Genomic DNA, 72,089 nt, shown 5'->3' with positions numbered 1-72,089 from the left:
TTAAAAGTGAGAATACTGAGTGTTGGAGAAGGTGTTGAGAAACTGTGGCTCTCATATATTGTGGATGGGAATATAAAGTAGTACAGCCACTTTAGAAAACAGTTTGGCAATTTCTTACAAAGTTAAATGTATATTTACCATATAACCCAACAGTTCCATTCCTATTTACACTAGAGAAATAAAAACATATGTCCACACGAAGGCTTGTACATATATATTCATGGTAGCTTTATTAATAGCTAAAATCTGAAGTCAGCCCAATGGTCAATTAATAGGTAAGAGATACACAGATTGTAGTATGTCCACACTTAGCAATAAAAAGTAACTAAGTACTAATACCTACAACAACATGGGTGAGTCTTAAAAACAGTATGATGAACCACGATAACCATACCATATGATTTCATATAAATGAAATTCTAGAAAATGCAAGTCTAATCCACAGTGACATAAGCACATCAGTGGTAGCCTAGGACCAAGGTAATGTATATTGCCTGGACCAGAGCATGGGGGAACTTATAAGGATGACAGAATTGATTGTAGTTGTGGTTACATGGGTATATACATTTATCAACATTCATTGGATGGTATGCTTAAAATGGGTACAATTTAAGGGTGTAAATTCTTAATAAAGTCAAGTGTAAACAATATTCCTATGACAGAAACTCTGGACAGGAGAGAGGTTTCCCTGATTTCTATTAAATATTCAAGGAAAAAATAATACCAAGCTTACACAAATTGTTTCAGAAAACAGAGGTGGGAAAACATTCACTTTATGAGACCAACAATACAGTGATACTGAAACCAAAAACATTACAAGAAAATAAAACTCCAGGCCAATATCCCTTATGAACATACATACATAAACATAGACAAAATATTAATAAATTGAATGCAACAATAAATAAAACTGACCAAGTGGGATTATCCCACAAATGGAAGATTGGCTTAACATTTTGAAGTCAGTTGATGTAATTCAACACTTCAATGAAATAAGAGAGAAAAAAAACGTAAATGAGGCAATTTTGTAGGTACTCTGAAAATACCTTTTAAACAAGTCTTCCTCCAGGTGAATCTAGTTCAGTACAGGCTTATGATGAGTAGCTTGACCCTACCTGCTGATTTGCCCCACACCTAATCACAGCCTTTTTTTGAAAGAGCTGTGCACTCATCAACAAATTTCCTGCCTATCATTGGCCTATGCCTGCATAATTGCATGTGAGGGTGAGAACAGGCATTCAGAGGAAAACATCACCCTTGCTTCCTGACTATTTTGTTGAAACAGTCTTTTCATAGAAAGGGTTTACATTGCTATGGTGATCATACTGGATTCTGGGATTTGTTGTGTTTTATTTTCTCAGTGAGCAACGTCTACATATTTGCCCCACATGTGGAGAATGCTTGCCTGGTGTTCCTCTCCTCCAAAAACTTAAGGAAAGCTAGTGAAACGTGCTTCCTGTTTTCAGCCTACCCAAAAGAATCCAAAGAAGGCTCTTGATCATGCCAAACCTTGCATTTACCAGTCACCCTGAATCCTTAGAACCTCATCTTCCTAATCTCTAGGCAGCAAGACTTAGCTGTTTGTCTCTCTCTGATCACTCACCTAAATCCTTGAAGTTGATGAGTCTTTTCCCCTGAACCTCCAAAGCAGTTTCAGCCAAGATGCAGACACCAGGAAGACCATCACAGAGCATCTTCTTCAACCAGAGAACCCAGTACCACAAATTCCAAGCCATATCTTGGCCCAAGGAGCCCAGAAAGGGATTGTCATGTGGCTGCTCTTACTAATGATAAATGGAAAATATCTGCAAGAGCCTGGAGGTGGGCCTTAATTCCTCTGCTAGCCAGAGCAGGTGAGAAGAGGATCTAGTGATTGCCTTATAGTAACACAGGAGGAATCAGCTTGAACTAAGAACTCCCCTGAGACAAGAATCCAAGCGATACCTGAGACACTGTTGGGGGAAACCTCTACGCATTTGTTGGGAAGCCATGATCAGTCCTTTCAACTGTCATCCCTACATCCACTCTTAATCCTAGACTGGCTCCCCAAGTTTTCCATTCTTGCAGTAGTTCCTGAGTCATCTGCTGCTGCTGTCAATAACTAAGGTGGCCATAAAATTCATCGTCCAAATTGGGACCCTTTTGAGAGTACAAAGTGGATGCTTTTAATTATTACACTGTGACAACAGGTATAAATTGGGATTGTCCCAGGAAAATCAGCATATGGTCACCCTAACAATTACCCCTCCATCCCAAGGAGCTCTCTCTCTCAAAACTAACTGGAGAGTCACGGTCACTACACTGTTCTCTTTGCTGTCCCCACAAACATGCAGATAGACTTCTCACTTGAAAGGCTTTACTTCTAGTTGTTACAGGTAAATTGACAGTGATCACTGAAGTAACCAATCAGGGAAAGTTAAACGAATGTTTCTAGTGTATGGTCCCTGGTCTGACCACCCAGATTTACTCTGAAATGGCAACTAAAGTTTCATGGACTTTAGTTTTAGATTTTATTTCTTTACTTTATGTAAATGACCATGTATTATTGCAGACATATCACATGGATATTGTGGAAAATTAGAACATTGAGACCAACCAGTATTACAAAATAAATTGCTACATGACCATCACCAAGAAATTATTACTGCTGAATGATATTAGCAGAATAGTAGACTAAGAACCTCAAAATCTTCTCCTCCATGAATGCAATGGGAAAACTGGAAAAATGGTCAGAATCAACTCTTTCAGAACTCTGGAAATTAACCAAAGGCTTACAGCATTCAGAGAGCATTTATTCAAGAAAAACACCTAAGGCCAGGAGTGCAGTGGCTCCAAGGTAGGAAGATTGCTTGAGGCCAGGAGTTTGAGGCCATTCTGGGCAACATAGTAAGACTCTGTCTCTACAAAAAAAAGAAAAGATTAAAAATTAGCTGGGCATGGTGGTGCATACCTGTAGTTCCAGCTACGTGGGAGGCTGAGGTGGGAGAATGGCTTGGGCCGAGGAGTTCAAGGCTGCAATGAATTATAATTGCATCACTATACTCCAGATTGGTGATAGAACAAGACCCCATCTCTTAAAAAAAAGAAAAACAGCTGAATCTCAGTAATAACAATGAGTTTTGTGATAATTTAACTTTCCCTATTCCCACGTTCCTCTTTCTAGATCCACAGAAGCCTTGAAAACAAAGAGCCCACAATTGCAGTAAAAAGCAGCAGCCCGGCAGCCACCAGAGAGGGCAGAGTCCCGCAATCTCCCACCACTTTGAAGGACCTGGATCTCCTTCAAAGCCTCATTCAAAAGAAATTGTCATTATTTTACCTATCCGGTGTTTCCTGGGAACCCTACTTGCAAGGCTGGCTTTATTTGATTAAAGTTCATCAGTGCAAAAAAACCTTTTCCCTAGGATGTTTGTCAAAAACAATTAAAGGTAATTGTTTAACTTCATGGCTACTTGAGTTCATGAATAACAGTTGGAGCAAATAACAGACAAGCAAAAAGCTTAACAGAAAAATCTGAGAATGGAATGTCCACAGGAACTTTTAAAAAATCTGCATATTCCTTAAACTCTAGAAGCCTACATGCATACATAGGGCATATTTGTGCCCAGGGCTGTGCAAAGACCATAAGAGCTTACTTCTATGACACAAAAGAAGTTCAAGACTTGTACAGTGAAAACTATAGAACATTGTTGAAATAAGTGAAAGAAGACCCAAATAAATGGGAAGATATATAGTTCATAGGTTGGAATATTTATTACGGTTAAGATGGCAATACTCTGCAGATTGATCTACAGAATCAATGCAATCCTTATCAAAATCCCAAATGCCTTTTTTTTTTCTGCACAAATTGACAAGCTGATTCTAAAAATCAAATGGAAATGGTAGGGACACAGAAGAGCCCAACAACCTTGGACAATAATAAAGTTGAAAGACTCACACTTCCACTTTCCAATTTCAAAACTTACTAAAGCTACAATACAGTAGTCCCCCTTTAACCATGAGGGGTACATTCCCAGCCCCCCAGTGGATACTGAACCATATATATAGCTCTCTCTCTCTCTCTCTCTCTATATATATATATATATACACACACACACACACACACTATGTTTTTTTCTATGCATACAGACCTATGATAAAGTTTAATTTGTGAATTAGGCAAAATAAGCAATTAACAACAATAAGCAATAAAATAGAACAATTATAACAATAAACTGTAATAAAAAGTTATGTGAATGTGTGCTCTCACTCTCTCAAAATTTCTTAATATTTTAGACCACAGTTGACTATGGGTAACTGAAACCACGAATGGAAAGTGAAACCTCAAATAACGGAGGACTACTATATTCAAGACTGTATGATTCTGCCAGAAGGATAGACATATAGATAAATGGAATAGACTTGAGAGTTCAGAAATAAGCCCATATATTTATGGTCAACTGATTTTTGACAAGGGTGCCAAGACAATTCAGTCGGGAGAAAACAGTCCTTTCAACAAATGTTTCTGGGGCAAGCAGTTACCCCCATATAAAAGAAAGAAGCTGGGCTCCTACCTCATACTAAATACAAAAATTAACTCAAAGTGGATCAAAGACCTAACTGTAGGAGCTAAAACTATAAAACTCTTAGAATAAAACATAGGGGTAAATCTTTATACATTTAGGTTTAGCATTGTTTCTTAGATATGACACAAGAAACAAAAGAAACCAAGCAAATATAGATAAATTGGACTTCATCAAAATTAAATACTCTTGTGCTTCAAAGGACATGATCCATAAAGTGAGAAAACGACCCAAAAAATAGGAGAAAATATTTGCAAATCACATGTCTGATAAGAGTCTAGTGTCCAGAAAACATGAAAGAATTCTTTTAGCTTAACAATTAGAAAACAAGAATGAATTAATTTTAATGTTGGCAAAGGACTTGAATAAACATTTCTTCAAGGCTGGGCTCAGTGGCTTATGCTTATAACCCCAGCACTTTGGAAGGCTGAGAAGGGATTACTTGAGTCCAGGAGTTTGAGACGTGCCTGGGCAACATAGCAGGACTTCATCTCTACAAAAATTTTTAAATTAGCCGGGTGTAGTGGCATGTGCCTGTAGTCCCAAGTACTTGGGAGGCTGAGGTGAGAGAATTGCTTGAGTGTGAGAAGTGGTGGCTGCAATGAGCCATGGTCATGCCACAGCACTCCAACCTGGGTAACAGAGCAGGACCCTATCCCAAAACAAAATAAAACAAACAAAAACTTTTTTTCAAAGAAGATATAAAAATGACCAATAAGCACATGAAAAGATGCTCAACATCATTAGCCATCAGGTAAGGAAAACCAAAACCACAATAAGATACCACTTCATACACAGTAGGAAGGTTTTTATTATTATTATTATTTTTTGAGACGGAGTCTCATTCTGTCACCCAGGCTAGAGTGCAATGGTTCGATCTCAGCTCACCACAACCTCCGCCTCCTGAGTTCGAGTGATTCTCCTGCCTCAGCCTCCCAAGTACCTGGGATTACAGGTATGCACCACTGTACGTGGCTAACTTTTTTGTATTTTTAGTAGAGACGGGGTTTCACCATGTTGGCCAGGCTGGCCTTGAACTCCTGACCTCAGGTGATCCAGCTGCCTCTGCCTCCCAAAGTGCTGGGATTACAGGCGTGAGCCGCCGCGCCTGGCCAGGAAGGTTATTATTTTTTAAATGGACAATAGCAAGTGTTGGAGAGGATAGGAGAAATTGGAACCCTCATAAATTGCTGGTGGAAATGTAAACTGGTGCAGCTGCTTTGGAAAACAGTTTGGCTTTTCTTTTTTCTTTTCTTTCTTTCTTTTTTTTTTTTTTTAGAGACAGGGACTTGCTCTGTCACCCAGGCCAGAGTGTGGTGGCACAATCACGGCTCACTGCAGCCTCAATCTCCTGGGTTCAAGTGATTCTCCCACCTCAACCTCCTGGGTAGCTGGGACCACAGGCATGCACCAGCACACCTGGCTAATTTTTTATATCTTTTGTAGATATAGAGTCTTGCCATGTTACCCAGGGTTGTCTGGAACTCCTGGGCTCAAGCAATCCTCCTGTCTCAGCCTCCCAAAAGTGCTGGGATTACAGGCATGAGGCATCGTGCCCAGCCTTGCAGTTTGGCTTTTCCTCAGAAAGTTAAACATAAAGTTACCATGAGGCAAAATTCCACTCTTAGGCATATACCCAAGAGAACTGAAAACATATGTTTACACAAAAACCTGTAAATGGATGTTCATAGCAGCATTATTCAAAATAGTCAAAAGGTCAAACCCCTGGGCGCAGTGGCTCACGCCTATAATCCCAGCACTTTGGGAGGCAGAGATGGGTGGATCACTTGAAGTCAGGAGTTCAAGACCAGCCTGGCCAACATGGTGAAACCCTATCTCCACTAAAAATACAAAATTAGCTGGGCATGGTGGCTGGCGCATGCCTGTAATCCCAGCTACTTGGGGTGGGGCTGAAGCAGGAAAATCACTTGAATCCAGGAGGCAGAGGTTGCAGTGAGCTGAGACTGCGCCATTGCACTACAGTCTGGGCAACAAGAGCGAAATTCCATCTGAAAAGAAAAAAAAAAAAGGTCAAACCAACCCAGTGTTCATCAATTAATAAATGGATCAACAAAATTTAGTATATCCATACAATGGGATATATTCAACCACAAAAAGGAATGAGGTAATCATACATACCGTAACATGGATGAACTTTGAAAACATTATATTAAATGAAAGAAGCCAGCTATAAAAGGCCACATATTATATGATTCCATGTACATGCATTGTCCATAATAGGCAAATCCATAGAGACAAAGTAAATTATTGCTTCCCGGGGTGGAGAAAGGGGAGATGGGGTACTAATGTATATGTGGCCTCTTTTTGGGGTGATAAAAATAATTTGGAATTATGTAGTGGAGATGGTGGCACAACCTCGTAAAATACGGTATGTAAATATATGGTATGTATGGGTGAGTTTAGAGTATGTAAATTTTATCTCAATAAAAAAGGGAATATACAATTGCTAAGCCCCACATTAATATCTTTTTGCCTCTTTCTTTATGTTTATATGTAACGTTTTAACCAAATGACATATTACTAAATATACTCTTCGGAAACTTCAGTTGCCTTTCCATTTCTGTAGTTTCCATTTCAACTAACCCTCAATCATATTCGAATTTCTCCATTTGCTTAAAAATTTTTCTTTACAGTTAGTTTGCCCTAATGGATGGCCAATCCAGGACCATGTATTGCATCTTGTTTTGATGTCCCTTTAATCTCTTTGAACCTAGCACAGTACCTTTTCCATGAGTTTGGCCTGCTAAAGAGGCCAGGTCAGTTATCTTGCAGAATGTCTTTCTGATTTTTCTGATTGCTTCTTCATGACGCCATTCAGCTTGTTCCTCCATCTCTTGTTTTCCCATAAAAGTTATATCTGAACTATATGTTTCAGTTCAATACATTTTGCTGGAACATACCATAAATTATATTGTATGCTCCATCAAGTTACATCAGGGGACACATAATATCTAGCTGACTATCTGATATGGTTTGGCTGTGTCCCCACCCAAATCTCATCTTGAATTGTAACTCCCACAATTCCAACTTGTTGTGGGAGGGACCCAGTGGGAGGTAATTTAATCATCAGGGAGGATCTTTCCCGTGCTATTCTAGTGAAAGTCAGTAAATCTCAAGAGATCTGATGGCTTTATAAGGTAGAGTTCCCCTGTACAAACTGTCTCTTTGCCTGTTGCCATTCATGTAAGATGTGATTTGTTCCTCCTTGCCTTCTGCCATGATTGTGAGGCTTCCCCAGCCACCTGGAACTGTAAGTCCATCAAACCTCTTTCTTCTGTAAATTGCCCAGTCTTGGGTATGTCTTTATAAGCAGCATGAAAATAGGCTAATACACTATCCATTAGTAAAACTAAGATTGACCCCCCCAGATATGAGGATGCTGACAACCTGACCCCTTTACTGTATGTTTTTTCCTCCTTGCCACTGAGAAGCTGTCTGGGATGTGTTTGTTTGGTACTATACAAGTATCTAGCTCCTCAGCATTTTTTTTTTAACAACAATTGAAGCTTTTTGCCTGAATCAGTAATTTTATTTGGCCTTCCAAAATTTTGCCTTTCTTATTTTATAATTCCTTCTGCATTTATTTGATGGCATTCTTCTGACAGAGCTTTTCCTCACCAATTGAGGACTATTCGCTGACCCTGAAATTAGTTCCTGCTAGAAAGGAAGAATAAATGCTTAATTTCCTCCAGTTAACTACAGATTTTCAGGGTTTTTTTCCTTTCTTAGAATAGGTTCACCAACCCCATCTTCCTTCTGTCTACTTTCTACAGATGTTCCTTTCAACCCGAAAATGTATACAAGACCTCTTTCCAGCCCAACAACAATCCATTTGGCATTTCCTCTCAGTAATTCCATTAACTTAGCTCCTAAATTTTCCAGAACTCAAAGCAGCCCATCAAGATAAAGCACCCCAGAATAGCCACAGTACTACCAAAACGTTGGTGGAGGCCTTAGGACCAACAGAAATTATCCAAGCATCCATCCCAACAGGACTAACTCAACCAGGGTAGAAGCTGGCCATCTCCTTCTCCTTCCTCCATTCCACTTGTGCCTGAGTCCTTGACAGGATGAACCACAGCCAGACTCATCTCAACATCAGCTGTGTTCTCTGGAAGTGTTTTTTCCTAATCCCTGACCTTTGAAAATTATTGCTAAGGTGCACGAATGTATTGGCAGGGAACCACGGCACAGGAAGATACAACTGTGTCATGATAAAGAAAATGTGGTACATATACACCCTGGAATACTACACAGCCATTAAAAAAAAATGAAATCATGTCCTTTGCAGCAACATGGATGCAGCTGGGGGCCATTATCCTAAGTGAATTAACACAGAAACAGAAAATCAAATACCACATGTCTCCACTTATAAGTGGGAGCTAAACATTGGGTACACACAGACATAAAGATGGAAACAAGAGACACTGAGCACTCTAAAAGGAAGGAGGGAAGGAGGGGGCAAGGGTTGAAAAACTACCTATTGGGTACTATGTTCACCATTTGGGTGACAATTTCCATAGAAGCTCAAGTCTCAGCCTCACGAAATATATCAATATAACAAACCTGCACATTTACCCCCTGAATCTTAAAAACAAAACACTGTATCATGAGCAGAGACCAGGCTTCTGAAGAAGAGGAAAAACCCTGCAGGAAGGTCCTGCCCATCAACACTGACTGTGGGTCCAAAGCCCTTTACCTCTATGAGGAAGAGATAAGCCCAAAGCAAGATGGGTTTACACCTGGAGGAGCTGTGGCTGACTCCTCATACTTTGTCCTCAGCCCACACTGGCTGGGTAAGGGTGCAAACAAAGGGGAGCAGGACCTTGCTGGCAGTCCTAGCAAGAGCTGGAAGAAGGAGCACCTCTGCGGACCCTGGGGTATATAGACTGATTGATATAGAAACCAGAACACCAATGCATTCATATACAAAGAGAACGCTCCTTGCCAAATGGACCAGATGTTCATGTTGACTGGTCAGCGCATTCTCTTCTGTTGGAAAATCTACATGGGAAGCCAAATTATAATCAGGAGGTTGTTTGTGAGCATGAAATCAGAACAAAGGGAGGGAATTGGATGAGCTCTGTGGCATCCATAGGGATATAGGGTGGACTGCATATTTGTGCCTAATAGTCAAAAAACAACTTTTTCCCTTGACAGGGCTGGAGACATCATGACAAATGTTTGTTCCTTGGCTCCACTTTTCCGCACTCCCTATAGACCACCCCCCTTCTGCTCACATATTCTTTCTTCAGCTGTTAAGGCCATTGATTAGGTTACAGCTTTCCTTCACATTCCGTCATGCTTTGATTAGATTTCCAGGCACTGTTGCATCCTGTTTCTTAGGATGATATTTTCAGACATTTATTCACATCCATCGTGTGTGGATTTCACCAGTTTAACAATCAAAAGATACTATTTATCAGATTGGGAGATACTTCACATTATGCCCTATATACTGATTCACTAGACAGTAGAAAAAAAGGTGGTGAATGACCAATATGCTAAAGGGGGAAGCTTCCCATGTCCTGGTCTTCCATGTCCCTTCACGAGCATTGTCCCATAATTATATTAATTTGACAACTATTGATTGAGTGCCTGCCATACACCAGACACCATACCAGGTACTAGGAATATAAAGAATGAGACATGATTTCCCTGTCTTCAAGGAGCTGATAGGGTAGTGAAGAAGGCAGACAAGAAAGTCCCCTATCATAGTACAGCATGGCAGCCCACAGATGCATTTAAAAAGAGTACCTCCCAAAGTCTAAGATGAGGGTTGGTGGTCGCCCAGGAAGTCTTCCAGAAGGAGGTGATTTCCATCTTTATCCTAAAGCACAAGTAGAAGGTAACCAGATAAAGAGTGGGAGAACTTATCAAACAGAAGGACAAGCAGGCACAAAGACTCAGGGCAGAGACAACACGGCACATTTGAAGAGCTGTCCTTAGAATGGCAAGAACTCTTGGTATAGTAAAAGACTGAGTGGAAGTGATTGGTAGAGGAGAGGATTTCAAAGGCCTCGTTGTGGAGGTTCACTGCAGGGTTCTAAAGCCTACTCTGAAATTAATATAGCTGGTATAATATAGCTTTGGTTGTGTTCTGTCTGTTTTTATTGTAGTAAAATGTACATAACATGAAGTTTACCACTTTAAACATTTAGATCTGCAATTGAGTGGCATTAAGTACATTCATAATATTGCATAACCATCTATTTCCAAAACTTTAACTCTGTAACTTTAAAACTCTGTAACTTTGTTTTTTTGTTTTTGTTGTTGTTATTGTTTTTAACTTTTTGTTTTTTGAGCAGGAGTCTTGCTCTGTCACCCAGGCTGGAGTGCAGTGGCATGATTTGGCTCACTGCAACCTCTGCCTCCCGGGTTCAAGCGATTCTCTCGCCTCAGCCTCCCAAGTAGCTGGGATTACAGGCACCCATCACCCCGCCCGGCTAATTTTTGTATTTTTAGTAGAGACAGGGTTTCACCATGTTGCCAGGCTGGTCTCAAACTCCTGACCTCAGATGATTCGCCCGTCTCAGCCTCCCAAAGTGCTGGGATTACAGGCATGAGCCACCGCACCTGGCCGAAACTCTGTAACTTTAAAGCAATAACTCCCCACTATCCCCTCCCCTCAGCCCCTGGTAACTTCTACTCTACTTTCTATCTTTGAATGACTTTGCCTATTTTAGATAACTCGCATAAGTAAAATCACACATTTTCCCTTTTCTGTTTGGCTTATGTAATGTAGCATGTTTTTAAGGTTCATGCAAGTTACAGCATGTTTCAGAGCTTCATTCCTTTTTATGTCTGAATAATATTCATTATACATATATACTATATTTTGCTTATCCATTCATCAGTTGATAGACACTCGGGTTGGTTCCACCTATAACTAGTGTGAATAACGCTGCAATGAACATTGGTGGACAAGTTTCTGTTTGAGTCTCTGTTTTCAATTATTTTGAGTATATACCATTGAGGAATGAAATTGCTGGGTCATCTAGTAAGTCTATATTTAAGTTTTTGAGGAACCACCAAACTGTTTTCCACAGCAGCCCACCATTTTATATTCCCATTAGCAATGCCCAAGGGTTCCAACTTCTCCACATTCTAACCAACACTGGTTTTCTTTCTTTCTTTCTTTCTTTTTAAATAATAACCATCCTACTGGATATGAAGTGGTAGCTCATTGTGGTTTTCATTTGCATTTCTTTTTCTTTTTTTTTTTTTTTTTTTGAGATGGAGTCTCACTCTTGTCATCCAGGCTGGAGTGCAATGATGCAATCTCAGCTCACTGCAACCTCCACCTCCCAGATTCAAGCGATTCTCCTGTCCCAGCCTCATGAGTAGCTCGGATTACAGGCACCCGCCACCACGCTGGGCTAATTTTTGTATTTTTAATAGAGATGGGGTTTCACCATGTTGCCCAGGCTGGTCTCAAACTCCTGACCTCAGGTGATCCACCTGCCTTGGCCTCCCACAGTGCTGGGATTACAGGGGTGAGCCACCATGCCCGGCCTCATTTGCATTTCTTGAATAACTATGATGAATATCTTTTCATGTGCTTATTGGGCATATTTATATCTTCCTTAGAGACATGTCTATTCAAGTCCTTTGCTCATTTCTTATTTGGGTTTTGTTCTTGTTGAGTTTTAGAAGTTCTTTATATATTCTGGATATTAATCGCCTATCAGATAAATGATCTGCAAATATTTTCTCATATTCTGTGGGTTATCTTTTCACTCTCTTGAGGGCGTTCTTCAAAGCATAAGCATTTTAAATTTTTATTGTCCCATTCATCTATTTTTTTCTTTCTTGCCTGTGTTTCTGGTGTCATATTTAAGAATTCATTGCAAAATCCAAAGTTGTAAAGATTTCTCCTTATGTTTTCTAGTTTTAGTTCTTACATTTAGGTTTTTTATCCATTTTGAGTTAATTTTTTTTTTGAGACAGAGTCTCGCTCTGTTGCCCAGGCTGGAGTGCAATGGCGGGATCTTGACTCCCTATAACCTCCACTTCCCAGGTTCAAGTGATTCTCCTGCCTCAGCCTCCCGAGTAGCTGTGACTACAGGCGCCCGCCACCACATCCGGCTAGTTTTTTGTATTTTTAGTAGAGACAGGGTTTTACCACGTTGGCCAGGCTGGTCTCGAACTCCTGACCTCAAGTGATCCACCCGCCTCTGCCTCCTAAAGTGCTGGGATTACAGGTGTGAGCCACCCTGCCCAGCCAAGTTATGCCTCTTTTTTAAGAACTGGTTGCTCTAGGGTTTATAATATGTATACTAAACTTATTAGAGTCTACCTTGAAATAAATACCACTTCATGTATAGCCTAAGAACGTCCCAACAGTACACTGCCAATTCCTCTCCTAACCTTTGTGTTATTGTAGTCATATATTTTAATTGTATGTGCTATAAATCTTTAATACATTGTTACTATTGTACTTAGTACATTTTCTTTTAAAGAGAATAAAAACTTAAAGTTAATTGTCTTTTAAATTTATACTGCTTTTTATCATTTTCATCATTCTTCATTTCTTTGTTTGTTTTGTTTTGTTTGTTTTTTTGAGACAGAGTCTTGCTCTGTCGCCCAGCCTGGAGTGCAGTGGCGCAATCTTGGCTCACTGCAACCTCCACCCCCCAGGTTCAAGTGATTTTCCTGTCTCAGCATCCCAAGTAGCTGGGATTACAGGCATGCAGCACCACGCCTGGCTAATTTTTGTATTTTTAGTAAGAGACAGGCTTTCACCATGTTGGCCAGGCTGGTCTTGAACTCCTGACCTCAGGTGATCTGCCTGCCTTGGCCTCCCAGAGTGCTGGGATTATAGGCATGAACCACTGTGCCCAAGCCATTTCTTTGTGTATACCAAAATTTCCACTAGTATCATACTCTTTCTGCCAAAGAACTTCCTTTGTTTTTGTTTTGTTTTGTTTTGTTTTTGAGACAGGGTCTCGTTCTGTTGCTGAGGATGGAGTGCAGTGGCTCGATCTTGGCTCACTGCAACATACACCTCTGGGGCTCAAGCAATCCTCCCACCTCTCAGCCTCCTAAGTAACTGAGACTACAGGTGCATGCCACCACACCTTATTAATTTTTGTATTTTTTTGTAGAGATGGGGTTTTACCATGTTGCCCAGTCTAAGAACTTCCTTTAACATTTTGTGTAATACAAGTCTATTGGCAATGAATTCTCTCAATTTTTATCTAAAAAATTTATTTCACCTTCATTTTTAAAAGACATTTGCCTTGGGTATAGAATTAAAGGTTGACTCTTTTTCTTCTTTCTGCACTTAAAAACGTCCCTCCATTGTTTTCTGTTTTGTACAACTATGGTCAAGAAGTTTGCTGTAATTTTATCTTTGTTCTTCTGTATATAATACTTCTTTTTTTCTCTGGCTGCCATTGAGATTTTTTCTGTATCTTGGGTTTTTGTCATTGTGACTATAATGAGTGCACAGGCAAATTTTATTTTGATTTTGTTTGGTTCGATTGTATTTATGCTGTTGAGTTTCTTGGATCTGCAGTTCCTTATCTTTCATCAATTTTAGAAAATTCTTGGCCATTATATCTTTAAATATTTCCTCTTCCCTATTGTCTCTCTATCCTGTCCTTCATATTGTTCTCCAGTTTTTAAATGATGAGTTCTGTACCTTCCTTCTCAACTTTTTCCTATTTGTGTTTCATTTGTGATCATTTCTATCATACTGTCGTCAAGTTCATTGATTTCTTCATCAGCTATGTCCAGCCTGCTGATGATCCTATTACAAGGATTCTTCATTTTTGATGTCGTGTTTTTTTATTTCTCACATTTTCTTTTATTATAGTTTCTATCTATTCTCCAAATGACCTATATGTTCCTATGTATTTTCTATTCTGCTAGATCTTTTAATATATTAGTGATAGTTATTTTAAAATCCCTGTCTTATGTATCCTTATTGCTGAGCCTGGTTCTGAGCCTGGTCCTGTTAATTGTTTTATCTCTTGACAATAAGCTTTCTCTCTCTCTCTCTCTTCTCTTCTCTTTTCTTTCTCTCTCTGTCTTGATTTTCTTTTTTTGTATTATAATTTGTTATCAAATGCTGGACATCATGTTAACAAGCCAGGAGAGATGAGGTAAATAGTTATACCTAGAAATGGCCATGCTCTTTCTTTGGTTGTTAGTATTGTGGAGGGTTGAGTTAATCCAGTTAGCAGCTGAGCTGGTTTGAGTTATGTTTTTGCTATCACGAACCTCAGCGCACCAGAAAGTGCCATTATCTTGTGCTTAGTGCGGTGAGCAGAGGGTTTTTCTCAGTATTCCTGTTCTGTTATCAGCTTTCAGCAGTACCTGCATACCTGTACTGTTGAGCAGGGGTTTCTCTCCACAGTATTGCCTCCCCTTCAGCAATAGATTGTTGTTGCTTGCTACTTGTTGCTAGGGTTGTTGCTCAGCCAGGTGGTGATTCTTGTATCTCCTAGTCCAGCCTTAGTCTTAGGCAAGGCCTATGCACCTGGGCTTGGGGGATGGGACTTCCTCAAATTCCTATCCTCCTCCCCTCACCTGCCCCACGGTAGCCAAACTCTGCCTTGTATCTTTGGTGGACCTTGGGCTGAAGACTTTTACCTGTATCTCTCCCATGGGTAGTCTATCTCTACTTTATATTGGTTCGGGTTCTTGGACCCAAGAGGTTTTTTTGACCCTCCTCTCCCTACCCTAGAAGCAAATGGCTTTTACTTCTGCCCTCCCACTGAAGCATTAGATATTTACTGATATCATGAGAGCACAAAGGATGATTTCTTTTCCTTTCCCAGATGTAGACATGTTTAGCTTCTACCCCTCCCCTGGTGATCCTGGAAGGCTGTTGCCCCTCCCCTAAAGCCCTTTAATAAGAGAAGGGTCATAGAATATGGGTGGTGGTTTGTGACTGTCTTCAGAAGCAGCAGCAAGTCACGTCCTGCAAATGTACACCACCAAGGGGGACTCTCTGTGGTCTCCTATCTTGCCCCCATCTTTCTTTTGAGCACTCAGTGGACACTGCTGGAGAAGACACTGCAACAAATAAACATAAATTCCCCTTGTGTCTGGGGCTCTGTATTAGGGTTCTCCAGAGAAACAGAAACAATAGGGTAAGTGCGTGCGTGTGTGTGTGTGTGTGTGTGTGTGTGTGTATGTGTGTGTATGCAGAGAGAGGAAGATTTATTTCAAAGAACTGGTTCATTGGCTCACACAATTATGGAGGCTGACAAGTCCAAAATCTGCAGGGTAGGTATTCTGGCAGGCTGGAGACCCAGGGAAGGGTTCAAAGGCGGTCTGCTGGCAGAACTCCCTCTTCCTTGGAGGAGATCAGTCTCTTTTCTCCTGAGGACTTCTACTGATTTCATGAGGCCCACCCACATATAGAGGGTAATCTGCTTTTCTCGAAATCAACTGAGTTAAATGTTACCTTGTCTTTTGAAATACCTTCACAGAAATATCTAGAATAGTGTTTGATCAGATACATGGGTACCACAGCCTAGCCAAGCTGACACATAAAATTAGCTGTCACAGGCTCCCCGTTATTCTAAACTGATCCGCTAGCCCAAATTCAGCCTTTAGGATTAGTGAAAATTTGAGCTGATTTCTTCTTCCCCACTTCTATGATGGTTACCTTTTCCCCTAGTGCTCTGCCAAATGTGAAAATGTTTGTGTATCTCTTCTGTTTTCAGTGGGGCTTGTTACTTTTGGAATTACGTTATGTGGTTGCTTTGTGACCTCAACTCTCTGAAGAATATAAGAAAACTTATGATTTTGGCTGGGTGCAGTGGCTCAGGCCTGTAATCTCAGCACTTCGAGAGGCCGAGGCGGGTGGATCGCCTGAGGTCAGGAGTTTGAGACCAGCCTGGCCAACTTGACGAAACCCCATCTCTACTAAAAATACAAAAAATAGCCAGGCATGGTGGTGGGCACCTGTAGTCCCAACTACTTGGGAGTCTGAGGCAGGAGAATCACTTGAACCTGGGAGGCAGAGATCGCAGTAAGCCAAGAGCATGCCACTGCACTCTCCAGCCTGGGTGACAGAGCGAGACTCTGTTTCAAAAAAAAAAAGGAACTTATGATTTTGTAGGATATTCATTTTTCTTATTTTAGGATGGGAGTGATGTTCCCTTGCAACTTTTTACATCCTAAATCAAAGCAGAACTCCATTAACGTGGTTTTTGTTTAGTTTTTACTATGGGTATGATGTGGATTATTTAAGAACCAGGAAGGACAGGAATTACATTTGCAGCATCTAGCAAGTCAATGGCCTATAGGTTTCACATGAAAACCTAGGTTTCTGGATTATTTTGAGAAATGTGAATATCTGACACAGTTGATCCACATTTACTGGCCTCTTCACAGGGCACAGGCTCGCCAGTTGTCCATTGTGCCAGAGCGAGACAGGTACCTCCCAACACTGACTCCTCCTTCATCCCCTTGGGGCAGACCGTTCTGAGACCCAGGTCAGCTCAAGAGCCCCCTTGGAACTAAGTCTGTGGCAGAGCATTGTTCTATGCAAATCCCACGCCAGAAACCAGATCATGGCATGTGACGACCAAATGCGCTGGGTTTGCTCACAGATGGTAAAGGAGGTCTTGAATCTCGCTGGAAGGGCCATCATGCATCTCTTCTGCCACAGCCAGGAGTTCCATGTGGCCCACAGAGGTGGCTCCACAACTGCACAGGTGAGAATGCCAACCCCATCAAGCAACCAGGATGCCAATTTCCTCATTTCATCAGAAAGTAACACAGCCTGTGATGGTCCCAAAGAAATTCTGGGAGGTAGGTATTATTTCTCTGCAAGGGGCCATAGGGATGGTTGAGTCCTTTGGGCTCAGGCCAAGTACTTCAACTCTAGCCTAAGCTGGAGGCAGGCAAGGGCCAGGCCTCCACTCAGAGGCTGGTATGTCCCTCCCTCAGACACATTCTGCCACAAGGTGGAATGAAATCAAATTGCTACCACAATTGCAGGGACTTCATTGCAGAGTGGGACCTGCAGATCTGTGGGTTCACTGCCTCAGGTGTAGTTCCATTTCTGGAGGCCAGGGGAAGGACCCCAGGTCTGGACTGGATTAGGCAGAATTGTTCCAGAAGCATCTGGAAGTGCACGTCATTTAGGAAATTAGGGTAAATGAAGCCAAGGGAAGGAGCCAAGGCCCACATCAGAGAAGTAACATCATGAGACAGGTCTGAGGCGAGGGTGTTGGGCTGCAGTTAGGAGATCAGGCTTGAGCGCTGAGGTGGGGAGTGGAGAGTTCTCTGGGGGCTGTGAGGTTGGAGGAGAGGGATTAAGAACGGGAGAAGGTCCAAAGGGCTTTCGGTTCAGGAGAGGGCCAGCCTGCTGGACACCAAAATGCCCATTTAGTTCCAGGGGAAGGGAAATGAGCACCTAAAACACGAAATAGCCCTAAACCAGCCACACTTAGCTATCTAGACCTTCTACCAGCTCTGCAGAGAATAAAAGCTTTTTGGAGCACATAGAGGGTTAAAAAGAAGACATCAAACAAATGGAAGTTCGCAAGAGCGCTTCTAACTTTGAGAAAAATAAGATTAATCAGTGGAAGTAGGAACTTTTAAAGAAAAGAATCAGAATTTCTTCTCTTACAAACAAAGCTTGAACCTCTTAGCAATCACGACTTTGATTGCAAGACTCTTACTAAAGTGCCTGGAGAGTCTTTTACTGCCAAGAACTGCCGCACTTCAGATACAGGAATTACTCAGAATTCAGCTTCAGTCTAAATCAGCCCACACAAAAGCCATAGACAGTTTCCAGGCTGAAGTCAACATCAGGTTTTTTGTTTCTTAGAGGGAGAATGTAATTTTTAAATTATAAAATTAATTCACAGTCAATGAAGAAAATTTGTGAAATACACAAAGGTATAAAGAATAAAACAAATATCCACATTCCATAATCCAAAAATAGTTTATATTTTTGATTTTGCTTTCAATTTTTCTCTGCAGATACCTGTATTTTTCTCCATGTAAATCAGGATTATATTAAATAAAAAGTTGTTTCTTGCTCTTTTCATTTACTGTAGCAGGAACAGTTCTCCACTGCCTTAATTATGCCTTGAAACATACTTTTAAATGATTCCATAAGATTACCTTTTATAGATATGCCAGCATTTATTTTAATCATTTTAAAATTGATGATCAATTAGATTGTTTCAATTTTTATCATTTTAAATATACTTCCAGTAAACATCTATCGATGTAATGTCTGTACATTTGTCCAATTGTTTCCTTAGGAGGAATTCTTAGCATATTAAGATTTGAGGACTTCTCAATACCTACTCTCAAATTATTCTTCAAAATGGTCATGCTCCTTTATATTCACACTAACAATATGTGATCATGTTGTTTCATGAATCATTAGCCAGCACTAAGCATTATCGTTAAATAAAAAAAAGAAAAAAACTTTTGTACATTTGATAGTTGAAAAACGGGATCTAACTATCTTGCTCTGTTTTTTTTTTTTTTTTTTTTTTGAGACGGAGTCTCGCTCTGTCGCCCAGGCTGGAGTGCAGTAGTGTGATCTCGGCTCACTGCAAGCTCCGCCTCCTGGGTTCACACCATTCTCCTGCCTCAGCCTCCCAGGTAGCTGGGACTACAGGCACCCACCACCACGCCCGGCTAATTTTTTGTATTTTTAGTAGAGACGGGGTTTCACTGCGTTAGCCAGGATGATCTCAATCTCCTGACCTCGTGATCCGCCAGCCTCCCAAAGTGCTGGGATTACAGGCATGAGCCACCGCGCCCGGTACTCTGTGTTTTTTTAATATGTTTATTGGATGTTTTTCTTTTATCAATTATCATTTTGTACCATTTGCCTATTTTTTACAAATAGAGACAGGGTCTCACTGTGTTGCCCAGGCTAGTCTTGAATTTTTGGCCTCAAGTTATCCTCCTGCCTTGGTCTCTCAAAGTGCTGGAATTACAGGCATGAGCCATTGCAACCACCATTTGCCTATTTTTTCAAAGTAAGCACTTGGTGTTCATTTTGATCCAGTTTTGGCCTAGCAGGATCCAAAAGGAATCCTAAAGAGAAATTCATGATGTTAAAAGTCTTTTGGTTTATAGCTTTAAGCTTTCCAAGGATTCCATTGAGGCCAAATGTGAAGGAAAGGGGTGACTCTTTTAAAGGAGAGTCTCCTTGGAGCACAACACCCCCCGCCCCCCGCCTGCCGGCCAGAATCAGAATTGAGGGATTGGAGAGGGAACATGTATTTAAATTACCCCACCCGGACACACAGACACACAGTCAGTTGGATTCAAGAACCAGCCGGATTCTATAATCTCTCTATAATGCTTCCTGTGCAATCCAAATGTGACAACCACAATGACTAGTGAGGCAAGTAAACCAGATGTTCCTGTACCCTCTGGAACAGAAGAGAGACAACCATACCAAGAAGTGAGCCAAAACACTGAAGAATGGAAGTTGAATGGACTGGTGGACGTACTTGTACTTTCTGCTGTTTTGGCTTTTTGACTGTTGTTCTTTAACTTGATTAATGCATTATCGCCCATCTACTCAGTTCCTCAAGTTAGAGAAACTATAGCCATCTTTGATGAATTTCTATTCCTTGCACCCCTTATCTCTTCTCATGTATACTATTGATTTTACCTACACGTCTTTAAATCTCTCCTTTCCTCTCTTTCTCACCACCTCTGAGTGTAGTCCCTTATCATCTCCTTCTCTCCTTTCCCGTTATTCTATCCATAATCTCTATGGTTACCCACAAGGTGCACCAGGTAAGCATACACTCTAAATAGTAATGAATCTAGAAGTTTCTGCTTGCTATGCAAAAGCTTCTAGATTAACATACTTCCCTCTGCCTCCTTCCAATTTTTTGCAGACTTCAAACCCTTCCTTAATAGAGGAGTGAGAGACTGAGAATTTTAGAGGGGTTAAAGAACTGGCAAACATTATGGAAATGAAGACAAAACTTAATAAACATGAAAGAGTGACATGAAAAGTCCAAGAAGCAGCTGTGGCCAGAATTCAAGATTCTGATCAAGCAGCACTGACTGGCAACATGATCCAAGGTGTAGCCCTAAGGTTGGGTTGCTGAAGTGCCTAAGAGAACAAGGGCATGTGAGGCCATGTTGTTGAATGGGTCATCTCACAGACCCTGAAGTAGCTCAAATGTGTGCTATTATTCACTAACAGACAACTGGCGAGTATGAACTGCTCAGAGTAACCTTTCTCCATTCCTGGAAAAACAACTTAGAGCAAAGGACAAAGGGTTACTGTGTTGTTCCTTCCATGTAAAAGGAAATAATAATTTTTATGGATTTGGTGGGACATTTAGGAGCCAAGTCAAACTGTGTGTGTAATTGTTTTGTAAAGGTGCTGGGACTTCATTTTCAGATCGGGAATGGGAACAGGTGGTCTGGTGGCAGGAGTCACAATGGTTTCCATGACGACGGGATTGGGTCCTAGTCATCCTCCCATCCTCCACAAAACCTACTGCAGCTTTTCTCATAAGGTGCTTATTAAGTATTTGTTAAATGAACGATGAACCACAGAATGGCGCGTGTGCTTTGCAATTAAGGATGTCGCTCTACAGCTAGCCTAAAAGCTTTTAAAGCACCGATAATTATTGTATTTACCCATGTATTTTGCATAATTTGCATATTAACTTAACCAGAAAATAATAAACCATACTCTCCCATTTCTGGTGAACAACCCTGGCCCATATAATATTCCCTATTGTGGAATCAGTAGCCCAGACGTTTGGTTGAAACGGCCATAAAACGGAGCTGGGGGATGGGGAGTCTTGTGTTGTATTTATGGTTCTACATTAGCTAAAACTCGTGTTTTATCCCCGCTCTCAAGCCACTGCCCCCGCCCCTGGCTTTACGCAGGCGCCAGCCTTCCCCTCCCCCGCGCCCCTCTTCCCGCCCTAAGGCTAAAGCCGGCGAGCCCCGGCCCGGAACACAAAAGGCCTCGCTAACCGGCGTCCCGCGTTGCCCTTGGCAACCATTGAGCGGCGTCTTGCCCTCCTGCGACCCCGAGATGAGAGAGTAAACGGGGCCCCCATTGGCCGGCCGGGGAAGACGGGCCAATCGGAGAAGAGGGTATAGGGAGGCGGCTGAACAGGGTTGGGGTAGGAAGCTAGGGTTAGAGGCAATCCGTGAGGCTAGAACCTCGAACGTGGTCGGTTGGAGCAAATATGTCCCTCCGGAGGCACATTGGGAACCCTGAGGTGAGGGCCGGGTCCCGGCCAGAGAGCCGGAGGGGGCGGGCGCACCGGAAAAGGCTCCATGTGGGCGGGGAAGAGCAGCCAGCGACTTCCGCCGCCCGGAAGGCGGGAAGGGGCCGGCGTGAGGAGGGGTCGGGGTGCAGGGGCGGGGCGGGGAGGGCCTGGGGGCCGCGGGGCAGCGTTCAGGAGCCCGTAGTGAGGAGCGATCTCTCCCCGCGTACGCACGCCAATACTTGTGGCTGCGAGGAGCGAAGTACACAAAGACACAGCCCTTACCCTCAAATGGCTTACAGTCTCGGAGTGACAGTTACAAAACAGAAAAGACAAAGGAAGCGCTGCACACTAATGGCACGTGTTGAAAGCCAGCCAGCATCTCTGATTGTGGGGATACAGGAAGAGCAGGAGTAAGCTGACCAAACCTTTGGAAAACGGGCAAAATAGGACATTAGGCTTACCCCTCTCTCCATAGGACCCTTCAGTTTCTTCATCTGTTTCACCACTAGTCCCCTGCTGCATTTGTGGCAGTTTCAACAAACGTTATTGGACTTCCACGGTGCAGTAGGTGCTAGACGTACAAAGAAGACAAGGCCTCTGCCCTTTAATAAATTGCGTATAGTGGACCGGGCGCGGTGGCTCAGCCTGTAATCCCAGCACTTTGGGAGGCCGAGGCGGGCGGATCACGAGGTCAGAAGTTTGAGACCAGCCTGGCCAACGTGGCGAAACCCCGTCTCTACTAAAAATACAAAAATTAGCCCGGCGTGGTGGTGGGGCGCTTGTAATCCCAGCTACTTGGTAGGCTGAGGCAGGAGAATCGCTTGAACCCGGGAGGTGGAGGTTGCATTGAGCCAAGATCGTGCCATTGCACTCCAGCCTGGGTGACAAGAGCAAGACTCTGTCTCAAAAAAATAAAAAATAAAAATAAACGATAAATAAATTGCGCCTAGTGAAGGAGACTGTGAACAGAATTTGAGTACAGTGTGGTCGGGGAGCAAGATGTTACGAGAAAATAGGTAGGACTCAACTGAGGGAGTGAGAGTAGGGTTGTGGAGATGGAAGGGGTGGCAAGGCCATTCATTAGCCAGGTGAAGCATCATCCCGGCTAGAACAGCCCAAGTGAAGGTAAGGAGTGTGTGAACTCAGAACAAGCCCCTGTAGGAGTCCAGGCTTTCTCTGCCTTGCTGAGGTTCTTAGCCTTTATCCCAAATAGGAGTTGTAACTGTTTCATCTCTTGGTGACTGCCTGGTACTAGGCTGAGAAAGTTGTAAGGCTGAGTCTAAGCCCTGCAAAGGAGCCATGGTCAATTAGTAATGTCTAAATGCTGCATGATCTCACTTATACGTGGCATCTTAAAAAGTCCAGCTGATAGAAGTAGAGAATAAAATGGTGGTTACCAGAGCCTGGAGGGTGGGGGGAAGGAGGGCAGAAATGGGAAGATGTTGATCCAAGGGCACAAAGTTACAGTTAAACAGGAGGAATCGTTTTTGAGATCTCTGGCACAGCACGGTGACTATAGTTAAAAATAATTACAGCAGACTCATAACCCCCAGTAGAAAATCCATGTATAACTTTTTACTCCCCTCCCCCCTGCAAAAAAAACTTAACTACTAATAGCCTACTATTGACTGGAAGGCTTACTGATAACAGAAACAGTTGATTAACATATTTTGTATCTTACGTGTATTATATACTGAATTCTTAAAGTAAGCTGGAGGAAAGATTATTAAGAAAATCATAAGGAAGAGGAAATATATTTACTATTCATTAAGTGGCAGTGTATCATCATAAACATCTTCATCCTAATTGTCTTCATGCTAAGGGGCAAGGAAAAGGAGGGGTTGGTCTTGCTGCCTTAGGGGTGACAGAGGCAGAAGAAAATCTGGGTGTAAGTGGACCTGCACAGTTCAAGCCCATGTTGTCCAAAGTTCAACTATATTGTAGATTTCAAAATAAATTGTATATTTTATGAGAGTAAATTTCAAATATCTCACCCCAGAAAAATGGTAAGTGGGTTGATGGATATGTTAATCTGATTTAATCATTCCACATTGTATGTGTATGTATATACCAAAACATCAAATTGTATCCCATAAATGTATAAAGTTATGATTTGTCTATCAAAATATTAATAAAAATGTTAATATTGTCTATCATGGGGGTGGGAGAGATAGGTGAGGAGAATGGCAGTTTGCCACATATTTATCTTGTCTGCTGGTCAGAATTTGAGAAGTTTTTTGAGTTATTAAAGGTGTGACATGGTCAGATTTGCAATTTAGGCAGATGGCTGTGGCTACATGGTAGAAGATGGGTTTGAGGAGGCTCCAGGACTGGAAATGAGATTGGTTAAGTGGTTACTATTTTTTATTTATTTATTTATTTTTGAGACAGAGTCTCACTCTGTCACCCAGGCTGGAGTGCAATGGCGAGATCTCAGCTCACTGCAACCTCCACCTCCTGGGCTCAAGCGATTATCCAGCCTCAGCTTCCCGAGTAGCTGAGACTATGGCGCACACCACCAAAGCCTGGCTAATTTTTGTGTATTTTGTAAAGATGGGGTTTTACCATGTTGCCTAGTCTGGTCTCGAACTTTTGAGCTCGAAGCCACCCGCCTGCCTTGGCCTCCCAAAGTGCTGCTATTACAGGCATGAGCCACTGTGCCCTGCCAATAGTTACTATTTTGATAGAGATCTAAACTAAGGCCATTGAACTAGGGATGGAATCGAGGATAAATGTTTAGGTGGGCAAAATCATCAATACTTCCTGATTAGCTTTGAGAGATGTGTGATGGGTGACTTAAGTCTCAGCTTAGATTACTCATTGGTGCTGGCACCATGAATGAGATCAAGAATATGAGAGAAAGAAAAGGAGGAATAGTTTTAGGAGTGTGGGGAAAGAGGAGCAGTGATGTTCTGTGTGATTATGTTTGTGCCCGAGACAAAGATGCCCAGTTTACTCTCTTGTTTGAATAGAGCACAACTTCTAGTAGTTTCTTAAGAAAGAATTCATAAGAAATAGTTTTAAAAATGTATGTCTAAAATGTTAGGCATGTCTAAAAATGTTCTTATTCTACCTTAACATTTATTTGCCAGTGAGTTTGGCTGAGTATAGAATTATTGGTTGAAAATCATCAACATCTTTTTTCTTTTTTTTTTTTTTTTAAGACAGTCTTGCTCTGTCACCCGGGCTGGAGTGCAGTGGTACAAACATGGCTTACTATATCCTTGAACTCCTGGGCCCAAATGATCCTCCCACTTCCTGAGTAGCTGGGACCACAGGTGTGTGTCATCGTGCCCAGCTCATTTTTTTGTATTTTTTTTATAGACATGGGGTCTCCCTATGTTGCCCAAGAGGGTCTTGAACTCCTGGGCTCAAGCAATCCTGCCTTGGGCTCCCAAAGTGCTAGGATTACAGGTGTGAGCCACCACACCTGGCCACCATCAGCATCTTGCAAAACATTGCTTAGTGGTCTGGTGTCACGTGTTGTTGTGAAGTCCAAAGCCATTCTGTTGCTTCGTGACTGAATTTTCCTCTCAAGAAGCTTGTGGAACCTTTTTTTTTGTCCCCAGTGTGACTTTACAAAGATATTTCTATTTTCACTCATTTTGATAGGCACCAGAAATTTATGTCTTTTTAGTCTGAAAATTTTCTTAACTTTCTCTCTCCTATTTTCTCAATCCTCTTTTTCTTGAATTCATTATTCTGATGTTCTCTATTCATATAGATAACCTATATGACTGGTTCTCTGATTTTCCTAACTTTCATCTCCTGTTTCCCTCATCTTTGTCTTTCTGCTCCCTTTGGGAGATTTAATTTTTATCTTCCAATCCTTCATTTTAGTTTTTAATTTCTGCCGTCATGTTTTTAATTTTTTTGTTTGTTTTGAGATAAACTCTCACTCTGTTGCCCAGGCTGGAGTGCAGTGGTGGGATTTCGGCTCACTACAACGTCCGCCTCCCAGGTTCAAGCGATTCTCCTGCCTCAGCTTCCCAAGTAGCTGGGATTACAGGCACCCGCCACCACGCCCAGCTGATTTTTTTGTGTTTTTAGTAGAGACAGGGTTTTACCATGTTGGTCAGGCTGGTCTTGAACTCCTGACCTCAAGCCATCCACCTGCCTTGGCCTTCCAAAGTGATGGGATTACAGGTGTGAGCCACCGTGCCCAACCCATGTTTTTAATTTTTAAGAGCTCTGTTTTTTGCTCTGTTGTACTTTTAAAAAACGTTTTATTTCAAAATAAGTATAGATTCACAGGAAGTTGCAAAAAAAAATAGTACAAAGAGGTCCTATGTATCCTTCACCCATTTTCCCCCAATGATTATATTTTACTTGAGTACAGTACAATATCAAACTAGAAAATTACAATTTGTACAATGTATGTATAGTTCTAGGCCATTTTATCACTTATATAGATTTAATCAAGATTTGCACATACGTAGATTTGCAATCAAGATAAAGAACTATTGCATCACGAGAAATATCTCCAAGCTACTCTCCTGGTCACACCTACTTTCTTCCCTCTCATCATCCTAACCCTGGGTAACCATCTCCACAATTTTGTCATTTTGACAACGTTATATAAATGGAATCATACAGTATGTGACCTTTTGAGATTGGCATATTTTTTTTTTCACTCAAGATAATGTCCTTGAGTCGCATACAAGTTGTTGCATGTAGCAGTAGTTCATTCTTTCTGGTACCTGATCAGTATTCTGTGGTATGAATGTACAACAGTTTTTCTGTTTTGTTTTGTTTTGTTTTGTTTTGTTTTTTGAGACGGAGTCTCACTCTATCACCCAGGCTGGAGTGCAGTGGCACCATCTTGGCTCACTGCAACCTCTGCCGCCTGGGTTCAAGCGATTCTCCTGCCTCAGCCTCCTGAGTAGCTGGGATTACAGCTTCCTACCATTGTGCCCGGCCAGTTTTTTGTATTTTTAGTAGAGACAACGTTTCACCATCTTGGCCAGGCTGGTCTTGAACTCCTGACCTCGTGATCCACCAGCCTCAGCCTCCCAAAGTGCTGGAATTACGAGCGTGAGCTACCGTGCCTGGCCTGTACAGCAGTTTTTTAACCATTCAACTAGTATAGGACATTTTGGTTGTTATCAGTTTTGGACTATTACAAGTAAAGATAACATTTGGGTATAACTCTTTGTGTGGATGTTAATTTTCATTTATCTGGGATAAACGCCCAGGAGTACAATTGCTGGGTTGTATGGTAAACATATGTTTAGTTTTATTAGATACTGCCAAACTTTTCCAGAGAGGCTGTACCATTTTACATTCCTGCCAACAGTGTATGAGAGATTCAGTTTTTGCATACTCTTGGCAACATTCAATACTGTCAATATTTTTTATTTTAATGGTTATAATAGATGTGTAGTGCCATCTCATTGTGGTTTTAAGTTGCATTTCCCTAATGGATACCAAACACATCTTTTCATGTGCTTATCTGTCATCCATATATCCTCTTCAGTAAAATATCTTTGTGTCTTTTGCCTATTTTCTATTTTTCTTAACTGTTGAGTTTTTGTTTCCTTTTGTGTTGTTGGTGATGACTGTAAATATTATTGCAAAACAAGGAAATGTAGGATTACATTTCCTTTCTTACTGCTTTTTGTTTTTTCCTGGAGTTTCTGTTTGCCTTTATTTTTAATTCTATACTTTTAATGAATAATTCAGGACATTTTCTTGTATCACTACTTAGTATATTTTCATAGTTATCTTTTCCAAAGCCTTCTCTATACATTTGAACATGTGTGTGGTTGGGGGAAGGAGAGAAATGTAAGAGTTTTATTTTGTAGTTTTGTTTCACATAAATGTTATAACATTGTATATATAGTTCTTTGACTTGACTTTTTTCACTTAACAATATATCCTGGAGATCTTTCCATGTCAGAAAAATATACCTCAGTGTAATGATTTCCTTTTAACTCTTACCTAAGTATTTGGTGTGGTTGTATCACAGTTTTGTTTGTTTATTTGTTTTTTTGTTTTGCTAGTTCTATAAGACCTCAGTTGTACAAATGGACTGATATGATTTGATTATCCATATACTACATTATAGCCAATTTCGGTTCTTATTGCTTTTATTCCCACTCTTCTCCTTTGACTATAGACATCTGCTCCCATATATTTAATGTGTATCTTTCTAATTCAGCAGCCATATTTTTCATATAAAACAGACATTATTTTGTGAGCTTAAAAATTTTACAAAAATAGTGTTATGCTATTTGTGTACAATTTGCTTTTATCATGCAAATTATGCTTCAGATCCATCTATGTTGATAAATATGTCCAGTTTATTACTTTACCTATTGTATAGTAATCTAGCATGTGACTAGACCACATTTTATCTATCAGTTTCCCCATGGTGGTCATTTAGGTTGTTTTTGACTATCTGCAGTTACAAACACTGATGCAATGAATAGTTTTACTGTTGAGTTTTGAGAGCTCTTTATATATTTGAGATAGTAGTCCTTTGTCAGATATGTGCTTTGCAAATATTTCCTCCCAGTCTGTAGCTTATCTTTTCATCTTCTTAACAGGGTCTTTTGTAGAGCAAAAAGCAATTTTTTTTAATGTATTTACTTTTTACATTTTTTTCTGTAAGAGCTTTTTTGAGATGTAATTCACATAGCATAAACTCACCCATTTCAAGCGTGTACTTCAGTGGCTTTACTGTATTCACAGAGTTGTGCAATCATCACTGCAATCAATTTTTTTTTCTGAGACAAGAGTCTTGCTCTGTTGCCCAGGCTGGGGTGCAGTAGTGCAATCTCAGCTCACTGCAACCTTGGCCTCCCAGGTTCAAGTAATTCTCGTACCTTAGCCTCCTGAGTAGCTGGAGTCACAGGTGCATGCCACCATGCCCAGCTAATTTTTGTATTTTTAGTAGAGATGGGGTTTTACTATGTTCACCAGGCTGGTCTTGAACTCCTGGCTACAAGTGATCCGCCTGTCTCGGCCTCCCAAAGTGCTGGGATTACAGATGTGAGCCACTGTGCCTGGCCAGTGCAATCAATTTTAGAGCAGTGTGGACATGTATTTTCATTTCTTTAATGATAGTTTTCTTAAATGTTCTTTTTCCCTGCATGGTCTCTGTTTGTTCCAAATTGCTATTTTTGTTTTGTTGGAGATGTTTGTGTTAGTCAACTTAGGCTGCCATAACAAAATACCGCAGACTAGGTGGCTTCAACAACAGAAATCTATTTCTCATAGTTCTGGAGGCTGGAAGTCCAAGATCAGGGTGCCAGCTGATTTAGTTTCTGGTGAGGACTCGCTTCCTGGCTTGCAGATGGCTTCCTTCTTGCTGTGTCCTCACAGTGGCAGGAGGAGAGAGGGAGTCCTCTAGAGTCTCCTTTTACAAGAACCGTAATCCTACTGGATAAGGGTGTGAGCTCACTTAGTTGTAGTTACCTTCCAAAGGCCCTATCTCCAAATAGTCACATTGGGCTTCAACATACAAATTTTGAAGGGACACAATTCAGAATATAGCAGAGTTCTCAGACTTATTTTATTCCTCAGATGTAAATTTATGTTTTCAAGTAGGAGACTTTCTTATTTATTTATTACAAAGACCACATTACAAGCTTCAATCAAGTAGGAGATTTTTAAAAGAAGATTGAGATCTCTGTATATTTGAGAGACACTTGCTGATGGTAAGATTTATTATAGAATGATCTCGCTAGGCTATGATTTTGGGACACCCGCCTCCCAAATCTGTACCTTCCTCTCAGGCTGGCCATTTTCCCCAGAGAACCCCTCCAGTCTCCTGAGGGTAAAAGCCTAGTTGAATTCCTGGAGGCATTAGAGCTGGAGACTAAGTCTCAACATTGGTATTCATCATTCACTAATTACCTCTATTTTCAGTAATGATATCTCTGGCTTTCCCTGTGTGCAGACCTCCCACTCAAGAAACCTTTTCCAGGGAATAAATCTATAGATATCTGCCAGGATTGGGCAGAGGCAATCATCCAGTGAGTGGCACAGAGAGGAGAGGGATTTGGAGATCCAGATGCTTCTCAAAGGCCTTTAACCAGCTCTTGTTTCAGCCACTCCTTCTACTCCCCACTTCTGGAGCCTTTTAAGAATTTGTTCTTTGCCCTCCCTCTTGCCCCATACATAGTCTTCAGCTACCTTGAGTCCATCAAGGCATTTTCACTTGTCCATTGACTTTGTAGATTTCAGAATTCTAGTGCTCTATCACTGTCACTTCTCCCACTCTATTTTTGGGGCTTTATGTCCTTAAAATAGTATCTTTTTAATGAGGTTTTATTGAGGCTTTAAGGAGTGACATTAGATGCATTCGTTCAGTCGGCTGTCTCCACCCCATAGATCACAATCTGTACTTTATTTACTTTTATGGGGCATACTTACAAGACTATAAAATAGAGACCTTGTCTGCATTGTTCCATTGGCTGGCACACAATAGTTGTTTCGTAAATATTTGTTGAACAAGTAAATGAATACACTTCTGAACTGCAGAAGAGAAGTCAAAGCTAAGGTCCAGTATTTGGAAATCAGAAACATATACATGGAATTAAGCCTAAGTGTTAGTCCACAGAGAACTTACAGATTGAGAAGTTGGAATCCTGAGAACACAATAATGAAATGGCTAACAGAGGAATGATCCATGTGTTAATGGAGAATCAGGGGAGAAAGATGTCACTGACACCAAAGGAATGGAAACTGAAGAAGATGAGGATCTATAACAGTGTCATATGGCATAGAAAGGTAAAGTAAGTTAAGGACTGTAAAGTGTCCATTATATTCAGCAGCTAAGGGATCGCTGATGTTGGTTAGTGCCATAGGAACCTCAGTAGAATGTGGGGACAGCAGCCATGTTGCAATGGATGGAAGAGTAAGGTACAAATACCCAGTGTAGATTTCTTTCTTTCAAGGAGCTTAGCTAGAAGGGAATAAGGGTGGGGTCATGTTCCAATTACATATTGGTTTATAATGAATCACCCCATGGTTAGTGGCTTTAAACAATGATAGTCATTTATTATTAGCTTTTGTGATTCTGAAAGTTGACTTGGCTCAGCTAGATGGTTTGGGATTTCTCATGTGGTTTTGCAGACAGACAGGAGCTAGGGCTAGAGTTATCTTGAAGGCTTCATTCACATGTTAGGCCACTAATACTGTCTGTTGTCTGCGACCTGAGCTGGGGCTGTTGGCCATATCACCTACAAATAGCCTTTTCTATGTGGCTTGGCCTTCCTCACAGCATAACTGCTGAGTTCTATGGGCTGCCATAACAAAATGCCACAGGCTGTGTGGCCCCAAGTGTCCCAAGAGAACCAGGTAGATGGAAGCTGTACTGCCTTTTGTGATCTAGCCTCAAAAGTCATCTGACACTGCTTCCCTCATAGTCACAGGCCCATCCAGATTCAGGAGAGGAAACAGAAGCCCTTCCCTCAGTGGGAGGAGTGTAACGTCATAGTGTAAGTGCGATGGGAAATTTTCTTGTGGCTGTCTTGAAAATTACAATCCGCTACAGGTGGTAGCTGCTGAGACATGGGTCAAGGTTGATGTTTGAGATCAGAGTAATTAGACCAGGTTAAAGATCCCATTTTAAAAAGTTCTCCTCTAAAAGGCCTATTTTAAATGTGAGATTGCCTTACATGTGGCTGTAGTAAAACTGGTACCTACTCTCTTCATTTTATGGACTTCCTCTCCCTAGAAGATAAGTAGAGACAGTCTGAACAAAATGTATAATGGTTTTTTGAAAAATATTTTAAATGTAAATATTATTACATATGTTGCAGTTGAAATACAAACAACTTTGTGAGTCCCATTTGAGAGAGATGGGAAGTCTTGAAAAGCTCATTCATTTTTTGATATTTTCCTTCAGAAAAATCCCATCTTTGACTTCTCATTCTTACCCCTTCTTCTCCAACATCCATGTATTCACAAAGCCTAGTCTTACTTTGCCTATGTTAGTAATCTTCCCAAATACTGATTAGATTGTGTAGCTCACAGCTCAGTATTTTTGGCACTTTCCATTGCCTTCAGGACCTAGTCCAGACCACTCAGCCTATATTCAGGCTTCTCCACTTGGAGCCTACCTGTCCCTGTCCAGTCTTATATCACAGGGTTCCATATACCAATGATTCTTAACTCTTTTGGGGTTACATACCCCTCTGAAAATTTGGCTAAAACCAAGGATCCCTTTCCCTAGAAAAATGTACATACACACAAAATTTTGCATAGTGTCATGAGACTCATGGACTTCCTAAAACCCATCAGTGGACCCCATATTAAGAACCCTTGCTGGAGTAAAGATGTACAGTGGTTGTGGGGAATGAGATAATGTAGGTAAAATGCTTAGTGCCTGATGATATAGTAAGTACTCAATAAATGTTAGCAGCATTACCATGTTTCTTGTTGTTGTTAAATCATCTCCAGCAAATAGAACAATTTGTTCTTTAAACTTGCTTTTAAAGTGGCTTTGCTATTAAAAATTTCTCCACTTGGAATACTTTTTCCATTCCTCTTTCCTATCTTTTTTATCCACAGAAGATCAACCCTTAAAACATAGCTCCAGTGTCCATTCTTCCATGAAGTCTTTCTTATCACCCCCAGTGGATGAGCAATCTCCTTTGACATTCCTCCCTAGGGCCCTCCATGTCCGTGCTGCCCACGTGGCACCAGCATGCACACTACATGTTGCTCAGGTCTTCATTTGGCAGATACTTTTTGCTGTCTCATTAGTAGAGGGTCTTGTAGTAGGTACAGAGATCTACAAGATAGAGCCCCTGTCCCAAGTGCAGGAGTAAGAAGTGTGAATGGTACAAAGAACTGTGAGTATTCAATCAAGGAAGAGATTTCCATTTGACTAAGGCCTTCAGAGGAATCTTCCCAGAAGATAAGTTTGCCCTGAGTCTTGGAAGTCACGTAGAAGTGAAATAGCTGGGGTGTGGTGGGTAGACAGGGAGGACATTTTCTTTTATGTAAACCCTCAAAGGGTCTTTGACATTTTTGGTTGTTTTCAAAGAGCCTGTAATGATACCACAAACATGAACTTTCTCAACTTCCTGCCTCTTCCAGATGAACTTCATTCTGACCACCTACCTATCTTATATCTTCATCTTAAATAGATCCAAAGTTGACCCTGCTGTCTGGGCTCTGGATCTCATCCTGTCCCACTCTCTCCATACCGTTTTCAACCTCTCTTATCTTGCCCATTAGCCTGTATACATCCTCAAATCTCTCTCTTTTTTTTTTTTTTTTTCAAAACAAAATAACAACAACAAAGATTATTCCTTAGCAACTCTCTTAAGGGAAAAAGAAAAGATCATCCAGCTACTGTCCTCTTTGCTCCTTTGCCTCTCATATACTTGACCTGATGTTTTTTTGCATCTGCCCCATCAGTTTCCCATAGCTGCTTCCACCAGGGCCGTCAACAATGTCCTGGTGTGCTAAATTCAAATTCACTTTTCTCTTGGTCTCTTACTTGAACAGCATTCTTGTTCACTTGTTCATACTTGACCTCTTGTTCTCTGACTTGACAGCATTGTTCACTGTTGGCCACTCCCTTCTTCCTGATTTAATTTTCATGACCCACTTTTGTATGGCCTCTTCTGAGTTTCATCCAAGGTGCCTCTCCTCCACCTGACCTTAAATGTTGGGGTTTTTCAGTCTGCACCGTCCCCAGGATGATTTTGTTCATTTCCATGGCTTCCTCTGCTGCCTGTATGCTGACAACTCCCAAATCTTGTTTTTTTCTAGCCCAGGTCTCTCTCCTGATTTCTAGACGCAAATAGCCAACTAGGTACTTCCATTTTGTTTTTCGGGGTTTTTTTTAGTGAGAGTGTCACTCTGTCACACAGGCTGGATTGCAACGGCAGGAACATGGCTCACTGCAGCCTTGACCTGGGCTCAAGGAATCTTCCCACCCCAGCCTCCGGAGCAGCTGGGACCACAGGCATATGCCACCATGCCCAGCTAATTTTTTTTTTTTTTTTTTTTGTGGAAACAAAGTCTCCCTGTGTTGCCCAGGCTGGTCTTGAACTCCTGGGCTCAATCGATCCTCCCACCTTGGCCTCCCAAATTAATGGGATTACAGGTGTGAGCCACTGTGCTCGGCTGATAGTTCCATTTTGGACAACCCACAGATATCTCATACTCAGCATGCTCCAACTGACCATATTATGTTTTTAATATGTGCTTCCTCCTTAACTCCCTTTTTTGGAGAATAGTATCACTGTCCTGTTACTACATGAGTCAATTTTAAATTATATTGATTTAACATTTTAAAGATTTCTTGAAACGGCCTCTTCCTCTTCATCTTTATTGCCACTTCCTTACTTCCTTAAGACTACAGATCCTCTTAGCATGATAGCCTTTCAACTGATTTTCATGCCTCCTTTCTTGACTCCTATTCTCCATATTGCTGCCAGGGCCACCTTTCTAAGACAGAAATATAATCTTGTCACTCCTCCTTCAAACTTCTTCAGTGACCCCTCATCATCTTCACCAACCTAGGCACTATTGGCGTTTAGGCTGGCTAATTCTTTGTGGTGGGGCTGTCCTGTAATTGTGGGGTATTTAGCAGCACCCCTGGCCTCTACCCACTAAGATGCCAGTAGCACCTCCTACCACCCAGTTGGGACAACCAAAAATGCCTCTAGACATTGACAAATGTCCTGGGAGTACAAGGAGCAAAATGGTACCTGTTCGAGATCCACTGATCTACAGGATGAAACCCAAGTTTTTTTAAACATGTATGCAAGGCTCTTTGTGATCTGCCCCTGCTGCCTCTCCGGCATCGTTTGTCCCCGTATTTCCCGCTATGCTCCAGGCCGGCCAGTTACTGGTTTTTTTTTTTTTTTTTTTTTTTTTTTGAGACGGAGTCTCGCTCTGTCACCCAGGCTGGAGTGCAGTGGCGCGATCTCGGCTCACTGCAAGCTCCGCCTCCCGGGTTCACACCATTCTCCTGCCTCAGCCTCTCTGAGTAGCTGGGACTACAGGCGCCCACCACCACGCCCGGCTAATTTTTTTTTGTATTTTTAGTAGAGACGGGGTTTCACCGTGGTCTCGATCTCCTGACCTCGTGATCCGCCCGCCTCGGCCTCCCAAAGTGCTGGGATTACAAGCGTGAGCCACCGCGCCCGGCCCAGTTACTGTTAAATTGCTGAAAACTGTTGGTACTCCCTCTAGTCTCCACTCTTTTGCCATGCTTTTCCCTCGCCAGAAACCCCGTAGCTCCCACCCACTACTCCTTTAGCTTGACTAACCTCCTCAACCCTCAGAATTCAGCTCAAAAGTGACCCTTCAAGAAACAGTTCTTGACTCTTTTAACCTGGATTAGGTGCCAATCTGATGTGCTTTTGTCACACCCCCTCCTTCCCTTTCCTTGTTCCTCATGCAGCCTGGCGTCTGTTTATCCACTTCTCTGTCTTCCCAGCAGTCAGTGAAAGCTGGATGGCAAAGACTGTGTTTTTCACCTCTCTGTCCTCAGCACAAAGGCTTGCCCCTAGTAAGCACTCAGTAAATGTCCACCAAATGAATGGTTGGTGCTCAATACGTCTTTGTGGAATGAACAGTCTTCCTTGAAAACAGCTTCTTTTTTCAGCTTCTTCACTTTCCACCATTCCATCCTGTTTATGTAATTGAAAGAAAGCCAGTTGGTCAGTAGGTCAAAAAGCAGTCACCCCACAAAGCAAGAATTTTAAATAAAAAAAAGTATGTCAGTCCCATAAAATCTATGGTGCTCGGCTTGCAGTGGAGCACAAATAGTTTTACATTGCGGTTGGTACTAGAAAGTCAGGAACAAGAAATTGGACTGCAATGGGAACACAGAAAAGAAACTATATTTTTTTTCTCCTGCAGCATATGGATTTCTCATTAGTCTATGTAAGGGAAAACCGGGGGCGGGAAGGGCTCAGCCACTGCAGCTGTCCACACTCTCTCCCCTCATCATTCTGCTGCCACCACACCTGGTCCCCAGAGACACCCTCACTTCTTAGCTATTTTGGCTTAGGTATGGACAAATCCCCTTGGTTCAGCAGAGACTAGCCTGGAATTTTTAAAAGAAGCTTTGCTAGGAAACTAGTGGGAAAAACAAAACAAAAGTAAAAACAGGAAATAGAGTATAGAAGCGATAAAAAAAATAGAATGCAGAAAAAAAATCCCTTAGCCCAAGATAACTGCAATGTAGTATTAGTGTTACTTGACTCAATTTACCAGGCACATACTTTCTCTGGTTTTTTTTGTTTGTTTGTTTCATTTTGCCATGATATTGTCTGTCTCTGGAGAATTTGTACTGAAGTCTTGCTTTTCAGTCTTTGTATGTTTTCCTTCTTTTACTCAAGAATCTGCTCTGTCTTCCTCTAGGGAAGGAATTGAAACTGGCGTTATAGTTACTTTCTCATATAGACAAATTACTGATCATTTGGAGAAACAAGCTTTCCAACCTTTTTCTAAGGATAAAATAGCTCAGTGGTTCCAAACACAATCTGAGGACCGATGCTAAGCGTTGATGATAAAGGTGTGACTTGCCTGGGGTGACGTGAAAATCACAGTGTCATGAATGGTTTTTAATGACACTGAAGGACTGACCCTTTCACTCTGGGATTTTTTTTTTCCTTTTAGATGTTAAAATAGCAGATAGTTGTTGTGAGGCTTTTGCTTTGGTTTTGTTTTTTATGTCCTTGGCAATATTAAAAGGTGCCTCTAGTTTTAAAAAATTCTCCCCGGTCCTGAAATCCAAAATTTTGGCCAACAGATATTTTGTAAGACACTAAGTATCCCATATTGTTTGTATGCTTTGTGGGTCATTTGAACCATTATTTTATAGGTAAATGTTTATTTTGCAATCTTCCTGACAGAGTATGCTGTAGTTCACTGTTTTCAAAGGCAAAGGATACAGTTTTTATAAGTCCGATGTGCTCTTCTAAGGAACCAGATAGTTGCTGTAATGCAATCTTCATTTTCGGTATTCACTTATTGACTGAATATCAATAAATGCACTTACCATGCACTAGGTCCTAGGCGAATACAAATATGAGTAAGTCATTGTCCCTGCCTTCAGGGAAATCCTAGACTAGGGAAGAAGATTGAGGTTTAAACAATGGAGCGGGCTGTGAGTACTCTGGGAGCCAGGGAGAAGAAAGTGCCTAGTTCCATACTGGACAGCTTTAGAGAGGAAATACATTTTGCCCAAGGAGTAGTGAAGGAAAGGCATTCTAGGCAGACATCTGCAAAGACTGGCAACCTGAATGAGTGTGCTGCATTAAGGAGACATTCCCGACAACTTCAACATGGGAACATGAGGAAGGGTGGCAGAAGATAAAGCCGGAAAGACACTGTGGTAATTTCATGTTCCGCAGCTACCTGTTATTGAAGAAACGACTTTCATACCTGCAGGCCAGAAAAAGGCCTGAGCAAGAAAGTGCTGTTTCATAATATCTTTGTTCATTAGCTTCTCCTCACTTAATGGCTTTCACAATCACCACTCTAATGTGGGTTAATGTCTTATGCTTGGATTCAAAGAGTTAACTACCAGACAGCAGCACAAAGGAGACCTGACATATGCATTTTTGCTGACCCTAAACTTAAGCGGAGCCCCAGGTGAGCCTCAGCTGCCATGAGAGCAGATGCCATGGTTGACATCCCTGGAGCTACAGACTCTGGGGAGCAGCAGGAGCCTGCCCACCTGGGGCCTGGCCTGCCCACATCTGGAGCACTGTGCTTAGGGCTGGATCCCTGCAGGGGAGAGATGGATAAAATCTCAGGGGTGTCCAGAGGAAATGGCCTAGAAATCATCATAAAGAAAGTGAAATGAAAGAGGGTCAGGACAACTGCCTTTGGTCAACAGATTTCTTGAGGCAGAGACAGATGACTTACAGTGGGTTGCAACAGTGGACTGAATGAAAATTGGACAGACTGATTTGGGCTCAATTTAAGAAATATTTTTATTTATTTATTTATTTATTTTTTGAGACAGAGTCTCACTCTCTCACCCAGGCTGGAGTGCAGTGGCATGATCTCAGCTCACCGCAACCTCTGCCTCCCGGGTTCAAGTGATTCTTCTGCCTCAGCCTCCCAAGTAGCTGGGAGTATAGGTGCACATCACCATGCCCAGCTAATTTTTGTATTTTTATTTTTTTATTAGAGAAGGGCTTTCACCATGTTGGCCAGAACGGTCTCTTATCTCCTGACTTTGTGATCCACCTGGCCTCCCAAAGTGCTGGGATTACAGGTGTGAGCCACCACGCCCGGCCAAGAAGTAATTTTTTAGGCCCTTTTTTTTTTCTTATCACATAGTGTGCTTAGATGAGTTTGATGAAATATGAAAGTGTTCTGACAGAAACAAGATCAATATATTCAGCTATGGAAATGCTGTTGAAAATAATCCTATATTGAAAAGACAATTGCACCTCTGGAGCTCATTCCATCTTTTTTTTTTTTTTTTTTTTGAGTCAGAGTCTTTCTCTGTCACCCAGGCTGGAGTGCAGTGGCATAATCTCACCTCGCTGGAGCCTCTGCCTCCTGGGTTCAAGTGATTCTCCTGGCTCAGCCTCCCGAGTAGCTGGGATTACAGGTGCCCGTCACCATGCCTGGCTGATTTTTGTATTTTTAGTAGAGATGGGGTTTCACCATGTTGGCCAGGCTGACCTCGAACTCCTGACCTTAGGCGATCCGCCGACCTTGGCCTCCTAAAGTGCTGGGATTACAGGCGTGAGCCACCATGCCCGGCCCCATCTTTAATTTCTAAGAAATTTTAGCATTTTTTTTCCATTTTTAAAGTATCTGACTCCTGACTTTACCACCCTTATCCTTACATTAACCCAATTAATTGTGAATTTCCTTATTTTTTAGTATTTGATGAAAAGGATACCACAGAACCCAAGATACCAGCATGTCAAATCAAGACTGGACACTGGTGAGTAAAGATTAGAAAATTAGATTAAAAAAAAATCCAATAGCTAATTATTGACAGAAAGCAACCCCATATATCTGGTATAAATCACAGCTAAAGGTTTCTCACTGTTTTGCCTGATGTCTTTCTGGGCTCAGGATTTATCCTTGAAAGATGTTTTTCAGATTATCAGTAAAAATTTATATTTACATAATTTAGCTTATTATTCCTTACCACATAAGAAATAATATAAACTGAGAAAATGAAATTCCAGAAATAAAAACCATTGTTCAGTAAGTTTCAGGGCTGAAGCTAAATAAGTATCAGGAGGTCAGCCTCTATTTTGGAATATCTGAAGTATATTCCTTTAAACTGGCAGTAATGGATTAGACACATGCATATTTGTTCAATGCAGTGTTTGCAAAGTGCTGACCATATAGCAAGTTATGGACCATGAGAGATGTAAAGCTGAGTATGAATTGTGTTTTTTTTAGTTAAAGAGTTTAGATTAAAGCGGAGGCAGACAGACTTGAATGAGTAACCGAAATACCAGTCAGAGTTTAATTAGTGCTGCAGTGCGGGTAAAATGAACTGCTTATTTCCATGCTGTTCCCATTTTTCAGTGTTGTGATAAAGACTGCTGCCCAGACCCTAGTGGATTTTCAGTCTTGTGAGGTTTTGGTTGTTTGTTTTTGTTTTTTTTGAAACTTTTAAAGCCTGCTGTGGAAAATTCACGTGATTAAAATGGTTTCACTAGTGGATTGGGGTACTGTATGCCTTTAGCAATACCAAATTTCCCACCAGTAACCTCAAGACAATTGAGAAAAGTAAATGACGATGTTGACTTTGTTTAAATCATTTTGTTTATTTTGTTTCTCTTTCTCCAGTCTCTTTCAAAAAATAATTATCTTCCATTATGCATGTTTCTTCATATAAAATAGACTTAAATTCAGTGTTTTAAATTCACCTCATTTGCAGATACTATTTCTTGGTACCCTTCATTCAGACATTTCCATGCTGTACAGATATTTATCCTTGCAAATATCCTGCTTGATGGGCAGGTGAAAATATTATCTCTGTCTTAGAAGACGAAATTGTGGCACGGGGATTTTGTGATTTATTCGGAGTTCAATAAAGGAGAGAGAACTAGGATTATATACAGGATGAGGAAGTCAATATTGGAGATCTGGTGCCAAGTCTGGTGTACTGTTTCTTAGGCCGTACTGTTCCTGTATTTCCCCCAAGCCTTGTTTCTTCTGCCACAAAAACCCTCAGCTCTTTCATCTCTACCCATCTAACCCCTAATTGCAACTGTGATTCACCCTTCTGAAGTAAGTGATTCTGTGAGGTAAGCACCTAGATTTAAAATGCTGTATTTTTTCTAAGGAGTCTAGATATTATTTTATAGACTACTATAAAGGAAGGAATTTATTTTGGAATCTGTATACTTTCTTATAATTAAAACTTTAAGAGCTGAGGTTTATTTCAGATATATAGATTTGTCTATGCCTTCGTAGTTTTTTTTTTTTTTTCCTCCTGGAAATTAAACTGGGATTTGTGAAGGACAGCTCCCTTCTTCCTCTTTAATTTCTCAATTCATAACCAAAATTTGACTCAATAATGGTGCCTAAGATTAATTTCATTTTTTTGATATTGAGATAAAAGTATATCTGCTTTTTATAATACACATTAAATACATATGTCCTTTTATATCCTGAGATTTTTAAACTGGCTTTTTTGTTAAACTTTTAATTTTAACATAATTGTAGATACATATATATTTTGTAGACAGTAATGCAGAGAGATTCCAGGTATGCTTTACCCAGTTTCCCATAGAGGTAACATTTTGCAAAACTATAATGCACTATCACAACTGTGATATTGACATTTGATACATACAGTCAAGATACAGAACATTTCCATCACCACACGGATTCCTTACGTTGCCCTTTTATAGCCACATCCACTTTCTGCTCCCACCCCTTTCTTAGCCCCTGCAATCACCAGTCTGTTCTACATTGCTGTAATTTTGTTATTTCACAAATGCTGTATAAATGGAATCATACAGTATGCAACCTTTTGGATTGGCTTTTTCACTTAGCATAATTTTCTGGATATCCATCCAGGTTGTTGCATGTATCAGTAATTTGTTTCATTTTATTAATGGCTGGTATTCCATGATATGAATGTACCAAGTTTAACCATTCAACCCCAAGGTTGTTTCCACTTTTTGGCTATTAAAGTAAAAGTGCTATAAACACTCATGCATATATTTTTGTTTGAACCTAAATCTTCATTTCTCTGGGATAAGTGCTCAGGAGTACAACTGCTGGTCACAATGTAGTTGCCCATGTAGTTTTTTAAGAAGATGCCAAGCTGTTTTTTAAAGTGACTATGCTATTTTACATTCCCACCAGCAATGGATGAATGATTCATTTTCTCCACATCCTTCCTTGTCAGCATTTGGTGTTGTGGCCAGCTTTTATTTTGGCCATTCTGATAGCTGTGTGGTGGCATATATCATTGCAGTTTTGTTTTGGTTTGTTTTGTTTTTTGAGACAGAGTCTTACCCCGTCACCCAGGCTGGAGTGCAGTAGCATGATCTTGGCTCGCTGCAACCTCTGCCTCCCGGGTTCAAGCGATTCTCCTGCCTTAGCCTTGCAAGGAGCTGGAATTACAGGTGTGCACCACCATGCGTGGCTAATTTTTGTATTTTTAGTAGAGATGGGGTTTTGTCATGTCGGCTAGACTTGTCTCAAACTCCTGCCTCAAGTGATCCACCCACCTTAGCTGGGATTACGGGCATGAGCCACTGCACCCAGCCCATTGCAGTTTTAATTTGCATTTTCCTGTGGTAATGGTGAACATCTTTTCGTGTGCTTGTTTGTTTTCTGTATACCTTCTTTGGTGAAATACCTGTTCATATCGTTTGCCTATGTTCTAATTGGTTTGTTTACTTTTTTTACTGTTGAATTTTGAGAGCCCCTTGTACATTCTAGCTACTGGTCCTTTGTTAGATATATGGTTTGCAAATATTTTTTCCTAGTTCATAACTTGTCTTTTCATCCTCCTAACAGGGTCTTTGGAAGAACAAAAGTTTTTAATTTTGATGAAGTCCATTTTATCAGCTTTTCCTTTTATGGATCATGATTTTGTTGTCTAGTCTGAAAAGTCTTTGCCTGGCCTTGATCCCAATGATTTTTTTCTACCATGATTTTTTTTCTAAAAGTTTTATATATATATATAATTTCGTGATAAACTTTGAGGTAATTTTTATATAAGAGATGTGACTCACATCAAGACTAAGTTTTTGCTTATGGATATTCAATTGGTCTGGTGCCATTTGTTAAAAAGGTTACCTTTTCTCCATTTAATTTCGTGTTCACCTTTGTCAAAAGTCAGTCTATTTCTGGGTTCTCTATTCTAATCCCATGATCCATGTGTCTGCCTTCTGCCAATACCATAATATTGATTACTATAGCTGTACAGTAAATTGGATACTTAAAATTGGTTAGACTGACTATGCCCACTTTCTTTTTTTTTTCTTTTTTTTTTCTTTTTTTCTGAGACAGGGTCTTACTCTGTAGTACAGGCTGGAGTGCAGTGATGTGATCTCAGCCCACTGTAACCTCCACTTCCCGGGCTCAAGCAATTCTCCCACCTCAGCCTCCCAAGTAGCTGGGACCACAGGCGGGTGCCACCATGCCCGGCTAATATTTTTGTATTTTTTGGTAGAGACGAGGTTCTACCATGTTGGCCAGCTGGTCATGAACGCCTGACCTCAAGTGATCCACCCACCTTGGCCTCCCAAAGTGCTGAAATTACAGCATGAGCTACAGTGCCCAGCCTTTCTTTTTCTTTATAGTTATTTTAGCCATTTTAATTCCCTTGCCTTTCTATATAAATTTTAGAATAATCATATTTACATTTACTTTTTAAACACTGTGATTTTGATAGGAGTTGCATTAAACCTGTTTGTCAACATGGGGAGAATTGACATATTTACTACGTTGAGTAACCACTAATCTACTTTCTGTGTCTATGGATTTGGCTATTCTGAACATTTCATGTAGATGCAACCTACAGTATGTAGCCTTTTATGTCTGGCTTCTTTCACTTAGTGAAATGTTTTTCAAGATTCATCTATGTTGTAGCATGTGTCGGTTCTTCATTCCTTTTTATTGCCAAGTAATCTTCTGTTGTATAGCTATTCCACATTTTGTTTACCCACTCATCAGTTGATGGACATTTGGGTTGTTTACACTTACTGGACATAGTGCTGCTAAGAACATCAGTGTACAAATTTTTGTGTGAACATGTGTTTTTAATTCTCTTGGGCATATACCTAGGACTTGAATTGCTTTTCATATGGTAACTCTGTGTCTAATTTTTTGAGGAACTGCCAAACTGTTTTCCACAGCAGCCACACCACTTCACATTCCCAGCAGCAATGTAGGAGGGCTCTGTTTTCTCCACATCATCACCAATGCTTGTTATTGTTCATCGTTTTGATTACCATCTTTGTGGGCATGAAGTGGTATATTATTATGGCTTTGATTTGCATGTTCCTAATGACTGATAATGTTTGAGCACCTTTTTATGAGCTTTTTGGCATTTGTATATCTCCTATGGAGAAATGTCTATTCAAATCATTTGCCCATATTTATGTTGGGTTATATTTCTTCTTATTTGTTGAGTTATAAGAGTTCTTTTGGCTGGGGGCAGTGGCTCACACCTGTAATCCCAGCACTTTGGGAGGCCGAGGCGGGTGGATTGCCTTAGCTCAGGAGTTCAAGACTAGCCTGGGCAACACGGTGAAACCCTGTCTCTACTAAAATACAAAAAAATCAGCCAGGTGTGGCAGCGTGCACCTGTAGTCCCAGCTATTCGGGAGCCGAGGCAGGAGAATCGCTTGAACCCAGGAGGCGGGAATTGCAGTGAGCCAAGATTGTGCCACTGCACTCCAGCCTGGGCGACAGAGGGAGACTCCGTCTCCAAAAAATAAAAATAAAAAAAGAGTTGTTTTATATATTCTGGATACTAGAGTCTTGTCAGAAATATGATTTGCAAATATTTTCTCCCATTCTGTGGGTTGTCGAGGGTTTTCTTTTTCTTAGCTGGAGGAGTAGCTAAGTACATCTACCCTATCCTTCTGGAAGCAGAAGTCTCCCAAACTAGTCTTGTAAAGCTTTTGGAAGGGCCAAAGTGTGTTTCATTGCTTAAAACTCACAGTATTTTAAAGACTGTGTGGGAGAGAAATCTTATTCTAGTGTTCAATTTTTTTTTTGTTGTTTCAAATTTAGAAATTATTCTAAAGTCAATTTAGGGAGAGATTTTTATTTTAATGCTTATATTTCTGTGCATTTTTGTGACTTACCTCCCTGTGTATTCAGAAAAAGTTTTCTACCTGGTGGGCAGCAGCCTATGTGTTATGTGCCAAGGTACAGATCCCTGCAGCCCTTTAGCCAACAGGGCCTGGATCAACCCAAACCCAGCATTGTATCCACATTTTATCATTGTATGTGTATCATGAGGTGAAAAGGGTGAGGAGTTAAGGAAACAGAAAAGGGATCTTATAGCCCAGGTTAGAGTACAGAGTTTCTGCCTGTGGTTTGTTTTTAAGCTCTGCAGTCAGAACATTGGAAATAGGCACAGGAATGAGTGAGCATTTCTCATTTTTAGGCTAAATAGATGGGTCTTTCATCTTTTCTTACCAAACAGCAAGCAATTCAGAGTAATCACAAGAAATCAAGAATTTCGTGATATCTCCTGTCTTCACCCAAATCACGTTCTACTGAGTTCTTCAAAGACTGCTATCTTCCTCCTGGGTAAAGATTATTTTTCGTTTTTATACCTCTGGCTCTGCTTCTCATATGGACTCAAACACTGATGTGCAGCCATGGCTAGAAATCTCAGAATTATTTTGAACTTCAAATATTTCTTTTGTTCCATAGGTGCCTGTGTGTATCTTACCAGCTCCCCGGCACTGCCAGACTGTGCCATGAATGGATTATGCTTCTGATGAAATCCCTGGCTGCGTTTTGTTCAGTCACCACTGCAGGGTTCTTGTATATTCTCAAGCACCCTCTCTGGGTGTCTGTTTTGCAGCACTGCAGGCTGATTAAGGGACACTTTCCAAACCACAGGGCTCTCCCTTTATTAGTCCCCACAGTCTTCCATTGGCTGCATTGTCCTCTCATTTCTATCTGTATTCAATCTAATTTCCAATTTCTTTAGCTTTCTGAAATTCTGCAGGCTTTCTCCACTCAGTCTTTTCTAGCCTTATTTTTGTCTTTTTAAAAATTCACCTTCCTTTTATTATCTCTAGACAAACTATTCATTCCCTCTTTTCTTCCTTAGGCTTTACTTTTCCTGAATATTTGCTAATAGCCTTGACTGTAAGCATCAAACTCATTATAGACTAGGTACTCTTCATTTTTATTTGTTGTTTAATTCTGTTTCTTCCGTCAAAGAAGAAATATATGTGAAAGGCTTTTATAAACCAGAAAGCACTATACACACATATCACTTATTGAGGTTAACAAAGGACCACTGTGCCTCTTTTCATGCTTTCTGCTCTTCCGAGCCAAGAGAACTTCTCCATAGAGGAGGGAAATATTGAAGAAAAATAAAGCCATGGAGTTGTCTCTTAGCAACTGAGTTCGTGCCTTATAAATCTCATCTACTTTAGATTACTGCTGCACAAAACCACTTGCTTTTCTTATTGGCTCAGTATAAATAATGTTATTAAATTATAGGAAAACAATGGAAAAAATCTAATGAATGACTCATTCACTGAATCAGTTGCACTCTGCCAGCACTGTTATAGTCGGGTTGTTTCTTCCTGTTGCTTCTAATTGTAAAGTTTTGTTATATATCTTTTATCACAACTTTAGTTGTAAGTAAACAAAGTAGAAGCTAAATTCTACCTTGTACATTTCTAGGTTGCTTAAGTCATGAAGCAATATGAGTCATATATGTAGCACATAACATATACTGTATATAAGTCAAGTTGTACATAGTTTAAAGAAAATCAGGTGTGCAGAAACTCAGACCAAATTGGGAAGTATTTGCATTATAAAATAACTCATTATAAGGATTTTTCAGATAGTAGATCTCCATAATAAATTTCATTCAGCAAATGTATATTTTTCCTATTTATTTATTTATTTATTTATTTATTGAGACAAAGTCTCGCTCTGTTGCCCAAGCTGGAGTGCAGTGGCGTAATCTTGGCTCACTGCAACCTCTGCCTCCTGCGTTCAAGCAATTCTTCTGCCTCAGCCTCCTGAGTAACTGGGAATGCAGGTGCTCACCACCATGCTGGGCTAATTTTTATATTTTTAGTAGAGATGGGGGTTTTACTATGTTGGTCAGGCTGGTCTCAAACTCCTGACCTCGTGATCCTCCCGCCTCGGCCTCCCAAAGTGCTGGGATTACAGGCATGAGCCACCGCGCCCGGCCTATTTATTTATTATAGAGATGGGCTCTCACTGTGTTGACCAGGGTAGTCTTGAACTCCTGGCCTTGAGCAATCCTTCCACCTCAGCCTCCCAAAGTGCTGGGATTACAGGTGTAAGCTACCACACCTGGCCATTTTTTTTTTTTTTTTTTTTTTTGAGATAAAGTCTCACTCTGTCATCCACATTGTCGTGCAGTGGCACATTCTTGCTCACTGCAACCTCCCCTTCCTGGGCTCAGGGGATCCTCCTACCTCAGCCTCTCAAGTAGCTGGGACTGCAGGGATGTGCCACCATGCCTGGCTAGTTTGTGTGTATGTGTGTGTTTTGTAGAGACGAGGTCTCACTATATTGCCTAGGCTGGTCTGGAACTCCTGGGCTCAAGCAATTCTGCCTCCTCAGCCTCCCAACGTGCTGGGATTACAGGCATGATGCAGTGCACCTGACCATCATTCAGCAAATATTTTTGAGTGTCTCCTATGCTAGACAATGGAAGGGATAAAGATTGTGCATGCATGCGTGTGTGTGTGTGTGCGTGCATGTGTGTGCGTGTGTGTGTGTACATGCCCATAAATAGTCTTTGGCTTTCTGTCTAGTAAGGTAGGTAAGACAATACAGTGATAAATGCCTTGTGAGTTGTAAGCCGAGTGCTATAGAGGCTCAGAGGAGGGAAAGGTGACTTCCTGCTGGGTGAGCTATTACGAGTATGTGGCAAGGTGATACATTAGAGAATGGAAGACTAAGAGTTTGTCAAGTTAAGTAATTAAAGCAATATTAACAGGTAGTGAGTTGGTGTCCAGTGCTAGAGCAAGGAGTTTCAGCTTTAGTTAGGAAGCAATGGGGAGCCACTGACTTTTTTTTTCTTTTTGATCAAAAAGTCTTATCTAGGAAAATGTATCTGGCAGTAATGTGTAATTTCAATTTTTTTTTAAAAAAAAATGGTTCTTGGATAGTCTTTTAGGCTTCTTTTGTATGAAACAAAGCCGTGTTTATAAATAAGTGAATTATGAAATGGATTCATTTCCAATCTTTTTAAAAGGTAGTCAGAACTATTTTCAGATGCAATTAGATACAGTAAGATAGGCTGCGTAGTTAAGATATAACCAGTTTACAAAGTGGGATAAAAATGCTACTTTTCATACTTTCTCAAACCATTTTTAGGGGTATTTTTGTGTCAGCCATCCTGCTATCTCATTTGTCCAATTAAAGCAAGGAAGAAATCCTCCATTCTCCTTTTTTCCCCATTCTCGGATAGAATGAATGTCTATAGTGAAAAGAACTCATCAGTAGTCCTCTCAGATTTGTTCTGAATGTCACCAAATATTTGTATAATTGCAAAAAACTTTTGTTTCTCAGCCTTCTCCTTTAGGGGGAAAACAAATAGTGGGCATGATGGCCTACCTCCCTGCATTGTGTTGAGGGTCAGCTGATACAAGATAAAGTGTTAAGTGTAATTACCCTGAAATGTTTGTAATTAATGGAGAAATGAAGTGTAGACACTTTGTTAGTAGAAACCACTGTGGTTTGGAAATGCAGTGTTTCAATAATAAAGACTGGAGAAATAAGGTTGGCTAGTGTTTTCCATTGTTCAGGGAATTTACAACACAAGATGATCCCCACCTCTCACTATTAAGGAAGGAGCATTTCCTACAAATCTACCTCATGATTCATTGTGTTTTTTTACAACAACACAACAAAAAAAGACGTGTTTTTCAGGAGGTTGGAAATGCGAATCCTGGCTTAGTTACTAACTTGCCATGCCACCAGACAAATCAGGTGTTCCTTTTTGTCCCTCATTTTCTGACTAGATTGCCTAAAGCTTCCCTAGCCGAAAGAAGCTACCTGCCACGTCAATAACACGCAACTGTGGGTGACTCAGGGACATATAACCTAAAGCTACTGGGTAAAATATTTTAAGAATGAGACTTGGGAAGCTGAACAGCATACTAATTTGCCGTCTTCTTCCCCCATTGTATTGACCAGGCAAGTCCACGCCTGAGTTCAGAGTGGCAGTGGGCAGGAGAGATGTGTGTCCAGGAAGAAATCGTGGCTTCTGCTCTGAAGATCTGGTCACATCTCAGGTCAATTGCAGTCTGAAGAACCTAGGAAAGACTGTATTTGGTTCTAATCTTGGTGATATTTGGGCCTCTTCTAAGAGGTATTCAGTGTCTCTCTTGAGAAGTCTTAGGCCTTCCCAGCAGCCCTGACTGCCTTCATTTCACTTGGAACTTCCAGGTCCAGGCCTACTCTGAATCCTCCTTTCTGGTCCTGGATACAGAGAGTGTATGTCTTAAGACCAAAAAAAGAAAAAAAGAAAAGAAAACAATGGTGGATTTTTATTCCATGATGAATTCATGGTAAAGATTTAATCATAGCCAATGAAATAAGTTGTTTTTTTGAAAATGTATTTTGGGTTTCAGAGCAAGGATTTTCTTTTTCTGCCTCTGACCCAAACATGAAGAAAAGTTCAGAATAGTCCTTGAAAATGTCAGTTCATGCTACTATTAATTGAAAGCGTTTCTTTTATCTGATGTTGGGGCTGCATCTGACTAGATCCTCTCCAGGCTTAAAAAGTTAGGAGCACAGTTTTAGAAATGAGAAATTATTTTGAATGTTTTCCTTTTGCCATACCTTTTAGGTGACAGAAAGAGCTTCCTGCGTTGAATTGAATCAAATCGAAGCATACCAGTAAAATATAATAGCCCCTGGCTTGACAGCTAGAATTGAGTTGGAAACCAGAAGGTTCCTGGCTGAGTTTTTTAAATCTGAAAACCTCCAAACCACCTTGGCCAGTACCTAGTATTATAGAAACATACTATAAAACACGAGGGCTGGGGGCTCTCCGCAGTGGCGAGAATCTGCTGTTATTTCTCAGCACATCAAATCTATGGTGAATACTAATGTGTAGACTGTGTAGTCTAGTTCAGACTGCAATGTGAGCATGAACAGTAGAAGAGCAAGTTCAGGAAAGAGAAGGAAACTGTGAAGACAAAGCCGAGAGGAGAGAGTTGCTTGGGTAACCACAAAGGCACATTTTAGACACTCAAAGAACACTGCCTCCTTTTTGCTTCTCTTCTGTATATCTTCCCCACAAAAAGATCGTCAGCACAGGCAGGGAAGATAAAAGGAGGAGGAAAGCCTAGACTCGAAAAACAAATTGATAGAAAATGATCTCCTGAAACTTTTCAATGTTTTGGGGGTATGCATCCCAGCTTAAACACATTCTACCAAAACGTTTCCCTCGGCTCTGCAACTTTTAATAACGCTGTATTATCCAAAAGATTTTACTGTGTGTGGCCTGTTTGCTGCTGTCCAGAATCCCCTAAGAACAGAATAGGGAATCTTAGGGGATACTTTCTCCATTCTGTTTCCACAGTGGTACTCATTTGCTTCCATTTAAAGTGTATCTAAAACCCTTATTTTCTTTTTAGGTAACAGTATGACTAAATATACTGAGAAGCTCGAAGAGATTAAGAAAAGTAAGTAACACTCTTGATGGTTTGGGAAAATGGAAGTCTATAGTTGTTCTATCAGTTGGTTCTTAACTAACAATTGTGTTCCACAGCTGACAGGCACAGAGAGCTATGGATGGTCCGATAAGTCTAGCAGGTGCCTCAAGGGCTGTAGGAAATCCTGAGTGCTATACTGGGCTGCTCCTCAGATTGTGGCCTGTAGGCCTAAATTCTGCCCTATTTCCATCCCATAGGAGACATTAGTGTTGGCCTGTGGAGTCAGATCTGGTGGAATGAGCTCTGGTTAAGCTTCTAGTGTCATTGTACTGCAGTCTTAATGCCTTTCTTCAAGATATTTCCTCTTTTCTGTCTTCTTTTGTCTCTATTTGAGATAAGGGTAATAATATCTTCCTTCAGAACATTCTTGTGTGTATAAATGAGGGTATTCATGGAAGACACAGATGTGAGAACTTAGTGTTATGCATTATCAATTCATTGCAGTCTGTTTTCTTTTAATTAAAAATCATATTTCATCTACATCCTTTTAAAAAATTAATCTGCAAAGATATGTTACCAGTCATTGAGTGCATTGCCCTTGCACAAAATCATAATTTTTCAGTCTGCATCCAAAACTGATGTAAAGTGTATACTTCAAGGCCAGAATTAAGGAAGAAGTAGGAACATCTATTTTCTAAGATGGATTTGCTCATATCTTGAATAAGAGAACCCAGTGCTAGGGGATATTTAGTTAATGGTGGTAAAGAGATACTCTGATTGATCATAGTTCAGGACTCGGCTCTGGTAATGTACATCTTCTTGGAAGAGAAAATTGCACATCCAGAATACATCAGAACATTTTCTTCTTTTACACAGCAGACCTTTTATTTGAAATCAAAGTTCCATTTGAATTGCTGCAATATTGGGAAGCCCCAACCAATAGATACGGACTCAGGAGCTGCTTCATGCTGTGTTTTCATTTGCCATGTTCAGCTATAAGGGCTAATGCTACAAACTTCTTAAAAATATGTAATGCCACAGTATCCTTCTCTTTTCTTCCTAAACATTTTATATTACGTAAGTATATGTATTTTAAATATCTATAGAAAATATATGCTTTTAAACTCTGGAGAAAGATCGCATTTACTCACCTACACTTCATTGTTGCCATCCTTAACTCATCCAAGGCAGGCAGAATCCAGCTGGCCTGCTTCTTTTTGGGTTTGTCGTCTCTGTCACCTCTCATCCATTTGCAGCTGAGTGTGAGTTCACATGTCCTGACTAGAAATTTGTCCCATAAAAATGTCCCATTCTGCCCAGGTTGCCAGAACCTCACTTAAAACATTTCTTCAAAGTACGGTGTGGTTTCTTTAATATCTAAACCTTACGTGGAGGTGATCTCCCAGAAGAAATACCCTTGGAACAGAGCCTTGAAAAATGCTTGCTTCACTTTCCCTCTGTAGGAGTGGAGGGCTTCCTTTTAGTAGAGCAGGAGATTCCTGTTACCCCATTTCACACACTTGGTGCTGATTCCCTGACAGAATTGCTTTAGATTCTGGTTTGGCATCTACATTTTAGAAGATATTTCCTTCTCTTTCCCCATTTTCTGTTGCAAGTATTATTTGGGGTTGAAAGGGAGGAGAATATTCCCTTGTTTCATGATACCCTAGACCCATCACTTTACTCAGATTACCTTAGATGCCATTTCTTTCTGTGAAACCACAAACCTTGTTCTGTTACTTCCTTTGATTTGTCTTCCACTGTGAACCCAACTTCCCTTTGCTAATAATGCATTTCAACAGAACCCTGAAAATGCAGAAATCCTTTGTAATCTGAATATTCTTTCAACTCTACCTGGGGAAAATAGACACTCTATGTCTATTGACAATTTACAAAGCCCATTCTTGGTTTCTGGTGGTTAGATGACACTAGTTGGACCCAGTGTGAAACATCCTAGATAGTCAGGTCTCTGTCCTTCCAGTAACTCGAGAGAGACAGACTTAGAACCTAAACTTACTGGAGAAGCACACCTTGATAACATATCTGAAACTAGGATTGTCTTCAACACAGAGTTTGGGAGAAGACACATAGCAGAAGCTCCATTCTTAAAGCTCTGTTCGCTCTTGCGAGGACAGACTGACAGAGCCTTCCAAGTCATCCTTTTTATAAAAATTTAAACTTACTGTAAAACATCTAGTTTGATCTTTTATCTCTGAGTAATCATGTCAGAAAGTCCTACTGACGGCTGTCCTTCTAAACCAGAACCAGGTACGTAGAGTTCAGGTTCAAATATGTAGGGGGCTGCTAGTGCTTGTGCAGAAGACAGTAGAAATCCCAATCTTTAGAATAAAGCAGTCTTTTTTTGTTTGTTTAAATTAATCTCTGTTTAGTTAAAGGAGATTTTAAAGTATACATTTTACGCTTAGAAGCATTTTAAACCATGTAACCATACCAAAAGAATATCAGTGGATAAATGTCACAGTGCAAACTACTTGAAAGCTGTTGGCTGTTTCCATTTGCTGATTTATTGTTGTTTTGATTTGCATAAATGACTTTTGGTGGGCAAGTTGGTGGCAATCAAAAGGAACACTGTAGTTATTCGGTTGTACTTGGTAAAGCCTCAGCTCGGCCTATTTGGGTCTGCATCCTGGCAGGTTTTAGAAGTTCCACTGCATATAGGTTTGTTACTTTGTTGTATCCAGAAGCAGCATCTCTAAGCATTTCCTAGAAGTAATAGTCTGTTATTAGCCAAATTGCTCTCTTTAAGACATTTTAGAACAGAGAAGTTTAATTCCCTATTTCTAAAAAGCCTTGATATATTTACAGAAGGCTAGTTTTTAAAGTAATACCATTTCCCAACTCTGAGTCTTAAGGTCTGTGCTGGTTTTTGGAAAATTCATGAAAGTGATTAGTTACACCAGGTAAATAATCTTAAATACTTTTAATCCTTTCCTTTGTTGCTAGGAGTCTTGGTTTATGAGACATTTATGCTGTGAAGGCCATAGCAATTAACCAGCTAACCTTTAATAATTCTGAAATAATGAGGCAGCATTTAAAGAGTCACGGGTACCAATATAAAAACCTAGGTGAGGAGGAAAGCATGAGGGTGGGCAGAGTTCAACACTGAAAACCATTCAGAATTTGACTGTCATCTTCAAAACAGTTTAAGGAAGCTAACCTTTAACACGTATCTATGGAACAGATAAAGTGCAACTGGCTTAGTTTTTAATAACTGTTTAATGTGCTGGGAAGAATTATTAACACAAGTGCAGAAGTACGTATATTTGAGTTACAGCTCAGAATTGTAAAGACAGCACTGAATAAATATTGATGTTTTAAGTTGCCTTTTTTTTTTTTTTTTTGAGACACAGCTTCACTCTCACCCAGGCTGGAATGTGGTAATGCAATCTTGGCTCACTGCAATCTCTACCTCCCAGGTTCAATTGATTCTCATGCCTCAGCCTCTGGAGTAGTTGAGATTACAGGTGTGCACCATCACACCCAACTAATTTTTGTATTATTAGTAGAGACGGGGTTTTTCCATGTTGGCCAGGCTGGTCTCAAACTCCTGGACTCAAGTGATCCACTCACCTCGGCCTCCCAAAGTGTTGGCATTACAGGCATGAGCCACCAAACCTGGCCTAAGTTGGTTTTATTTTATTTTTTTAAAGGGTGGGGCTGGACGCTTTGGCTCGCGCCTGTAATCCCAGCACTTTGGGAGGTTGAGGTGGGTGGATCACTTGAGGCCAGGAGTTTGAAACCAGCCTGGCCAACATGGTGAAACCCCGTCTCTACTAAAATGCATAAATTAGCCAGGCGTGGTGGCAGGCAACTGTAATCCCAGCTACTCGGGAGGCTGAGGCAAGAGAATCCCTCGAACCTGAGAGGCGGAGGTTGCAGAGAGCCGAGATCACACCACTGCACTCCAGCCTGGGCGACAGAGAAATTAAAATAAATAAATAAAATAAAATGGTAGTAAACAACGAAAACAAAAATACATAACACCTACCATTGTAATGGTTTTTAAGTGTACAGGTCAGTGGCATTAAGTATTTTCATACTGTCGTACAATAGAACTGCAGAACTTTTTCATCTTGCGAAACTAAGTAGGTTAATTTTTATTGGAGTGAAGTTGGAGAGAAGCTGAGAGATGGTCAGAACCAATCACAGCTGTGTGCTCAGCATACGCGTAGAAATGTCATCCTGTGGCTCCAGCATAGTGTGTAATGGCAGGAATAATATTGCTTTCTTTTTAAGCTGGAGTCAGAATAGTGGGGCATGAACATCTCACCAGGTGTTTGAGCTGGGGCAGCTCAGCCTCTCTGAGTCTCTGTCCTCATTTGTAAAACATGGACATTTCTTCCCTGCTTTGCTCTGAAAAGGATTTGAGGCGGCTTACAAAAATGCATGGAGTACAATGTGGTCGAAGTAGAGACAGCTTAGTTAAAGGAAAATGGTAGACTAATAAAGGAAAGGGTAGTCACTAGACCAAAGGTAGCTTATAAATTCAACTTTAAGCTTCCTAATGACAAAGCAAAGGGAAACAAATTGAACAGATGATACTACTACCTGCCACACCTAATTTTGATGGTATCATGAGGCTCAAATGAGATAATACATGTAAAAGCATATAAGTAACTTGAAAGATCACATAACTTGACAACTAGAAAGAATAGCGCTAAAAAAGCAAAATAGATAAATATTTGTCTTACCATATTTTTCAGATTATAGATACAAAAAAGATGAGCTTTTCAAGAGACTAAAAGTTACAACTTTTACCCAGCTGGTAAGTTTCATGATCTTTGCACTGGAGTAAAGACTGTCTAATTTGTGCCACTTTGTGTTTCTAAATTCAACTCTAGGGAATGTTTGCAGAGGAGTTTCTTCTGATTCTTTGTATGTTGTTCAGCTATGGGAAGATTAATTGGTATGTGGTATGTGTGTTCACATAAGGATGGTGAGAAATTTTTCTCTCTGATAAGAATTCTATAAAGTAAATGTTTGCCCTACTTTTAATTCATTAAACTTGTGGTTAGGGGTTTTTTTCCTTATACATTTAACTTAATATTTAGAATCTAAAATTCTGGATCCTGGATTGTTTCAACGTTTTTCTCTGGAAACCAAGTGATTTCCCCTTTTCTTGGACTGATCTTTTCCAAATCATCCTACCAGAGCTGTTTTGTTATTTTGCGCAAGTCCCTTTCTTCTTTTATTTGAAAATTATGGAGAAGGTGTCTTTCTAGCTCCCAAGCAAGAGTTCCACTGGCATAACTCAAGTTGAATCTTGGGTCTTGTGAGCTAAGTTGTGAAAAGTGCTTTAAAAATGAATACTGTATAGAAGTATAAAACGCTGTAATCAGTATATTTGTTATTACATTTACTTCTTCATTGCGTGGATAATTGCTGATACCATTCTATGTTATGCTAGGTCAGTATTGCATTTTCAAGAAATAATGTGTAGTGCTTGGACCACAATATATACAGATGTGGTTTTAAACTCTTATTCATGTTTCTTGTCCTAAAATTTTCATCTTAGCATTCTAAGTTTATGTAGTGTTCTATGTGTGCTTTTCTTCTGAAATGATCATCTGCAGTATATTACCAACACAAAAGAAAGGAGGCCTGAGATTCAGCGTTCAGTTGAGGACGCTGACAGCTTCTTAAAACAAGAGATCTTTGATGTTTGTTGTTCCCTCGTCTTTTGTAAAAGACAAAATTGCCTCTGTTTAAAAACAAACAAACATCCACACATTTCATTCTTTTTTCTATCAGATCATCCAAGTTGCTTCCCTCTCTGATCAAACACTGGAAGTGACAGCTGAGGAGATTCAAAGGCTGGAAGGTAATGAGAATTGAGGGTGTGGGGAAAATAACAGGCTGACCATTTGACTGAAACACTCACCCTGTACACATTTGCTGTCTGTTCCCAGGGACTGGGACTTTGATGTGTCTATTTGTAATTAGATTGTTACTCTCAGGGAAATGCTACCTGATACTTTAGTTGTTAATTCTTATTTTAAAAAGCCATCTGGTTTTCTGGCTCTGACACTTATAGTTTTAAATGTTTTAGATGTGTTTAATATACTAATTACTTTTTTCAACAAATATTTTTAGCATTCTGTGTACCTACACATTAAGTGCTATGAGACTGCAGAGGTGAACAAAGCACAGCTCTGCTTACATGAAATCGACAGTCACATGTGTGCCTATGCACACATGTATGTGTGTTGGGTGGGCTGAATGATAACAGTACCACAAAATTATTAAGGTGGCAGAATTTTAAAATGGAGGAATGGAAGGAAACCATCGTTTGTTGGCTGTATATTGCAAGGTGAATTCACATGAATTTTCTTACTTAAGCTCCTTAAAAACTCTGGAAGGAAGGTACACTTTACAGATGAGAGGCCCAAGCTGCAGAGGTTAAGCTGCCTCCTCAAAGTGATACAGCTAGTAAGGAAGGGACCTGAGTTACAAATCTAAGTGTGTCCAGTAGCATCCAGTGTCTTCTTGCTGCCTTCATTGTACCCTTAAGGGACTGAAAAGTGCCTTTAGGAAAGATGCAGGATGTTGTGGGAGAGTTCCAAGGAAGGAAAGACACTTCCAGTTAGAAGACCGAGGTAGGCGGCCAGGCACGGTGCCTCACGCCCAGTGCCTCACCCCCATAATCCCAGCACTTTGGGAGGCCAAGGTGGGCAGATCACGAGGTCAGGAGTTCAAGACCAGCCTGACCAACATGGTGAAATCCTGTCTCTACTAAAAAAAAATACAAAAATTAGCCGGGCGTGGTGGTGTGCGCCTGTAATCCCAGCTACTCAGGAGGCTGAGGCAGGAGAATCGCTTGAACCCAGGAGGCGGAGGTTGCAGTGAGCTGAGACTGCGCTATTGCACTCCAGCCTGGGCAACAGAGCGAGACTCCGTCTCAAAAAAAAAAAAAAGGAAGAAGACCAAGGTAGGCTTCCTCAAGGCACTGGAACTGGGCCTTGAAGTGGGGTAGAATCTCAATAGGTACAAGTTAAAGATGAGGCTGTTGCAGGCTGAGGAGCAGCCTGTGAAAGGCATGGAGAGGACAGCACACCAGGCATGTTTGGAGAATCGAGTCATCCAATCTGGCTGTGGTCTAACGGATGAGTAGGCACTGGGTAGGAGATAAGGCTAGAAAGACAGGTAGGCTCCATATCTCCTTTGTTAAATACCAAGTTGAAAATAAAACCTCCTAGTGGTACTCTCATGAAAAGAATACAGAGAGTTAAGGTCTTTATTTTATCCTGAGGTACCCAGCAATCAGTGTGTGGCTGTTTATTGAAGAGGAATGTATTTCATTAAGGTTGATGTAGGTCAGGAATTTGACTTCTGATTTCAAGACAAGTTTCTCAGGAAGTCTGAACACTGGGTTTGTGCAACTCAACTGTCATTTCCCTGGACTGGTTTTTGTTAGGGAGGATAAAGAGAATCTGAAAACGACAGGAATTTATCTTTGACAGATGCCTCTCACAAAGCAGAGAAATAAGAGCTCTTTGTAACAGAGATAATTGAGTCTCCTCATACAAGTACTCCTATTTTAACTGGGTTATATAAGCACCTAGATTTGGTCCTTTAATTCATTGTTGAGATTGCAGCACCAGAACATATGGGCACATGCAGTTTTCTCTTCTGAGATAAATTTGCACAGCAAAGTAGGCTCTTGTAAAGTAGGACACCATAATGTGTGAGTGATATTAGTGTTTTTCTAGTGCTCTACACAGATAATAACTCACTCAGGAGTGCCTGGGGAACAGATTGTATCTGTATGCATATTGGCTATCTTTGAAGGGATAAAAAAAAAAATCTCCTTTTATAATGTTTATCGCTTTTTCCTAACTTAAAAGTGTATTTCTAGTAAGTTAGGAAACCGTAAAAAGTATATAAAGAAGAAAATTAAATAACTAATAATCACTGTTTATGTTTTGGTCCGCTTTCCTCCTCTCTAATCCCTCACCCCAATTAAATCTATATTCTTTGTATATAATTTTGTATTGTGCTGTTTTCAATTATCGCTTTTTCATTCATACTTTCCCATGTCACTAAATAGGCTTCAAAAGCATGACTATAAAGATGGTGTTGTCATCTAATGTCTGTCCTTTGGATACACGATAATTAATTATTCTCTTGTTGAGCATTACAGTTTTTTCTGATTTTTCACCTTTATAAAATAATGCTGCAACGTATATACGTAAATGTTTGTATGATTCTGATTATTCCCTGAAGATAAATTGTTGCAGAGGGTCAAAGGGTGGAACCATTTTAGACACCCAGTGCTGATTGCCACATTTTCTCCAGCATGGTTCTACCTGTTTGCATTCCCACCAAGAGTGAATGACAAGACCTGTTTTTCCTCATCCTAGCCAAAGCTGAATAATTATCATTTCTGTAAATATTTTCCAGTTCAATAGGTGAAAAATAGTATCTAATAGTTTTTTATTTATTTGATAGTAAGATTATGCTCTATGTGTGTGTTTACTGGTCATAAATACATATTTCTTTTTTTAAGGAGTTTACGTGCTCTTTTTGCTTTCTTTGTAATAGGATGTTCATCTTTTTCTTATTGATTTGTGAGTTCTGAATAATTATGATATCTTTATACAATGGAGAACAATACTAACTTGACAATGGATGAGAAAAAAATCTTGATTAGTTGGAACAATTTCCAGGCTATATTAAGTAAAAATGAAACAACAATAAAACAAAAACCCAAAGTATAAAATAATATGAATAGAATTCTCCTGGATTTGTAAAAGGGGGAAGAAGTAGAATATATGCAAGCACATGTAAATGTTTTACTTCTGGAATGAGACATAAATACGTGAAAGTGTTTAATATACTGATACTTCCCTTGGGGAAGGAGGCAGGAGGGCCTGCATGTCTTCGGTGGGGGAAAGACTTCCTTTCCCTGTTAATAATTTAATCTTACTTGCATTTTTACCTCGTGCACATGATCCTATTGCATTTTTACTCTTTTCACATTATCTTAAAGAGCTAGTTAATTTTTTAAATCTATAAATTAAATATATTAACCTTCTTAATTCATATGTGTTACAAATCTTTTTCCTAATTTGTTATTCACCTTTTAATTTTTTTTGTGTTGGTTTTTGATATATATGAGGTTGCATTTTTACATGATCAAATCTGTTAGTCTGTACTGTTGTTTTCTTTTATTGCTTTAGACTCATAAAATTCAGTGTTGGTAAATTATTTACCTACATTTTGTAACGAACAATCTATTGGCTTGTTTGTTTGCATTTAAACCATCTGTTATGTATTTTGATATATGACACGAGGTGATTATCTGAATTAGATTTTTCCAGATAGTTGAGAAATATTCCTAGCACCATATACTCAGTAGTTCTCCCTTTACCCACTGATTTGTGATATGGATGTATTGACTTTTTATTTATATTATTTTCCATGTTCTCTATTATATTCCATTGTTCTGGTTGTAGTGCTGTACTATTTTGATCATTTATCTTTTTACCATATGTTACTATTTCATAAGGCAGGTCTCCAAATCACCCCTAATTATGTATGTATATACATATATTTTCCTATTTCCTCATACATATCAAAAACCAACACATCAAAAACCCATGGGTACATATTGCTTCCAGAATATTTAAGTCTTGTGAAACTGAATAGGAAAAAAGGATCTGAGTGTGTGTGTGTGTGTGTGTGTGTGTGTGTGTGTGTGTTTACTCTTGTTATTTTTTAAATCCTTTTAAGTTTTAAAAAAAATCCCTTTGGGATTAGTACTAAGGACAAAAGTTAAATTTGGGAGGGACTAACATTTTAGTTTTACTTGCCCAATCAGGAACATGCAGGGTATGTTACTCTCGTCATTGAGGTCTTCTTTAAGGCCTCTAAGTAAAATTTTTATAAGTCCTATAAAGGATTGATACATTTTTATAGGTTATTTACATTCAGTTTAGGATCATTTCTTGGAGAATATATATATATATATTTTTTTATATATACATTCTTTTTTATTATACTTTAAGTTCTAGGGTACATGTGCACAACATGCAGGTTTGTTACATATGTATACATGTGCCATGTTGGTGTGCTGCACCCATTAACTCGTCATTTACATTAGGTATATCTCCTAATGCTATCCCTCCCCCCTCCCCCCACCAGAGAGTGTATTTTATAGCTGCAGTTGTTACTGTATATGAGATTTGTTTCCTGTTATTTTTTAATTGGTGTATAGGACAAATATTTTAGCATTTCTTTTATCTAACCACATATTTATTGCACTGATTCTCATATTATTCTCTTAAAATTTCTAGGTGTGTTATCATATCATATGCAAAATAAATTTAATATCCTCTTTAATAATAAGACTTGTTATTTTTATTTTTATTTATTTACTTTTTTTGAGATGGAGTCCTGCTCTGTTGCCCAGGCTGCAGCGCAGTGGCACAATCTCAGCTCACTGCAACCTCCGCCTCCTAGGTTCAAGTGATTCTCCTGCCTCAGCCTCCTGAGTAGCTGGGATTACAGGTGCCTGCCACCACACCTGGCTAATTTTTATATTTTTAGTAGAGATGGGGTTTCGCCATGTTGGCCAGGCTGGTCTCGAACTCCTGACCTCAAGTGATCCATCCGCCTCAGCCTCCCAAAGTGCTAGGATTACAGGCGTGAGCCACCACGCCCGCCCTGTTATTATTATTATTTTTTAAATTTTACTGTATTGGTTAGAACAGCAAATTCTCAAACATTTTGTTCTCTTCCTCCACTCTATGAAAAATTATTGAAGATCCCAAAGAGCTTTGGTTTGTGTGCTTTATGTCTATTAATATTTAGTGTGTTAAAAATTTAAACTGGGAACTGAAACAGTATTTCTTTATTATTTCACTTAAAAATAACCATACTAAACCCATTACAAACATGAATAACATCTTTTTATGAAAAATAGCATTATTTCCAAGACAAAATTTTGCTGAGAACATCATTGGTTTGCATATTTTGTAAATCTCTTTAGTGTCTGGTTTAATGAAAGGATTGCTGATTTTCCTCTCTGCTTCTGCGGTGTCTGTGGTGATGTGCTGTTTGTGTTAAAGTGTGTGAAGAAAATCCAGCTCACACAAACCTGTAGGTGGAAAAGGGAGAAGTATTTTAATAGCCCTTTTAGATAAAACTTGACAACTACTAGTTTCTTAAGGATTAGCTGTAATGTAGAATCTGAAATCATACCAATGAATCTTTCATACTGTTAGATTAAAATCAGGCACTTTCAGTGTTACTCTCTTATACTTTGAATCTTTTACCCATGCATGATTGTATAACATCATGTACTGGCCATTTAGAAAATATTGGTTCACTGAGTTACGAAGATCTTCCCAAAGGTTAATACATTTTATTATACAACTGTCAAAAAAAATCACATATATTATTCTCACTATCTATCTTACCAAAAAGATCTGTAAGCATGGGGAAGCAGCTCTCCATACTTCAGTTCCTGATGGCAAATATAGTTTCCAAAATTCTGAGTTTTGCTTAAAATATAATCATTGGCAACAATGCCATCAGTAGTGTTCCCTGAAATAACAAACAGGCTTATTTAGTTCACTTTTGAGAAAATGTCTGCCAAATACACAAGTCTAACTAACCATAGTTTTTCTGTCAGTTTTTCTTCTAAGCAAAAATGGTGTGCATAGGAAAAGTTACTGGTTCAGCCTGCAACTCAGCAATCACACTAATACTTTTCCTTGAGATAACCCTGGTAATTTGGTATGTAGCAAACTTAATTGTATGTGGACTCCTCACTTCATCACACAGAACATTAAAAAAAGCGTGTACTTACTTCAAGGTGAGATTTAATAAGAATAGTAACTGTTACTGCTTTAACAGGGACCTTCTTTTAGTGTGACTGCCATACTGATTTACTGTGAATGCATCCATGATGGCGAATATGATGATTGCTAATAAAGTTTGGTGCCACAACCCTGATTCTTACTAACACGCTAGCAGCTTTATCCACCATGTCTTTTGTACCATCAGTGCAAATATAAACACAGTAAAAAAGACAAGTAACATCTTATGAAAATAGTTTTTACCTTGCAGATCCCCTGAAAGGGCCTTGGGGATGTGTGGGGTCCTCTACACTTTGGGAACTTGTACATTAGCACTTCCACAACAATTTAATAATGATTATAAGATTTCCTTTTCTTGACTTAATGTCAGTGGAACTAATAAGTAAATACAAATCCTGAGGTTCAGTCTAATTATTTCTTTATTTGTAAATATTAGACAATGCTTCTGCAGCTTCAGACCCTGATGCCGAAACCACTGCCAGGACCAATGGGAAAGGAAATCCAGGTGAGCAGTCGCCGAGCCCTGAGCAGTTCATAAACAACGCAGGAGCAGGGGACTCCAGCCGCTCAACTCTTCAGAGGTACTCGAAGCTGATTCATATTTTCACTGCATTTTGCCTTTACATTAATCTAGAGGCCAGTTTCAGGGATCTTTTTTTTTTCTTGCCTTAGAAACAGAACTGGCAGGAGTAAAGTCTCACATTTTAATCCCAGCCTTCTACTTTCTCTTTATATAAATGCTACCTCCTGAATCTTTTTCACCGCATTCTTACTGAGTTAATGTGAGAATATATTAATAGGAGAGTTTAATTTTCATTTCTCAGTTCCATTCTTCTCCCTCCTACATGTAAGTTTGTTATGAGGAATTAGCTTTACAAATGCTATCTTTTGATTCAGAGAGTATGATTTTTCCCCCTTTTCCGACTGCTGCAGCTTATAATACCCTGTCCAGAAGTGACAGTGCCACACATAGTGCTCTGATACTAAGTAGGTGCAAAGGAAAAAGCAGTACTTGGTGTTTATTCTAAAGCTGAATGTGGCTGTTCCTTCTTTTTATTTTATTTTTCTGCTCCTTCTTCTAAGGCATGGGCCTCCTTATTCCATGGATTACATGGACTTTAGTCCGTGTAGTACTTTCTCACTAATACTAACTGTTGATTATAAGACAGTACTGATTTTCAGCAGATGTCCATCCCTTTGACTGATAAAATAGTTCCGGAGAAATTAGTTATTAGTTATTATTATCATTATTATTCTTTTAGCTTTATATTATTATAGTTACTTTTGCGAAAGGACTCTAAAATTGCACTCAAGAAGAGATAGGCCAACAGGACTTCCACTGAGGATGCAGTTTCTTATCAAACAGATGTTCTTCTCCTTTGGTTCAACAAAATATGCACTATATAGCATAGAGTTATAGTGTTTATTGGATTTAAATGCAGAATTTGATTTGCTGTTATGGGAAAGGAGCTATGCTACATACTAATCTGTGATTTAGCATATGTGTCTTAATATTTCCTAAGAAAGTAACCATCTTCTTATTCCAGTGAGGATGTTTGACTGCTTGCCATTTTGTTCATAACACCTAGTCTTCTTATTACTTTGATTCATGTTTTTACCACATTTTCCCTATAATATTAAGGTGGTGACCAGTTTTAGTGATTGAATGACCTTAGAATTAGAACTGTTAGTGGCAGTGGTTAGCTTCCTCATTTTAATCCCAGCTCTTCCTCTGCCTCCTTCTGTGAATGCTACCAAATCTAAAGCCTCATCAACCTCAATGTTGTAACCTACAAAACTGAAGTAAGTACAGAGAGCTATGTAAGTATTAAGACTCAATACCATAGCAGATAGGTCACTGACTACATATATGAAATATATAAAGCATTATTGTTACTTTACATTACTTATACCTAGAAAGAAATGTCTTTCCTTTTTCCTGTCCTACCAACCATATTCTTCCCTCTTTTGCTCCACTGGATTCACAGTTCCCTTCTTTCTCCCTCTGATGCTGCTCTTGTGGCTAGAGGCAGCATGTGCCCTTCAGTCCCTAACCCCTCAGCCATGTGATGCACTGACATGCATTGTCTGAAGGTGAGTGTGGACATGTGGGTCTCCTCTGTGGGGTCCAGTGCAGTAGAAGAGGAAATCCACAGGATTCTGCATTCAGAGGCAGAACTAAGACACCACATCCATTTTCCTTTCCCTTTGAAGCGTCCTTTGAAAAGACATTGAGCACTCACCTCACTATTCTGAAGAAACACGTTCGACCTTTAAGCCACCAACCTCTGACTAGTTTCTGCTGACCTACTTTTTCACTTGCAGTGTCATCAGTGGTGTTGGGGAACTGGATCTAGACAAAGGGCCAGTGAAGAAAGCAGAGCCCCATACCAAAGACAAACCTTATCCTGACTGCCCCTTCCTGCTGCTAGATGTGCGTGATAGAGATTCTTACCAGCAGTGCCACATTGTTGGAGGTAAGAGATAGAAGGCTTTAAAGTGCCTCACTCTCAAGAACAGAGAGCCTGCTCTTGAGTCTAGGCAGGCTGGAACCACAGCCCATGGTAGACAGTTAAGGAAACCGTATGTTAGCTGGATCCATTATGGAATCCTATAAGGTTGGCTCCACCATAAAATACTCTGAGAGGCTGCTGATTTTCACACATGGCTGTCAAAAGCAGGGAAGTGAAGCTTCATACTTTGTTTATAGTGCTCTTTCTTTTCTTTCACAGAAGTGTTTAGGTTTATGGCTTGTTGATTTTTTTTTTTTTTTTTTTTTTGTCAATACCTTGCTGTGTTGCCAAGACTACAGCATAGTGGCGCGATCACAGCTCACTGCAGCCTTGCCTTCCTGGGCTCAAGTGATCCTCCTGCCTCAGCCTCTCGAGTACCTGGGACTATGGGCATAGGCCACAACACCCGGCTAATGTTTTTGTATATTTTATAGAGATGAGGCCTCACCATGTTGCCCAGGCTGGTCTCAAACTCCTGGACTCAAGCAGTGCACCCACCTTGGCCTCCCAAAGTGCTGGGACTACAGGTGTTAACCACCATGCCCAGCAGCTCATGGATTTTGAAGATGTATTTAACTCTTAGATTTTAAACCAGCTGGGAATTGAGGCCAAGTTGTATTAAGAGAACAACAGACTTCCTAAACTTTTTCTTCTCTTCGCAGCTTACAGTTACCCAATTGCAACTCTGTCTAGAACAATGAACCCTTATTCAAATGATATTCTTGAATATGTATCCTTTGTTGCATTTTAAGGAATTGGGTGGTATGAGGATTGTAAGAATCAGTTATCATGAACCACGCTCCTGTTAAGAATGCTGTGAAGGACCTTTGATATTATTCGGCTGAGCAAATTTTAGAATTTGGATTCCTAGCTATTGCGGAGAATCCTGATTCTTTAGGCGGATGCTTTCAAACCGTCTTGCCCTGGGCCAAAAGACACTAGGTTAAGAGTTAGGATCCATTGAGAGTTAGTCCTAAGAGAGTTTTTTTCCTCCCAGAAAACTTTCCATAGCAGAACTTAGGGTTTTTTTCTATTCTAATTTTTTCTTTTAAAATTTTAATTTTTTCATTGATAAAAATTATACAAGCAGAAAATAATTTAAATACCAAAAATTATTAAAAGGAAAATTGAAATATCTTTTAATCACACAGTTGAGCAGTGGCTTCTGTTACATTATTAGTATATTTTATTCCAGACTGTATGCTGGGTGTTTTTTTTTTTTAACAAAGTTGAAACCTTACTATATATGTAATTTAGTATCCTGCTTTTTTTCAGTTCATATTCCGATGTATTTCCCCATGCTGATGCAAGCCTTCTGTAAACCACATTTTTGATGCTGTGTGATATCTTCAGATTTACTATGATTTACTAAACTAGTGCTTTATTTTGGACTTTTTAGATGGCTCCCACATTTTTACTATCGTAAATAGGCTTCAGTGGACACATTAGGCATAGCAGTTGTTCTATTTCTTCATCTGTAAAATGGGGATTGTAATATTTACTTTCCAGGGTCGTAGGGATAAGAGAGCTAAAGGATGTAAAGTCCGGAGCTAGTGCTGTCTTTTAGATCATGGTAACATCAGTTTGCAAAAGAAACGAATTCCAGCTTGTGTGGTTTCCATGACGGGAAACCATCCAGTCCCTGCTGGTGTGACGGCAGGAATGGGCTTGTCCATCGTTCCCAGGAACTCAGACAGGTGGACCTGACCTTTATTCCTTGGGGGTTTCTCGTAGTCTTGGGACATCAGCCCAGTGCCTTGGAACCTTAACTCATCTGACTCTTAGAAAAATGCCCATGGCAAAATCATCATTCTATATGATGAAGATGAAAGGCTGGCCAGTCAGGCGGCCACCACCATGTGCGAGCGTGGATTTGAAAACCTCTTCATGCTTTCCGGAGGTGAGTAAGGTGATAGTCTGCTTAGGACTTCAAAGGCTGATCATCCTTCAGTCCCACCTGCATCCCCTTTTCTCTCTTGGTGCTCAGAATTCAGTGTTCTGGAAAGAGAAAAAGCCATGCTGGCTGAAAGGAGTCAGGAGTTATGTGAAACTTCCCTTAGCTTCATCAGCACATGTTTTTAATTCCTGATGTTGCTTCAGGGCTCTGTCACAAAGCCCTAATGCTGAAGACTCGAGCAAAAGGATTTCTTGTGGAATTCTCAGAATCCCATGTAACAACAGATATTTTCTGGTATAATTTGCTTAATGATGAAATAGTTAAGAAAGATTTCATGTCCTTGTGTTGGCCTCAACTTGATGACCAGAGATGAGAAGACATGCAGGCTTCTTTCCAGGTTTTGGCCTGGCCTTGCCATATTAATGCAGCTTTTTCTGATGCTTTTCCAAACCTAGGTCTAAAAGTCTTAGCTCAAAAATTCCCGGAAGGACTGATTACTGGTTCCCTGCCAGCATCTTGCCAGCAGGCCCTTCCTCCTGGGTCTGCCCGGAAACGATCCAGCCCCAAAGGGCCACCCCTACCAGCTGAGAATAAATGGAGATTTACCCCAGAAGACTTAAAAAAGATAGAATATTATCTGGAAGAGGAGCAAGGGCCTGCAGATCATCCTAGTAAGATCTTTTGACCTTTAAAGATAATGTTTGGTTTGTAGCTTTGAATATCACCTCATCATATGAAAACCTTCATCTCCTATATTTAGATTCTTAAAATACTAGGGAGGTGTGTTACAGGTGCTGGGGAGGGGAGGCAGTGGAGGTGACCCCAGATAGTGGCAAGAATTACCCATTGAAGAGAGGCTTTATCAAAACATGGAGACTTTTTTTTTTTTTTTTTTTCTTTTGAGACTGAGTCTTGCTCTGTCACCCAGGCTGGAATGCAATGGGATGATCTTGGCTCACTGCAACCTCCATCTCCGTGGTTCAAGCGATTCTCCCACATCAGCCTCCCGAGTAGGTGGGATTACAGGTGCCCGCCACCACGCCAGGCTAATTTTTTTTGTATTTTTAGTAGAGACAGGGTTTCACCATATTGGCCAGGCTGGTCTCAAACTCCTGGCCACAAGTGATCCACCCACCTCAGCCTTCCAAAGTGCTAGGATTACAGGCATGAGCCACCGCGCCCAGGCAAAAATGTAGAGACTTCATCAAAAAGTATATCTCAGGTAAAATTGAGGAGTTAAGCATCAGACATTCAGATTCCTTCTTGGAAAGTTCTCGATTCCTTCTGCAGCTTTTGCTTCTCCACTCTGAGAGCCTCCGTGGTTTGGCTTCCTACCTTAGTTTCACCATACTGCTTTCTCTTTTCTTTCCCCAAATCACTCCTCGTCTGCATCCTCTCTACCAAGGAAGTAGTGGAGGACAGACTAGGTTTGTTGGGGATGATGGAGAGGAAGGGAAGAAAAACCTATCTGGGTTTCCCTTCATTTCTGTCCCCCTCCCCACCTTCAGGCTGGTCTCAAGGATGAGGAGTAGGTCATCACTGGCCTAAAGTAGATACTGCATAGGACTTCATTAGCTTAAAAGTGGTTGTAGGCTAGGACTTCATTAGCTTAAAACTGTACTTGGCAGATTGTCCCTGGAATCATTCTTGCAGCTCTGTTCCTTCTTTCTTGCTCCCTTCAGGCCAACTGAACCAAGCTAACTCCTCTGGAAGAGAGTCCAAGGTGCCTGGTGCCCGAAGCGCTCAGAATCTGCCTGGTGGCAACCCCACCAGCCACTCAAACCCCCGCTCCCTCAGCAGTGGCCACCTGCAAGGCAAACCCTGGAAGTAAAGACTTTGTCTCACTTAGGCAAATAAATGTTTTTCCTCTTTTCGGAACCCCTGAGCATTTCCCAAGTTGGGTCATTTCCAGAAACTTCTGCAGAGGAAAGACCATGACATACGTATGGGATAGGCCCTCTTCCCTCTCCCTGTCTGCAATTCCTCTCCCCTCAGGAGACCACCTCGGGAAGGATTTTGACAGGTGACCACAAAAACCAGAGGTGTGACAGGCTCTAGTGTCCTCCCTGTTGTTTACAGCATATTTAAGTCTTGTGAAACTGTATAGGAAAAAAGGATCTAAGTTTTTAGTTGTTTTTTTTTTTTTGATAAGGTCCAGCTTGTTGGGTCTCTCTTTGTTGTTTTGTAAATACTTCAGTCACATCTGCCCTTGTGCCTGTCCCAACCACCTTTCCATTCACTGTTCTTGACTTCATGAAGGCTTCTCCGGGCAGTCTTGGTGTGAGAAGCTGTTTCCAAGGGTGCAGATGAGCCTTAGGTTCCAGCCGCCTAAAGACCCCACCCCAGTAGGCTCACTCAACAGGGAGCTCTCTGCCCAGCATATTGCAGGCCCTGTTTCGAGTATGGAAGCCAGTGCCTGTGTGCTCCCTCAAATTGAAGATGAGGAGAGTAGCTGTACACTCACTGAATGCTCCCCTTATTAGATATTTTCCTGGAGCCAGAAAGGTGTGCATGTGGGTGTCTTCACACCAGGGAGGAGGGCCTCTCATGGGAAAGCCCTGGCCACCACACCGGCCTGTGCCCCTTGAAGCCCACCAAAGCGGCCCTCACTTGTGGTCAGTATATCAGTTATGACACCCATTGCCCAGCTTCAGTCCATCCATGTTAGATGGATAGAAATTATGGCCACTTGAAAATACCAGCTTTGGTTGGACAACTGTGGACACACAAGGTGAAGAGGACTCCAAAGTCCTTTGTCAGGGCTGACAACCTCGTAAGCCCTTGCTTAGAAATACAGTATTAGTCTAATTGAGTAATTAGTGCAATTTCCTGCTTACTTTTCATTCTCATGACTGAACTGTGATTAGGAAGTTGTGATTATAGATGCTGGTTTTGGCCGGAATTTTGAATCAGCATTAATTGAATTGCTAAATGACTGACATTCATTCCATTTAATTGGGGGAACAAAAGGCCTCAGGTAAGGATGAGGAACTCTGAAATCAGATGGAAAAGAGCTGTGTTAATTTTTATGGTCTGTGATCGTAGCTGTGATAAGGGACTGAGGAATAAATTGTGCTCTTTGTCATGGCAACCAGCTTCTGAAAAGCCAACTGAAAATTGCCTGTCCTGCTGGTAACTGCTACAGGGTAAGATTTGCCTTAACAGTACTATTTTCTCGCCACCAAAAAAAAAAAAAAAATTCACCACAGTATTTCTAGCATGGGGGCTGTGTTTGTATGAGAAATAAACGTAATAAATATCTCACAGAGACATATGGAAAAATAACTTTCAGATTCAGCCCAGTTCTGTTTTAGAGTGTGTTTATTCTCTACTTGATTTCCAAAGTGCAACATTTTCCAATGCTTTAGAAATCAAACAAACCAGGGACATTGTTCAGATGTCAAGCCATGCCCAATTTTCCGCAAGATTCAAGAATCTTGTATAAAATTCAGCCAACGTACACATAGCTTTAATGAGGAGCCTGTCATGTTTCCCCATAAATTTATTGCCTGAGAACTTAGTTCAGCCTTTGCTAATGCCAAAATGCTCTGGCTTTGTATTTTCTTTACAGCGTAGATAGAAAAATGCACATTTTTCCACACTCAACTTTCCCCTAGCATGGACAAGATTTTCGGCCATTTTTGCCACATACACATTTTTAAGGAAAAAATATTTTTCTCTGTAACAAAGTTCTGGTTATGCCGTTTTAAAGGTGACTTGTCAGGAGTTGAGACTTCCCTGCCGGATGCTATTTTGAAAGTAAATGGTCTTCCCTCCTTGTTCCGATTCTGCATTCCCATTGTCAGACAACTTTGGAGTGTTAGAAACCACTGTATATATGTGGAAAGCCAGGTCAGCCAGACCTATTAGAATTGGTGTGCACTCACCTGAGAGATCTGGCAGGTTGAATATGTTTATGTGTATTTCTCCACAGTGCTTGCTTTGCCCCGTTGGTAAGGATTTTAAATAACCATGCTCAAAAGAGCTGTTCTAATTCTGCGTTTTGCATGTTAAATGTTAATATCAAACATGCTTTACGTGCTCGAGGTATTGCTTTTAACATTCTACTTTGCCAGTTTCTTCATTAGATTAATTGACATGTATTATTTAAATGACCAGTGATGCTTTGTGCAATTATGAATGTTGAAGATTAAAGTACATAGTTATTAATTTGTCGTTTGCTATTAATATGCTGAAAACTGCCAACTTCTCTCTTCTTTTCTGTCGAGATGATTTGGGGGAGCCACAGGAGACTGGTGTGATTTTTGCTGCATCTCCTAGGAAAGCATTTTTTAAAAAAAATAAATGAACCAGGAAATCAGTCCAATTAGGGCAGGGGGCCTCAGCTCTCCAGTCAGAAAGCCTGGGTTTCTTTTCCTCCTCAGGCTGGGACTGAAGCCACCTTCAACAACTGGATCATGGCTTCCTGCCAGCATCTCAGGGGTTGACTAGCTGCCCTTGTCTGGGGCTTGTGAACCCTGAGACGGAAGGTGCTTCATCGATGTACAACTACAGCGCCATCTGAACAGCAGTGATGGCCAAAGTTTAAATAATACCTTAAATGCTTTAAAGGGGTTTGTGTTTAAGGAAGGGAGAAAAGAAGGAAAGCAGCAAGGAAATGGGAAGAAGGGAGGGCAGAGAGAAGAAGAGAGGCAGAAATCGAGGGAGAAAAGAGAAAGCTACGTTACTTATTTGAAAACAAAAGGAACACCCTGGGCTGTAATAATGTCAGGCTCAATCTCTTGAAAAGTGTGGAATGATTTAAGTGGCTTGCATTCATTTTATCTTTTTTTTTTTTTTTTAACCTTTAGTGGTTAGCCAGGACCAGCACAATCATATTGGGCTTGGTATAAATCCGAATGAAAAGAGAACAAATAACATTCATTAGTTGCTCAGGGATTTTTCCTGTGGTGCTATTTAAATTATACAAAAATTAGACTTTAGGCTACTTGACCAAGAAAACAGAACAAAACAAAAACCGTGTTTTCTCTAATTCCCTTGTGGAATGTAAGTGAAATCAGAGTCCTAGGCTAGGAAGAAATACATAGGTAATTTTTCTTGTGTTGGTTTTGGTTTCTGTCATGTTGTTTATTGGCTATAGATTCTGTCTTTTATGTTATCTTTTTTAGAGCGAATAATTAGTTTCTGTCCACCTGGATTTAAATCCATGACCACCTTCTTGCTCTACTCTGAAGATAATCATTAAGAACCTTTCTTTCCCCAGTTCCAAAACATTCTCAGTGTCTTTAATGTGTGTTTATTTTCTTCCCAATTCTTTCAAAGATTTAACTCCCACAATACTTTTTTTTTCCCCAGGAAACACCGCAAACGTGTGGAATATAATTCACCAGTTTAATTATGTGAGCATGTTGAGTACTCACATGCAGATCCATTAATTTTTCACTAACAAATTTTTTTCATGCAAAAGCAATAAATAACATTGTGCTTCCAAAATGTTCAGAATACATTGGGTAGTAATACTTTCCTAGATTTACAATAATTATTGAAATTATTATTACGACATCTTTAAATGGATACACAGGTCAATTACAACATAAAAAATGTAATGGTGGAAATTTGTCAGCCTTGAATTCAGGCAGAACAGGATTCAGTGCATGATTTTATGTGTTTTCGAAACTGTATCTGTCACATTGCGATCCCCTGATGGCCCCGCTCTCTGTTGCTGATCCTCTTTGTTCTGTGCAGAAGCAAATTCTCACCTGTGTAACATCCTGAAGCACCTGGTAAAATGTGAGGCAAAGAGAGGCCACTTTTCAAATGCTGTGTACGGATGGGCTGCATCTTTTAAAGGATATCAATATGTCTTCCTGTTGCAATTATTTTGTCTGTAAGCTCCCAGAGAGTGAAAATCACCAACCCTATGACAGTGGCCCTTAATAAGTGTTCATGAATAAATGAATTGAACCTGTCAAGATTGAAGTTTGGATGTGATGCCCACTGTGGTGGCCACTCAGTGCTAATCTGTCATGCTGGAGACCCAGAAAGCTCGTTATCTTCTGTCCCCCTTGTGTATCCTGCCTTTGTAGGCGAGGCATTCAAAACCCTGAGGTTTTTAGATCTCCCTCTACAGGAAGTACCCAGAGAGCTATTGGGGGTGTTATTACCCTAACTGTCTCTGCCAGGCTTAAAGTATCCTCCAGAATTCAGCACGCACAGGTCACACACCACCCCCATCTAAGAGTGGGTTTTCTCTTTTGTTTCAAATCTTGAAGATTTCCAGAAAATAATAATACTAGCCAATGTTTGTGGAGAGCTTACTTTGCT

At 40.4% G+C, this 72,089-nt stretch overlaps 1 protein-coding gene across 6 annotated transcripts; it reads left to right on the top strand.

Annotated features, from left to right (window-relative positions):
- Positions 1-21,642: 21,642 nt before the first annotated feature.
- CEP41 (centrosomal protein 41) lies at positions 21,643-71,737 on the top strand. Of its 6 annotated transcripts, XM_058426723.1 has the most exons (13): positions 21,884-21,902; positions 36,610-36,716; positions 38,603-38,666; positions 44,364-44,470; positions 49,534-49,581; positions 54,276-54,337; positions 55,324-55,393; positions 61,831-61,975; positions 63,720-63,871; positions 64,570-64,637; positions 65,693-65,807; positions 66,260-66,475; positions 67,487-71,737. In XM_058426723.1, exons 2-13 carry the CDS (start codon positions 36,665-36,667, stop codon positions 67,633-67,635), a joined length of 1,248 nt encoding a protein of 415 aa, XP_058282706.1. In that variant the 5' UTR covers positions 21,884-21,902; positions 36,610-36,664; the 3' UTR covers positions 67,636-71,737. The 6 variants fall into 6 exon arrangements, with proteins under 6 accessions (XP_032617634.1, XP_058282709.1, XP_058282706.1 ...); XM_032761743.2 differs by lacking the exons at positions 21,884-21,902; positions 36,610-36,716; positions 44,364-44,470 and adding an exon at positions 21,643-21,784; XM_058426726.1 differs by lacking the exons at positions 36,610-36,716; positions 44,364-44,470 and having other exon boundaries at positions 21,810-21,902.
- The last annotated feature ends 352 nt before the right edge of the window (positions 71,738-72,089 follow it).

Source organism: Hylobates moloch, unplaced genomic scaffold (assembly GCF_009828535.3).
Source record: "Hylobates moloch isolate HMO894 unplaced genomic scaffold, HMol_V3 SCAFFOLD_1, whole genome shotgun sequence".
Taxonomy (NCBI): Eukaryota; Metazoa; Chordata; class Mammalia; order Primates; family Hylobatidae; genus Hylobates; species Hylobates moloch.
This window is presented reverse-complemented; position numbering and strand designations above follow the sequence as displayed.

What these genes read in the sequence shown, in the direction of transcription:
- CEP41 (XM_058426723.1), top strand. Translation starts at nt 36,665, where the DNA reads ATGTGCTCTTCTAAGGAACCAGATAGTTGCTGTAATGCAATCTTCATT. An exon ending in AGCCGCTCAACTCTTCAGAG is followed by an intron (nt 61,976 to 63,719) that starts GTACTCGAAGCT and finishes TTTCACTTGCAG; the next exon opens with TGTCATCAGTGGTGTTGGGG. An exon ending in CAAATGATATTCTTGAATAT is followed by an intron (nt 64,638 to 65,692) that starts GTATCCTTTGTT and finishes TCTGACTCTTAG; the next exon opens with AAAAATGCCCATGGCAAAAT.